Source organism: Adiantum capillus-veneris, chromosome 16 (assembly GCF_014529385.1).
Source record: "Adiantum capillus-veneris isolate H3 chromosome 16, ASM1452938v2, whole genome shotgun sequence".
Taxonomy (NCBI): Eukaryota; Viridiplantae; Streptophyta; class Polypodiopsida; order Polypodiales; family Pteridaceae; genus Adiantum; species Adiantum capillus-veneris.
Genome location: NC_140946.1, coordinates 86327400 through 86399488, shown reverse-complemented (window position 1 = coordinate 86399488; position 72089 = coordinate 86327400). Strand labels below are relative to the sequence as shown.

General features: G+C 43.8%; 1 protein-coding gene across 2 annotated transcripts; it reads left to right on the top strand.

The window, feature by feature from the left end:
• Positions 1 to 16567: 16567 nt before the first annotated feature.
• GS1 (Haloacid dehalogenase-like hydrolase (HAD) superfamily protein) lies at positions 16568 to 60230 on the top strand. 2 transcript variants are annotated; one of them, XM_086485241.1, is made up of 7 exons: positions 16630 to 16722; positions 21582 to 21616; positions 58348 to 58572; positions 58670 to 58730; positions 58828 to 58975; positions 59068 to 59147; positions 59771 to 60230. In XM_086485241.1, the coding sequence occupies exons 3-7, from the start codon at positions 58431 to 58433 to the stop codon at positions 59892 to 59894; spliced, it is 555 nt and encodes a 184-aa protein (XP_086341367.1). In that variant the 5' UTR covers positions 16630 to 16722; positions 21582 to 21616; positions 58348 to 58430; the 3' UTR covers positions 59895 to 60230. The 2 variants fall into 2 exon arrangements, with proteins under 2 accessions (XP_086341368.1, XP_086341367.1); XM_086485242.1 differs by lacking the exon at positions 21582 to 21616 and having other exon boundaries at positions 16568 to 16722.
• Positions 60231 to 72089: the final 11859 nt, after the last annotated feature.

Sequence of the window (72089 nt, the reverse complement as noted above, 5' to 3'; positions counted from 1 at the left end):
CCCAATTCCTCTCTCCTGGATCTTTATGCCCTTCAGTAGAGCACCCCACATCACCTTCCATTTAAAAAAAATTCATAAACTACGGCCACTTTGGCTTCCAGGTGTTCTCCACGACTTCCTCCCACCGTTCTTCTTACCATTGTCTCTTCCATATTTTGTTGAGGAGTCTAGACCAATTATTCTCGTGTATAATTGCATGATACACAAGAACACATTGGAATCTGTTGACTCTTGTCTTGATCTCCCACTAAACGTGCCAAACACAATGCTTTCTTGCCTATTTGTGACACTGCAACATAACCTTTGCAGTGGAAGAAGATGTATATCTTTGAAGCCTTTAGAGTGGGGTTTCCAAAAAAGACTACTTCTTGGACATCTCTAGGCATTCCACTCAAACCCGGAATCACACATTGGCATTACAACATTTTCATGCTCTTGTATCACTCTGTTGACTAACAATACCTCAAAGCCATTGAGTTGATATTAGGTTGTGAGAAGGTCAATGGTTTTCCAGCTCTTACTGTTACTGTCCCAGAAGTGAGTTAGCCGATTCAATCCCTTATTATTCACTTTCCTAGCATTTTCTAACCAATAGGGCCAAACCAACAAGCCCACTAATCTTTTTTTTTTGCCATACTCACAATTGTGAGTTGAGAGAAATTATATTAGCTCAAAAAGAATACAATTTCCCTCAAGCACTACACTACATGTGCCTTGAGGGGACTAGGGTTCTAGTAAGGATTTGTACACAGAAACATATCAACAATGCTCCTACTCTCTTGAGTGTTTTAGGCAGTTCACTGCATGTATCCATTCTTCCTCGTCAATTGACCCTCTTCTTTCTCCTATAACATGTATGAGCTCAGTGCTCTACCGCACAATGTCCTCAAAATGAGCTACATCTATTTCATTCCCAAAAACTCAAGAGTTTTCATACTTCCAGACCTGGTTCAGGTAGTAGAATTTGGTAATTTGTGCACATCAAAATGGCCTCGCTTTGGAAACCATGACCCTGCAAGATAAGGTCATTTGTAGAGAAGATAATCTTCCAAGTCCTTCTTACCCATTTGCAAATCCTAGTGGCCAGCCCTCGTGAAGTAGGGCACTTGTAGAATAGATGCAAGGGGGTATTCAAAGGATTCTTTGTAGCTAGAGCAAGTGTCAGAGCCGATCCCTCTTGCACGCACATTAATCCCAGTAGGCAATGCACCCTAGAGCACTTTCCAGAAGAATATCTTTATGTATTTAAGCCCTTTAGTCTCCCAGATGATGTTGACACTCTTTTGCCAGCGTTATTCTAACCAATTTTTATTCCAAATTCTATTGAGTGGGGTAAACCAATCCACTTTGTATACCAAGACATTACAGTCACTCCATGGGAAGCCAGAACACTTTGTCTTTCATCCAATGCCAGGCTCTCCAATCAATTTTTGATCCACAGATAGGTGGAAATGAGGATGCCAGCACTTTCAAAAGTCTACTAATTAGAAGCCTTTTGTATAACCCTAGATTATATTGCACCACCATGAGCTCCACATCCTTCCACAACAAAGGCTTCCGTCATCCCAAACATGAGAGAGTTTAGAAATTCCTTTGTTGTTTACCAGCCGTGCAACTTCCCTCAAAAAGGGATCGAGGGAGATCCTTCCAAGTTTGGAGAGTAAGGGAGACCAATTGCAAGAGGAATCTTTGAAGTATCTGAAGTTATCCCCCCATTCTAGGGTTGAAGTTGCTTTGTTACACTTTCGTGCCAATTCCCTAGTGCAACCACCCAGCTTCAGGAATGTCCAGAAAGGTTGGGCACAGTGGCCTCCTTCCATATGCCCCCTTTTGAGGCAAGCTTTGCATTGTTTATCATATCCCAAGCCATGATAACCCATTCGTGTTTTTCATGCGTCAAAGAGACAACAAGTTTGGCACACAAAGCTTGTGCATGCACCATGGGGTCAATAATCCCGATTCCGCCTTAATTCTTAGGTCTCGCTACCCATTCCCATTTCCTCTATTGGCAAGGAGTTAAGGCTTTCATGTTGCTTTTCCACAAAAATTGTTTGATAGGCTTCAAGAATTCTTTCTAGTTAAATTTAGTAAGTTTCAGTAGCGACGACACAAAGGAAATGTACAGTATCATGAAAGCATTAATCACCATAACTATGCTATGGAAGGGGAGGAGCACAAACTTCCATCTTCTCATTTTACTATTTATTTTTGTCAACAGTCAATCAAATCTCTGTTTATCCGAGATGCCAACTCCAAGTGGAGCACCTAGGTGCCTGAATACACTACCCTAAAGGTGCTTGCAAGGTCTCCAAGGTTATCCCACAACCAAATTGGTAAGTTGACGAAATCAACCCAGATGGGGCACAAATCCTTGAAGGCCTCAGGGGATTCAAAGGTCAAATTCCATGGTAAAACGCAAAATGGTGAGCAGTTGAGGTACACGGGCTTTTGGCTAGGATCTTGTCAATCACCACAAGGTTGTTGAATCTTGGAGTGTAGAACCCTTTGGTGAGATACTGGATATAATCAATCGTTCTGACATGGTTGAGAACTGCCGGACTGGAAATCCATCTGATGAGCTCTAATTGTTAGGGTACTCTGCCCATAAATCCAAACACCAGAGATGAGCTTGCCACTTCCGCCAGCTGCTTTTAATCAACACCGACGGGACTGACACCGTATAGGCATTATTCACTTCAACCACGTGTTGGTGAACTCTTCTTCAAAGCTTGGAAATCCGTCTCCCCGACTGTTGGGACGACCTGTCCTCTCCTTGCTCCTTCAATAGGTCTCTTGAGGTGACCCTCTTGTTGATCCCTACCACCATCTCGTTCACCTCCAGTATGCCCACTAATCTTAACAAAAATACTAAGAAAAATCCTGCTATGCAGCAAGATTTTCTTTTTGGAGAATACTCAAAAGGGGAGGAGAAGACTAGGACTGAGTGAAGAAGAACAATCTAAATAAATATGAACTACAAAATATTCTCTCATGGGCCTCATCCAATAGAATACTCAAGATATAACTCCCCTCTTCGGAGGCATTCATGGCAATGAAATCCAAACTTACGAATTGGGGTGTAAAGGTAGTACTTGTATGTAAGGATGTGATAGAAGCTCTAGTCCATACATAAAGCTCATCATTGGAAGCAAAACACTTAAATGCCCATTTCTCCAAAGAGTCTCAATCCAAAATGCAAAACCCCCCAAAAACAAATCTGCATCTCCATAAACTATTTTGGAGACTGTTTCATTATATGTGTAGATTCCAATGTAGTTGGCACATGTCGGAGGATGTGTATGTTTAGAGGGGATTAATGTCATGCCATTTAGTAGGCATGATGAGAAAAACATGAACCACAACCATTTATGCGGGTTTGGTAGACAATGCAATTTTTTGATTGAAGTATTTGCCAGATTTTGTTGCAAATGGTAGAGTTTTGTGTCAAGAATAGTGATAGATGCATGGGATTGGTTATTGAGATCATGTCACATGTTTTTGAGCTCCAATCAGGTCTAGAACAACAAGGATAATGTGAATTAATGTGCTCAATTTTTGTCTTTTTGAAGTGGTTTGGTGCAAACTAGATTGGTTATATGATGGGGCTTCTTGCCAGGTTGTGGACTAAATCTAATGAACAAGACGTGTATGACAAATTCAAAGGCTATCCGGTCTTTATTGCACCCCAATCGAGCTCCAAACGAGGAATTTATGAGAAAATTACTACTTATGGGCCGATTTTAACATGGGTTTTGAGCTTCAAAGAGGGCAAGATGCACTGACTTGTGGTCCAAAATTGGAGTTGGGTTGTTGTCTTCTAGTTTGGGGAATTATAGTGCTTTCTTGTAACTTTTTTGGTGCTCAACAGAAGAGGATTTTTTTGGGTAAAACAATGCATTCTTTTGTGCTTTTCTCGAAAGGTTGCAGTTCCAAGTGGTGGAGTTAATCCATGGTTGCCACATGACACAACTAAAAACCCACATGGGGAAGCCAAACACACAATGGAAAGGGGGGGGGGGGGGGGGGGGGGGGGGGGGGGGAGAGAGAGAGAGAGAGAGAGAGAGAGAGAGAGAGAGAGAGAGAGAGAGAGAGAGAGCCCCCATGGTGAGCAAGGATAAGAAGAGATTTTTCCTCTTGTTCAAGGGTGTTTAGTGTCTAGCCAAGGGTGAAAATCTTAGGGTCTAAGGGAACAAGGAGGTATTTTTGGTAGTTTTTTGTGCAAGGGTTGTTGTTCTCTCTCAGGGTGAGATTATATCAGGATGCGTCATCGAGAAAAGGAATGAAGAGATCATGTACAAGGGAGTTGATTCTGATGGACTATATCGGGATATGTCATTGAGAAAGGGAAGGGCGAGCTCAAGTACAAGGTGGTGGATTTTGATGCTTTGAATAGGTTAAATATGTGATCATTGAGGGTTTGCGAGTATGCAGCCAACAAGGGCTTGGGTATACATTGAGCAAGGACCAAATTTATGATCGGTTGTAAGCTAGACAATAGTTATTCATTGTGTTTTATTGCCAATGCTTAGGATGCTACCTTTCTCAAGGTTTCATATAGTTTTTGGTGATATCTAGGGTCAATTTTGAAGTATATCAAGACGTGTCATTGAGAAAGGGAAGGGAGAACTGAGGTAGAAGGTGGTGGGTTCCGATGCTTGGGATAGGGCTAATTTGTGATCAATCAGGGCTTGTGTGTATGCTTCCAACAAGGGCTTCATTATACATTGAGCAAGGACCACATTTATGATCGGTTGGAGGCTAGACAATAGTTATTCATCGTGTTTTGCTACCAATGCTTAGGATGCTACCTTTCCCAAGGTTTCACATAGTTTTTGGTGATAATCTAGGGTCATTTTTTACCACATGCTGTATAAGTTTTCCAATTTTTAGCAGATTAAGTGTTGGTTTGGGTCTCTGTTGCAATGTTCTCTCTATTTCTAGTGCTCTTCTCTCACTATTCTCTCTCACATCTAGAAGCTCGATGCTTTCTCGATCAACCCGAGAGAACCACGCACTCTCACAATTTTCATACATGTTTTAGTTCTTTGGATAAGCGCCCCACTTATAGGCTTAAGCAAAATTGCTTCCAGAATGCTTCATTAGTCTTTACAATGTCCTAAGAATCATAGGGGATTGCTTCATACAGGAACCACACCTTGTGAGTGTACTTTGTAGAGATGCAAGTGTTAGGTCTTTGTTTCAAGATCAAATGTTGATTTTATCATCTTAGCCTACTTCGTCTCACAGGGTGTGTGTGTAACAAATTGACTTACATGCAATTTTTACTCTACCCTACAAGCAAGGCATAGAGATGGCTTACATGTTTATATATTGACATGTCTTCATCGACATCAACTATGATTGGACCAAATTTTAGTAGCTACTAGCCAATTACTATTGTGATGCTTGTCTATAAGTGGTTGTGTTTTGATTATAACCTTTCTAATCGCAAGGCCGTGCTTTGTTGTGGCTATCATTGTAGTTAGATTGTCTACAATTTTAGTAGCTATTAGCCCATTACTATTGTGATGCTTGTCTATAAGTGGTTGTGTTTTGATTACAACCTTTCTAATTGCAAGGCCGTTCTTTGTAGTGGCTATCGGTGTAATTAGATTGATCTTACAAATTTTGAAATATAGACTTTTGCTTTGTGGCATGTTAGTCTTCATGTCTATATTGTCAATATTGTGATTGCACTATACTAATCTTACACTTTGATGCATAAGTTTTTTAGTCACATTCTTGTTCTGAATAGCAAAAATGTCTACTAAAAGATAGATATAGGCATACGGTAAATTGATGTTTGATTACTTTTTCTTCTTTTAAAAAAGTGCTCAGTTGATCTTGAATTGCTTAAAACTAAGAATGGAAGATTGTTCCATGAATAGTTTTTCTTCTTGTGTCAATGTTTGAATCCCCTTTACTTCAATATTTGTTAGAGAAAGATCTACTATTTGCTTCTTCTTTTTTTGCTCAAAAGGATTTTCTTGGACCTTGGTAACACTCCTAATGGAAAGGTTAGAGAGTGGGTGTTCACAAAATAGGGATATGCACTTGAATTTACCAAGTGCATGTTAGGATCAAAAATTAGACTTGACGGGTTATCAACAATGTCTCCAATGTATAGGGTGATTGCAAGCTTCCAATCTATTTCTAGTGGTAGGGTGATTGAGTCAATCATTTCAATTGGGCTCTTAGATAGAGAGTTTTGAATTGGTATTGTAGCAACATATGCATCTTTTGTTGGTTTGTGCAACAAGATAAAACTTTCTTCACAAACTGCTTATTCAAGCACACCTTGGCCTTCCTCAGTTTGCTCATAGATTGCTTTGCATGCATCTTGCCTAGTGTGCTTGTCAAGGTTATCCATAGTATCCTTGCCTTCTTCCTCTTCTTCAAGAATTGGATATTGTATATCAAAGGTCTCTGCAAGCGTTTCTCCATCAGTATTCTTGGGGAAAAGCCCAAAAAGGCAAGTCCTAAGGGCTAATACTATTGTAGGTCTCTTTTTTGGTGGGTTGTTCTTTGCCCAAAGTTTACAAAAGCCACAAATACATGTTGTTGTAGGTGATCATTGGTCTTTGCTTTAACAAATGCTTATTTCCATGGCGGTCTTCATTTTCTATAGGCTTCTCATAACTTCTAGACTATAGCTTCCACTTACCCATAGGCTAGCATCTCTTTTCTAACCATTAGTGGCCAATGATAGTCCTCATCTACTTCCAAGTTTCTAGGATTGTGTTGTTCACCAATGCCTTCAAATTTTGATTATCATTGCCTACTTTAGCTTTTAGCATCATGCACCACTACATGGGGCAAACAAATCTTCTTTACTAAAGTCAAGTATTTGTGATTCCATAGCGAGGATGTCACATGGTTTAAACTCTTAGATAATATAATAGTTTCATGATCTTATTCTTTATCAAGATAGATATTGTGATAGTAGTGAGCCTAGACAAAAAATTGATTGAGTAGGGTGACCAAAGCTCGGTGCACATGGTGCTTCATAACATATGAATGGCAACACATAGTACGGCATCACTAATATGCATTTAGATAAAAAGTCTTCTTGTGGTTGAGACAAAAGTTGTTAAAAGCACGCACCTCCACCAATCATGATGATTGCTTCTGCTTCCACATTAATGCAATAACCCCATTATATATAAGATTGCTTTTAGCAAAGATATCTTCTTCAATGCTTGCAAAATATGACGAGGTTAACCGAGCAGACATTTGGGCATTGTGATAAAAAAACTTACCCAATAGGGACCCCCAATCAATTATGTATCAAAGGATTGGACGGTTGATCCTTAAAAAGGAAAGAATCGCTTCATATTTAAAGTACCTTGCAATTTGATGAAGTTAAAGTACCTTGCAATTTGATTGGGTTGGTAATCTATCCATGGGAAGGCATCGGCAAGGATTTTGTAGCTTTTGCACATTGACAAGCCCTCTTGGTGGAGCATGTAGGTAGAAGTTGAGGATAATCATCTCTCTCTATAGTTGTAACCGTAGTAATGTGATATACTCACTTGAAATCTATTAAGATAGTAATTTTTTCAGAGTTAGCAGAAGTAGGAAACATGACCTAATGCCACTAGCTACCACAGGGTGCCCATAGGGGATCGATGGCCCATAGTGAGGTGGACTATCCAAGTCTCCAAAGGGTAGCATGGTGCTTCTAGTTTTCCTACAACCCCATCACATGGGGTTGTACTAAAGAGAAACACATAAGTTCAAATGACATTTTTGATACCTTCTTGCCTCTTTTCAATGGTGCGAATACAATTGTAAGTTAAAATGAGGTAAATATTCACTTTATACAGGTTACAAATTAGCCTATTTTTGATGCAAATATCCCAATGATGTACTTGATTTAGGAAAGGGGTTAAAATGAGGAAGCTAGAGGTATACCAAAATGGCTAGTGCATAATTTGCATGATAGTAATGTGCACATTTACCGGCCTAATTATTTACCAACCATTAGCCTTGCGATTTATGTTCATCGTCCTTTGTGTGGCTGGATGTCTCTACAAATCATGTGATCTTTAGTTGAGCGGTGTCAACTATAGAAAAATCACCACAAGTTGATGTAGCATGTCTCTTGCTTCTTATCAACCTTCTAGACTATGACTTTCGCGTACCCATAGGCTAGCATCACCTTTCTAACCAGTAGGTGTCTCAAATCTTTCTTGACATGCTTAATTAATGAGAATCTAAAGAGACACTTGTGGGAGCTTTGGGGAGAAAAAAACAGATAGTTTGGCACGTGGAGGAGGGAGAGAGGGAGACAGAGAGAGAGAAGTGCCATGCATCAAGGGAGATTTTTTTGTGTGCAAATCAGTTCGAACCGACACTTGGAGATTTTTTTTTTTGTCGATCGTAGAGTCACGGTGCTATAGCTTGTATGAGACACCTCCCTCTCTCAGTCATTTGTAGGCAACACGTCGAAGTGTAGAGGCACTGAGAGAGACGGACGTGCTCTCTCTTTCTGGTTCTATCGAGCTCATCGTAGGGGAGGTCCCAAGTGAGGGAAAATGGGGTGAGAGAGATGGCGGGTAAGCGCAAGCATTGAGAGAGAAGAGATGCTATCTCTCTTTCTTGTTTTTCTAGGTTCATCTGTAGGGGATGTCCCAGGGGTGAGTGGCGAGATGGTATGTTAGAGGGTGGAGATGAGGAGCCAGAGAGACATGCCGTCAGCATGAAGCTAGTGATAGTCCTCATCTACTTCCAAGTTCCTAGGATTGTGTTGTTCACCAATGCCTTCAAATTTTTTATTATCATTGGCTACTTTAACTTTTAGTCTTCTTTACGAAAGTCAAGTCTTTGTGATTCCATAGTGAAGATGTCACATGTTTCTAACCCTTAGACAATAGAATAGTTCCATGATCTTATCCTCTATCAGGAAAGATATTGTGATAGTAGCGAGACTAAAACAAAAATTGGTTGAGTAGGGTGACCAAGCTTGGTGCACATGGTGCTTCATAACATGTGAATCGCCACACATAGTGTGGTATAACTAAGATGCATTTAGATAAAAAGGCTTCTCTCGGTTGAGACAAAAGCTATTAGAAAGAAACATCCACCTCCACCATCATGGTGACTACTTCTCCTTCCACATTAATGCAATATCTCCCTTATATATAAGATTTCTTTCACCAAGGATATCTTCTTTAGTGCTTGAGAAAACACTACTAGGTTAACCAAGTAGACATTTGGGCATTGTGATAAAAACTCACCCAAATAGGGACCCCCAATCTATTATGTATCAAAGGATTGGATGGTTTACCATTAAAAAAAGAGAAGAATCGCTTCATATTTAGGAATCCAATGATCCTTTAGAACGTTTGGAAGGACTATAGAGGCCTTGTGTTGTCCCCCCCCCCCCTTCTCTCTCTCTCTCTCTCTCTCTCTCTCTCTCTCTCTCTCACACACACACACACACACACACACACACACACACACACACACACAGTCTTACTGGGGGAAGATGATAAGGAAGATATTGTGTTGCCTCTCTCTCTCTCTCTCTCTCTCTCTCTCTCTCTCTCTCTCTCTCTCTCTCTCTCTCTCTCTCTCACACACACACACACACACACACACAGTCTTTCTTGGGGAAGATGATAAGGAAGATCTTCTAAAAAGCAATCTTTATACTTCGCCAAATATTTTGTGTGCTCTTGGGTCGATGAATCAATGCGATCCTTGGTATCATTCACATATATTAAGCACCATTGAACACAATCCTTAATGGCGCAAGAAACTTGCATGTGACTTACCATGGGAATTGTATCTCCACTAACTCCAGCTTGAATTTGATATTGCTTGCCTTTGAGTTTAAATTCCATCATTTTTTTGAGAGTAGAGTGCCGAATCTACTTGATGGTTCCATGGCATGCCAAGAATCACATCTAATCCATCAAGATTAGCAATGAAAAACATGTCATGGTCAGAGTATCTTTGAAATTGAAACTTAAGTTTGTCAATGTAGGGTACTACATTCTACATTGAATCACCATCATCATGGAAGATAGTCTAGTGAAGCTCCAAGGGTATCTCCATGTTTTCTTAATGCAATCCAAGCTTTTTAGCTAGTTTCCAATGAGATGAAATTTTCATTGACTATTGGATCAATCACAAAGAGAGATTGCTTCCCTTCAAATTGACCCCAAACGTTTAAAATTTTGCGCATCTCTGGAGTATAGTTTGTATCTCCCACCACATCTTGGATGGAAATGATCTTTACTAGTGGTTGAGAAGGGTTGTTATGCCCTTTGTTAGGGCATTGCTTTGATATGTGTCTAGTTTGTCCACATTTAAAGCACTTGCCTTCTTTTAAATATTGATACTTTTTTTCTTCAAAAATCTACTTCTTGTTGGGATATAAGTTGGAGCAAAATTGAGAAGGAATAATAGGTGGATTTGGCTTGAACTTCCTTAAATTTGCGAGTTGTTTTGACTACTGAATTTGTTCTTGTTTAGGAAATGAATTCCCTTAGGGGTTTTTGAGCATCTTCTTATCCTTATGTGGAAGGTTATTACCACCAGTATGCTCTAGCGCCCATGTTTCTGCTTCTTGTTGGGATATAAGTTGGAGCAAAATCGAGAAAGAGTAATAGGTGGATTTAGCTTGAACTTTTTAAAATTTGCGGGTTGTTTTGACTACTGATTTTGTCCTTCTTTAGGAAATGAATTCCCTTGTGGATTTGTGAGCCTCTTCTTATCCTTATGTGGAAGGTTGTTACCACCATTATGCTCTAGCCCCCATGTTTCCGCATGATCTATAAGTCCTCTAAAGCTAGAACATCTAAAGTAATTTAGAGCGCATTACGAAGTTTGAAGTGCAAACCTCCTTTAAATTTCCTTAGCTTTTCTCAATTTCCTATCCTCTTAAAATGTTGGATTTTTAGGAGGGACTCCCAAAATCTCTTTATGTCATCTTTCAAAGACTCGTTCTTTCTTTGCCAAAATTAATCCCACTTCGTCTTCACGTCCCTTTTGAAATGAACAAGAAGAAATTGAGCTTGTAGCATGCGGACAAAACTTCTCCATGATCGTGGAGTAGCTTGATCCTACTCCAATCATGTCCACCAATTATGAGCTCGATCAGTCAAGTATAGAGCTACAAACTTAATCTTTTCTTTTTCTTTATACTTATCATGACCATAAGAGCCTTCTTTTACTTCACCCACCATGCGTCTTAGAGATGGGAGGGCTTTGTGATTAGCTTCTTTGACTATGATGGTCATGCTTCACCTCTTTTCCTTTTAAAAAGCTTTTCCCATTTGCTTTGTTTTCTTTGATGGATCTTTTTCCATTTGCCTCATTTTGCTTTTTGCCTTTCTCGAGTTTGAAATGTTTCTCCCAGACCTGTCAATTCTCCTCTTGAAGATTCTAAAGATCTTGCAAAATAGCACTTTCTTGCTCCATTAATAACGAGAATTATGCCCAACAATCGTGCACTCAAGAAAATGTCTATAAGAACTAAATGAGTAGGGGTGAGGATCAACAAGCCAAGGTGTTGATACCACTGTAAGCATCCCGTACTACTATAGAGTTCCTATTTCTTATGTATTCACTTTGTAAAACTTGAAAAACATATTTATATAACAACACCAAAGAGCTATGATACCCCTGTAAGTGCCCTATACTACTATAGAGTCCCTATTTCTTATGTATTCACTTCGTAAAACTTGGAAAAAACATATATTATAAACACCATGAGAGAATGTTGAAGATGGGAAACCCTCCCAAAGGAAAATGCATTTCTGCTCAGTCCAAGTACCTTAGGATTGAACTAAGTTACAATCAAACAGAGAGTGAGTTAAAGTAGCTCACAATTGTAGATCATGCAAGATGTCATATCTCATGTGTGAACATGCATAAACACAAAGCAAACATAAAGGAATTTGCCAACATATACATATATACAAGAGGAAATTTTAGCACGTTTTGAAGAGAAGGTAGTAGGGCATCTTCTCGGTGGCATCCAACTTCAAGAATAGGGCTGAATATTTAGATTTTTGGGTTTGTTGTTGCAGTAACAACATCAAGGTAAAGAGAGAGGAAATGGTTTCCTTCAAGAAGAAGGGAAGGGAGATGTAGAGGAAAATAGTAGGGACGGAGTAGAGGCTTCACGGGATGATGTTTGGCAAAAAGTTCAACAACGGGGATCATGCTCAAGTGAGAGGAAAGTATTGAATTTATAGGTGAACAAAAGAGAAAAGAGGAGCCTTGTGACAAGCACCAACCACATGCCAAAAAAGGTGGAGAAGTGTCCTAGCTTTTGAAAATCTTTGCAACAAGTGTCCATTCATTTGTCAAGAAGAGTAAACAAGTGTCCCAACTCATGAAAGCTTTGCAAAAAGTGTCCTTTCACTTGTCCTTCTAGAATCCTCCTCCTAGAATCTTCTAGAAGCTTCTAGAGACTTTCTTCTTCTAACAAAAAGAAATATCAACATGGGTATCAAATGAAAGCTCTTTCCAAGTACAACATGACTCTAGGCTTGGAACATCAATCCAAGATGCTTATGGAGAGAAACATATTCAATGCAATTAGACCTCAGTTTCTTCCTGTTTTTGCCTTTGGATTTGCATTCCCAAACCAATCAAAGCATCTTCTTGCATTTATAGCAATGGCTCTTGGACCTCATGGGTACTGAGGCAGCTAATTGAGCCTTGGTCCTATCATCTTCATTAAGGGTGCCTTTGCCTCTACCCTCTAGTGAGCTCATGCATATGCCTTTGGCTTCATAATCTCAAGCAAAACAAATTGACGGCTTCCTTGAGAACTTCATCCGCTCATAGGCCACTAACTGGGTACTAGCCCTGCCATCCTTGTCAAGCTTGCCTTTGCATCTATTCTCTAGTGAACTCATGCATTTGCTTTTGGCTTCACATTCACGTGCCAAACAAATTGACAATTTCCTTGAGAACTTTGATCGAGCATAGGCTGCTATCTAGATACTAGCCCATCCACCTTCCATAGCTTTGACTTAATCTTGGTCTTCAAGGTCACTCCTTGCATTCAACAATCCTCCCCCCCTTAGATAGTGTTTCAAAATGCTACCCTAGAGGGTAGTAGAGAATATCATATCAAGATGCACCTCCCTGGTAAGTTGAAAAAACACCCACAAGGACTCTCTTGCACCTTTGCTAAGCATTTCAAGCTGTTGTGTCTATTGGAGGCTCTAGGTTGAGAATTTCAACACGCAAGGCAGTGACCTTGACGATGTTTCAAAATGCAAAAGCCAAAACAGACGGTGTTAGTGCAAGCGTTTCAAAAATGCTAGCACTGGTAGTAGTTCCACCAATGTAGCTTCTCAGAATGCGAAAGCCACCGGCGGACCAAAACATAGCATGTGCTCCTTTGCTATTTCTCTTCTCCGTGTGCTAGTCCTCCCACACAATCAATGATCTAGCAGCTCTAATACCATGTCAAAGTCGACAATGCGGATGATCTAGCAGCTCTGATACCATGTCAAAGTTGACATTGCGGAAGCGTAGAGAAATGGGGAGAATACGAGAGAGAGAGATAGATAGATAGATAGATAGATTGAATTATCGTCCACGGAGGTCATATATGACCAATGGGACCAAAAAGGAGCACTACAACAATTTCTTCTTGGAGCGGGGTGTGATACATATCAGTTAAGGACTGAGGGTCCATCAAGAGGGTAAAGTAAATAAAAGAGAGAACAAAACCTAAGGGGGTTCAACTGAGGGGATAGCCGGCTTAGGATTTCGAAATTCCTGGATGATCGCTTTGCCATTTCGGTAGACTGCCCATTTGCCTTGTTTACGTGCCTCATGCATCTTCTTGAGCTCACTTGCTTTACTCTTGAGTTGATTCGTGGTCAATTCTTCAGCAATCCAAAGCTTTTTTCCCTTGAGAAGTCGAGATTGGCATAACAGCTTCATACGCTCATCTTTGTCCTTAAAGGTGAGTATGCAATGTTCGGGTGGCACATGCCTATGTGTGTCGTTGATCCATGAAATAGTTTCGGGCTTGATGTAGACAGGTTGAAGAATGTCATTTAGCTTGGAGATTGCCTCCTCGAGGGTGTCCTCGATGGTGCACCACGGTGAGTGGAGCCCCCCAATCCTGACCTTGAGGCCGAGCGATTCTTGTAGTCGGCATTCATGTATGGCTGCCTGTATCTTGCTGTCGATCTTCTTATGTGTTGCTTCGTGTGATTATTTTTGTATTGTTTCCATGACAGTCTTGGTGAGTGAGGTTTGAACCTCCTGTGTTTTTGCAAGTAGAGCTTGGCTCTCTGCCTCCTTTGCGTCTTCGAGCTTGGGTAGTCGTTCTTTGAGTTTCTCATTTTCCCCAATGAGTTCTTGAATCCGAGCCTCGAGGGCTGTGAACCTTGCTTCTTGGCGGGCGGCAGGGTCCTTCCTTGGTGCTGCAGCCACTGCAAGAAAACTCTTGCGTGCAGTGGGAGTGTCAAATGATGACATCGGTGCTAGTGATACCTTGTCTAGTTGGCAACTCTGTCGATCTGAGAGTGTGGTGGGCGAGATTGAGGGCTTAGTTTGATTTGAAAATAGAGGAAATTAAGCCTTGCTCAAAGCTCTGTATAGACGGGTCAGCAGGTCGGCACGGGTTTTGCTGGGGCCGAGCACAAAAGGCCACGGGAGGGCCGAGCACAGATGGCCACAGGACAGGGCCGAGCTGAGAAGCAGCCACTCGCTGCCGGGTAGCAAGAAAACAAGCAGGAAATGAGTGTCGACTGGCAGCGTTGTCTACAGGCTGTGTCGACTGGCTACGGCAAGGCTGCGGGGCTTTGGCTCGGGCAGGGCGGGGCTGAGAGTTAACGCCCCCCCACAGGGCTGCCCTCGCCCAAGGGGAGACAGGAGGGGTCGCGTAGGTTTAGGTTTAGAGAGAGAGAGAGAGAGAGAGAGAGAGAGAGAGAGAGAGAGAGAGAGAGAGAGAGAGAGAGAGAGAGAGAGAGAGAGATATTAGCCAACCAACTAGGCAATGAATTAATATTGTTTTACAATGGGGGATAGGCGTGCTTATATACTCTCCTTACCTAATTGCCCTACCCAAGATTTGACAAATAAGTAAAGTAAATACCTAAAGCCAGAATAAATATTGGGATCACATTGGGTTGTTCACTTGAGATGCCATGACTTTAACACTCTTATATCGGCAAACAAAAAGAAATTTTCAACCATCCTCCGCGTCCACAAGAAAAATCACTTGGAATCTCTTACTGTCTCGAAGCCTCACATGACTACAACAATCCAATAGTCACACAAAAAGAACAACCTACAACTTGACTACACAAGCAAAACCGCAGGCATAATTAAAGTGTTCAATGACTAGCAATAGACGTGCATTTGTGTGTCTAATGAGCAACAAGCAACATAATGAAAATAGAATTCAATTGCGTACTCACTACACACAAAAAACCTCTTGCCGAGCATCCTTAAAATCATTTCCTCTTCTTTTGATTTTTTTGGTTGGTAAGGTAGTAGAGCAAAAGACATACCCGGTCTTTGCCTCAGCCTACAAGCATGTAGGCCATCCCATTTACTTGTACGAGGACGCACTCGACCAAATGTCATCCCATTTACTTGTATGAGGATGCACTCGACCAAATGTCATCCCATTTACTTGTATGAGGACGCACTCGACCAAATGTCATCTCGCGTAGAGGCCGCCGTCTCAACAAGCTCAACTTGGGCTTCTTTGACCATAAACAAGCTTCTGGCATAGCCTCAACGAGTGGAAAGCTTCAAGCTGCAGGCTTACTAGCTAGCCTTAGAGAGATAACTCTGACCATCACAAAGTGCTCTATCTAGCCATGGATAGAATTCTGACCATCTCAAAGTGTTTGTTAATGAGCCGCGAAGAGGTGAGTTGGTAAGAGTGAGCTAGACAGGGCGACGATTTCCCTCTGCAGGAGCGCAATGAGTCTCTCTCCGTTGGAGTGTTGGTGTTTGAGCTTGTCGCCATTCGCTTTGCATTCATCCATGCAGCAAATGTTGGAGGTGAGAGTAGGACCCATCAAGCAAGATTTTGTGTTGCTTATTGATGTTGGCGCTATTGGAGTAGCTCAGGCAATCAGTAAGCACTTTATAGTTCGCCTCATATATCCGGCACTGTTCAAGCAAGCTAAGAGAATTGAGATAACAGACTTTTAGCCTAGTAAGCATGGTTAAACACTTTGTCATTCCTCTCCCTCCAGAGAATCCAGAGGAATTCACCTCGGATCCTATTCCAGATTACAGAAAAAACAGACATAGTCGTCCAACAACAATTACTTCCAGCTTGAGGTAAACCCAAGCGCTTCGAAAAGAGAAATATGCCAATAGCACTTTGGATGGAGAAATATGAAAGCCTGGGGCTTAAATCACAGTGTTTGGTCTTCCCTCTTTTGTATAGCCCATGGGGCATGTTATCAGTATCCTGGTCGAACTTAGTCCCGAATCAATGTAATGTGTTCTCTCTTCTAATATAAACCTGCTCTCGCCCTTTATGGCAAAAAAAAAAAAAAGAGTGAGCTAGACCCCTACGGCAGGTCGCACGAGCGGAGAGAGAGAGAAGAGAATTGAAGAGAATTTTTAACGTAGTGGGAAACTATCCCAAGAGACCTCAAAGATGAGAGAGAGAGAGAGAGAGAGAGAGTTTGAACGGCCACAGAGAGATGGGGTTATTGAAAGCTGCTCCGATAACGCACGTCTTGTTCGATATGGATGGCCTTTTGCTCGGTGAGAGAGAGAGAGAGAGAGAGCTTTCTTTCGTTTTGCATAGGGTCCTGTTTGAGGAACGCTGTCAAAGCTTCTGCATTTAAGAATGTTTTTACAGAAACTTTCGTAGAGATTGCTGCCGTTAGAAAAAACTAGATAACTGCATTTGCTATGTCTGGCAAAGGGCATACAAGCTGCACTACAAGGCCGATGTTGCAAGCTTCGTAAAGTTTAGTGATTTTGCAGATTCTGCTCGTGTGTTGCTATTGATTTCTCGCTTGGAGTGTCCAAGCGTGTAACAGAGGGAAAGCGTTTCTTGTGTGGAGAAAGAGTCTGTAAGAAACCCGATTGCCCCTCTGTAAGAAGGATCCACTTTCTTCAAGTTGTGTTACCATCCCTGATGCGCACACTGCAAGGTCACACTCAGCAAGAAAAAGGAAAGTGCAAACTTTTGAAAGGTTGGGGAAGCCTTAACAATCAAAGAGTTCTCAACTTATACGATTCCGGTTTTTCCAACAATTTCATCTGCCTCGACGCTATTGAACGACTATGTCACGTGACACATCTCAACCCTATGTGTCCGTGGACAAGCTACACCATAGCAGGGTTTCCGTCAAGTCCAGTCAAGTTAGATTAGAAGTGATATGGTACTTTTGTGAGTCTATTCGTAGACCGTGCATGCCCAGTTACTTAGTGTAGATGCATATCCTCTGGTTGCACATTGCAGAAGCATAAGCATTTCCATCAGATTCCATCAGAGTCAGTTTGGGAATTTTTCAGATGATTATCTCATTTTTTTTCTATTTTTTACTTATTTATTAAGTGACTTTTGTTGGGTACTTAGTAGGGCAAATTGGGTAAGTTAATATATAAGCAAACCCAAGTTAGCACAAATTGGCAGATGAGCAAAGACACAGCAGGCTTCCCCAAGCAACAGGTGTCTCACCCTCTCTCAGCAGAACCCTCTCCATTCCCTTGGCGAGGCCACTCTCACCAAGCGAGCGTTTTCATCATAGACTGCCTCTCCCTTCTTGGCGTTTTCCAAGATCTGCTATCGCCATCCCAAGTCCATCTTGCCCTGGCGTTTTACCTTCACTGGCAGCAGCACCCTCAAGAAACTACTAATGCTAGCAGTTGCTTGCAAGTCTGCAGCGATTTCAGCATTTACTAACGCTAGAAACACCTCAGTAGGATCAGCGTTTTCATCATCAGTTGCAGCAGGCTAACCGCAGCCGGTAAGGGTTAATTAACACTTGCAAAAACAGTCATTTCAGCAAGGTCTGTGCTGTACCAGCGTTTTTCAGCAAGAAACTTCTATCCAAAAACGCAGCCAAAGAGAAGATTACAGCAACGTTTTTGACCCCCATCTCAGCCCGACAAAGACAACAATTTTCAGCCATGAAACCAGCCCGAAACAGTCATTTCCAGCCACCAAGAAGATCCCAGATTTCAGCCTAAGTCACCGTCCTCATCGGCATAGTCCCATTGCATAGGTCCATTGCATTCGCATTGTACACCTTTGTGCAATCAAAGTAGACCACTCTCGCCGACGAGAGTGGGACCTTCGGAGGAGGGTTTTACAACCTCTCGGTGTCGTACCTCTTCTCTCTCCTTCTCTCAGTCTCATTCACTTGGACGCACAATATCCACTTACTTTGTTCGTGACCACAGCACTCTACAAGATGGAAAGCTCTCTCTTTTTACCTAAGAACTAAAAGGAACCTTGAGCAATAAAGATCACTAACCTTGAGAAATTACAACATTCATTCCGCTGTACCTTACATTGGTATCAGAGCTTTGGAAGTGTTCTGCATTACTTAAGGAAAGAACCACAAGAACCATAAGATTTTTTTTTTGCTTGTCGAGATCGCACGAACCCAAGTTTACTTGGGCGTGGCGATTCCTAATCGTGTTTTGTTGAAGAGTGAAGGAATCCCAAGAAAGAAGGGCTTGTCCAGCCTCCCCTTGTGTCTCTTTTCACTCATTGAGAGCGGACCATGCACTTAGCGGCCGGCCAATCTACGTGAGGTGGGAAAAAGCAACCTTGGTGTGAGCGCAAGGCCGCCAAGGGGTGCGCCCGCAGAAAAGAGTAGAACTCGGGTGAAGAGAAGATCCTTCTCCAACGCGATTGCAAGCGAAAGAAAACCTCAAGAACCTCAAGACCCTCAAGAACCAAGTTCCTCGTGAACTTAAGAACCAAAGATCCTAGTGCATGGTCGTCACCCGAAGCGGCATGGATACTTCACATTCAGGTGATGAGCATGAGAGAGGCGACGAAGGATTCTCTCCACCAGGAGATTTTTCCAACCCTCCCCCTTCACCATCTACGCCACGACTTGTCCTCACTCCTATGGAGATGATGGTCAAGTCGATGTTGGACATGATGGCACAACAACAAGAAACGAATCGAGTTGCATTGGCACAACTTGCAAGCAAAGCAGAAGCACAAGAAGCCAAGGACCGCGAGCGCGATGAAAGAAACGCCACACTTGTCGCAAAACAAGAAGAAAATCGCCTTGCTCAGGAACGTGAGCGCATTGCTCTTGCCGCAAAACAAGAAGAAAATCGGCTTGCTTTCGAACGCGAGCGCGATGAACGAGAAGGTCAAAGGGAGATTCGCCATCAAGAATTTCTTTCCCACATGCTAGCCTCGAAGACCGAACCACCCAAAGATCGTGGGAGTTCCTCTAGTGGTGCAAGCCACGATGCGGATTTCAACAACCCCGTCACTGAAAAGATGACTTTAAGTAAGTATGATGGTAAGATGGATGCTACGGTGATTCATTCTTGGTTGCATTAATTTAATGCTTATTTGCCACAACTAAGAAAACAGAAAATAGCAAAGTTTTGACGGCAGCTATGTACCTTGCCGGTGATGCCATAAATTGGTACCATGCATGGCAAGAGGCATAGCTAGCCACGCACCTAGAGGTAGCCGACGATTTCACGCCCCTCTCTTTTAGTTGGGCTGATTTCCAAGACAAGCTCAAGGCACGGTTTATGCCACCTCAGTATCTCGCACGATTGAAAGAGGATTGGCGTAATCTCAAGCAACATGGTATGCCAGTCATGTCGTTTTCTAACCGTGTTTTACAGCTAGGCACTCAATTACGCAAGTCGGATGATGAGCGCAAAGAGACTTTTCTCTTTGGGTTAGACGAATACATCAAGTTTGATGTTGAAGTCTTTGACCCCGCGGATCTCAACAAGGCGGTAGCAATCGCTCTCGCCCAAGAGATAAAGCACAACAAGGGAAAGCCCAAGGAGAACAAGTCTTCTCAAGGAACATCTCAGAATTCTCAGAACACACAGAATGATAAGAACGGTAAAAATGGTAAGAATGGAAATTCTTCTAGCCCTTCTTCCTCTAATTCCTCGGAAAAGAACTCTAACAATGAATCTAAGGGTAAAGCTAAAACACCTGCAAAACCTAAGCTAACCCTTGATGAAAAAGCTTCTCAAGGAATTATAGGAGGATACATCACGGCAGAAGAACAAGTGATTTATGCTAAAGAAGGTAGATGTTTTCAATGTCATGTCAAGGGTCCCATTAAGAAGGCCTGTCCTAAGACAGTCCCACCTAAAGAACCAAAGGCACCCACAACAACCACAAACTGTGTCACAACACAACCTGCATCTTCTCATGACTCTGACACACACATTGATGAATCTCTCATGAAGTGTTATGGTCATGTAAAAGGACAGTGTTTTATCATATTGTTTGATCTAGGCAGTATGCATGATGTGATTAGTCCCCCTCTTGTTGAGAGAGCCCGCTTAGAGGTTAGTCAGAAATCTCCTATCGAGGTTTCTGGCTTCGCTCCTGGGATAGACTCTCATCACGAAGGAGTGCCTTGATGTGATGTTTACCGTTCAGTAAGCTTCTTTTCGTAGGAAATTTCTTGTGTCTCCTCTCTCAGGGTGTGATATGATTTTAGGCATGAAATGGTTTCGTGAATTGAACTCTCTCGTTGATTGGGAGGCTCTCACTCTCACTTTGCATGCCAAAACAGATTCCCCCCTCATCATTCGTGCTGAGGAGGGCTTGCATTCTTTGCCTCTCATCTCGCATGTGTAGGTAAAGCGTGAATTACGACGAGGAGCACAAGCGGCATTCATCTATGCTGCCCCAGTTTCCAAGAGCATTCAAGCTCCAGGTAAGTATTCGGAGTTGTTTACGAAATTTAAACATCTCTTTTTGCAGGATGATCTTCCACCGGAGCGGCCGGAGGACCATCGCATCGAGCTTATGGAGGGAGCGCAGCTTGTCAGTAAGGCTCCCTACCGTTTGAACAAGTCACAGGAGGAAGAGTTAGAGCGACAACTCACGGAGTTGGTGGCTAGAGGATTCATACGTCCTAGTGTAAGTCCTTTTGCTGCTTCTATTTTGTTCGTTCGCAAGGATGGTTCGTCTCGTCTGTGTGTTGATTATAGGGCATTAAACAAGATGACCGTCAAGAACAAGTTTCTGATGCCTCGCATTGAGTATATCTTGGATATGCTCAATGGGACAAAGGTTTTCAGCAAGGTCGATCTCAAAAGTGGATACCATCAGGTACGGGTATTCAAAGGCGACATTTTCAAGACCGCCTTCCGCACCGAGCGAGGGCAATGAGAGTATATTGTTATGCCTTTTGGATTGACAAGAGCCGTGGGTACGTTCAATCGTCTCATGGTAGGTCGTTTCGGCGACATGGTAGGTATATGTGTGTTCATTCTTTTAGATGATATTCTCATTTATTCTGCATCATGGGAACAACATGAAAGAGATGTTGAAAGGGTACTAACTCGTTTGGATGAGTGTCAATTGTACATTGCAGCTAAGAAGTCTGAATTTTTTCTTACTGAAGTCACTTATCTGTGTTATATCATTTCTGCAGAAGGCGTCAAGCTCGACCCCGCGAAGGTGGAGCAGGTTCGTAATTGGGATTTGCCCAAAACTGCATATGATGTGCGTTCTTTTCTTGGTTTATGTCAAGCATATAGTTCGCACATAGAGAATTTTGCACGCATTGCTGCACCTATGACTGATGTTTTGAAAGGGGTAAAGACTTGCCGTTAGCGCGTTGACTTGTCTGAGGCAGCCATTGAGGCTTTCGCAGCTCTCAAGGTTGCGGTGACAGAAGAACTGTGTCTTATCCTTGCCTTTTGGGATGATCCCTTTGAGGTATGGACGGATGCGAGCAGCGTCGCCATAGGCGCTGTGCTCCAGCAGCATGGTCGCCCAGTAGCTTTCCTTAGCCAGAAGCTCAATAGTGTGAATAGGAATTATTCAGTTTATGATAAAGAACTTTTGTATGTCATTCACTCTCTTAAGCATTGGGAGCATTTTTTGTATGGTAGAGAGTTTACAGTGCGCACAGATCATCAAGCCCTCAAGTGGCTACAGTCTATGCCTAGTGCACATTGGAGTGATCGCCAAGCGCGATGGTCACAATTTTTTGAGCAATTTGGCGGTTTGATTGAGTATGTGCCTGGAAAAGCTAACCCTGTTGCAGATGCGTTGAGTCGCAAAGGACAGATTTTGACTCTTGAGTCAAGAACCACATTTTCCATACAAGGTGAGTCTTTCGACAGCATGAAGAATCAGTATGCAGATTCGGAGTTTGGTAAGTATTGGTTGCAGGCTCTTGCTTCCCAAGGGCCCAACAACTATCTCATTCGTGATGGATTGTTATTTTTTCGTCAGCGTCTATGTGTGTTGCTCTCTCTCAGGCCAGCCATATTGCATGATGCACATGACTCTCTCACGGGTGGGCACAGGGGTATGAACACCACATTGGAAAAGATTGAATGATTTTTCTATTGGCCTAAAATGCGAAAAGATGTGTTTAGTTATGTCACACATTGCATTATATGTCAAAAAGTAAAAGCTCCTCGGGGTAAGCAGCAAGGTCTCTTGCTTCCGCTGCCTTTTTCCGAGGGACCTTTTTAGGATATCTCTATGGATTTTGTGACTAACTTACCGCCGAGTCAGCATTCAAGGAACACTCAATGTTTATCTATTGTTGATCGTTTCAGCAAATTCTGCGTGTTGATTCCTTGTCAGGCCACAGTTACTGCACAAGATGTTGCACGGTTGTTCATAAAGCATTGGTACCCTCGTTGTGGTTTGCCAAAACCCATTGTTTCAGATATGGATGTTAAGTTTACGTCCAACTTTTGGCGTGCACTCTTTGAAAATTTTGGCACAAAGTTGAATTTTTCATCCGCTTTTCATCCACAATCAGATGGTCAAACGGAAATTTATAATCAGTTTGCTTTTGATGTATTGAAGTCTTATGTTCATGATCAGCAGTCTCAATGGGAGGTCTCGATCAAGGAAGGAGATTGGGTGTATCTACGGATTATGAAACAGCGTCTTAAGCAAATTGGAAAGAAATGTCCTAAGTTATTTTTTCGTATGTATGGTCCATTTCCAGTCATCAAAAAGATTAATGAGGTTTCAATGAAATTGAAGTTGCCTAACTCATGGTCAATGCACAACGTTTTCCATGTTTCTTGGTTGAAAGTGTTTCAGGGAACACCTCCAAAGGACGTTTCGGAAGAAGAAGAACCGGAGATCATAGATGAAGCAGAAGTCATGGAGTCGGAGCAAGTTTTGTTGCATCGGTTTCGCCATGGTTCGAAGAAACAAGTACGACATTATTTTTTGAAGTTCAAAGATCGAGGAACCCATGAAGCGGTGTGGGTAGACGAAGAGTTCTTCAAGGATTATCTAGAGTTGTTGGCAGACTACAAGGAAGCCATGCAGCTTGGTACTAGTACCTCACTTTAAAAAGGAGGGGATGTCACGTGACACATCCCAACCCTATGTGTCCGTGGACAAGCTACACCATAGCAGGGTTTCCGTCAAGTCCAGTCAAGTTAGATTAGAAGTGATCTGGCACTTTTGTGAGTCTTTTCGTAGACCGTGCATGCCCAATCACTTAGTGTAGATGCATATCCTCTGATTGCACACTGCATAAGCATAAGCATTTCCATCAGATTCCATCTGTCACCAGCGTGTGACTACTATCTATCCTTTTTGTTGATTTCTTTCTTATTATCTATTTACTTTCACTTTTTGGAAACACCCCTCGGGAAATCTAACTGCCCTGCATTGCATAGCTAGTGTGGAACTGTCCAGAGGGAGTCCAGGCCTGAGGGCAAGAGAGCACTAAGCTTGGACAAGGACTATGGTTAGCCAAGTGGGGTCATTGACTAGCCAAAGTGGAATCCTTTGCTACAGAGGCTACATTTCAGTTCTGGATGTGGCCGCAGTGTACAAAGAGGGTCGGATGACCTAGAAAGATACAATGGCAGCATCTCCTAAAATTTAGGGAACTGCTATTTTGGGACCTGAAAATGTGTTGACGTCATTACCTCCGGAATGACAAAGGGAACATTTTCTTACTCTGCCGTGAAGTCAACTGGGCAACCGGTTGGGATATTTTTAGGCGGCAACCCCGAAACGGGAAAATGCTTGTAAAAGTGCCAAGTGGCACCTTCTGGTGCACTTGCCTTATGCAACAAGAAGTGGCGCTGAATTTGAAGGGAAGAAGGCCTCATTTTCAGATTTTGTCATAGGTTAAGAGCTATGGAGTGCTTGCTTTCCCTCTTATGCACAGTGCGGTGCCAGGAGTGATGCCCTGCACGCTACGCACTGCCCTCTCTCTCCCCTTTGGCAGTATGTTATGCCCCTCTAGTGGGCTTTTCATTTGACCAATGTACAGTTGTGTGGGTTCATGCGCGATTGCCGAGGCAAGAGCCTCTTGCACAGGTACTGGATTAGCTAGCGGCTAATCCCCCCGCAGGTACAGGTGAATTCGGAGAGGTTTCACGCCAGAAATCTCGTCCGATTCAAAGGGCAAGTAGCCCTACAGGTGCGGGAGCTCGAGGACTTGCTAGGGATGCGACCGGCACGCGAAACGGAGCCCGAAACAGTGAATTACAGCCTGCTGTGTATTTTTGCAGGTTTAGGGTTTTGGCCCTAAACGGACCCTAATACCCCCAGGAGGTTCGGGGACGCAAGGGGACCGCTGTACAGGCGATCTGGCGCATTTTCAGGGCTGAAAACAGAGAATTCAGCGTGCTGCAGATTCTCGCCAGGTTTTGCAAAGTGCCCGTATGCGTCGGGAAAGTCGGTCAATGCGTGGGAATACTGACCGTGAAGGGTTCTAGTACAGTTATGCTGCCGAAATCGGGCTGGAACAGTGGAAATTCAGCCGAGTTTGTGCGGGGCAGCTTGTAGGAACCACAGCGTTTATTCCCTCTTTTGAACAATAAAGAAATACCGAAAGGGGCGCCTAAGTTAGGGGCCAATCTGTGTCTGTCCACTCATACAGGTGCAATCTAGCAGCCTGTATCCCTCTCCCCTTTGTTGTGTCTTGAAAGTACAGGTAAAATAGACGACTAATAATGGGTGAAAGCTAAATCAAGGTTTAAAGTAAAGTCTACCGCCCTTTTTGGATTGAACAGGCCGGTTACATGGTTCCATCGACGGGATTAAATCACTTTTTCCCATAGAAGTGAGCCTTGGTCAGTTTTGGGCTTGAAGACACAGGGGATCATAGACGAGACACAGGGAATTGTAATTATGGCTGACAGACCAGATGATGTGACTGAAGAGGTTTCCTCTTCACAGGGTCAACAGACACATGAAGTGGGTGAGTCCTCAAGACCACCACAGACTGATGATGATATATTCAGGACCCAGTTGGCTACTGCTGTGGCTATGTTCACACAAGTAATGCAGAACCACGGTTTTTAGCCTTTCTGCAACCTCCTGTTCCGTCTCAGCAAGTTGGGTCACTGGATCATATTCAAAAGCCTGTTAAGGCTCGAGCACAGGTGATTCATACCGCACAGTCAATGGAAACACCTGTACACTTGACGGAGAACATGCAGTCTCCACAACTGTGCCTAAGGTGCAAGAACAGATGGCTGAGATGCCAGTTTTCAAGCTGTACCAATTCAGCCCGCCACCTTTCAGCAGCCTATAGCTGGTTCTAATGGGCAGGGAAGCAACCTACAGGCTATGCAACAGGTCTTCCCACCACCTTCAGTACACCCTGGCTATTTTGGAGGTGGATCGGTATTTCAGAGCATGGCTGGTCATGCACCTGGAAATCAGTTTTATACGCCAGGAACAGTGTTTGGGGGTGCTCAAACGATGATGCCTAACCCCATGTACAGTGTCATGGGTATGCAACCAGGGTTTCAAAGCACTCAGGGACAATTTGGGATGCCACAAGCAAATTTTGGTATGGCTGGAATTACAAATCAGCAGCCAAATATGGCATTTCCAGGTCAAGTTAATAGCGGCCAAGGAACACAGATGAACCCTAATAGTGTTCCCATGTTTCAGTCACTTCCATATGACAATTTAACGCCGCTGGAGAGGCCAACTCCGTACAAAGAAGGTGGCAAAGGTGTGTCATTCACGACCTTTACAGGGTTTGATGACAGGAAGAAGGCTCTTTCATTCCTCCAGCAGTTTGATAAGGCCTATGCAGGGGGAAACTTTACAGAGGCTTCAAAGGTCCGCAAGGCAGCCACTTTCTTGACAGGGAATGCGGGACAATGGTGGACAACTTTATTGCTTCAAGGGCAAGCTCCGTCCACATGGATTTACTTCAAGCAGATTTTTGCAGCAGCAGCTTGGTTATCTGATGATTTCGAAGCAGATGTCATGACAGAATGGCACCAGCTTAATGCTGCCACTTGCAGAAATCTGGATGATTACAATCGGAAGTTTTGGAAAGCTCTACTTCCAGTAACTTCCTATAGGTTTGTGCCATTGACAGAACAGATAGAAAAATACTGTTGTGGCCTACCCAAAGGATTGAGAAAATACTGCACAAGACCAAAAGTCACTACTTTGACGCAGCTCATCGAGGTAGCAAACACTGGCAATGGTTTGCTCAAGGGAGAAGATTGTGAATTTAACACTGGCGTCAAGGCAGGATCAGGCAAGAAAAATTCAGCCAAGAAGCACGTTCCCAATGAGGCTCCTAAAGGGACTCAGGAGTCGGCCAACGCAGGGAAAGACAAAGCTACGGCTGAATCAGAAAAAGGACCCGCAAAGAAATGGAAAAGACGTTTTCCTCGCAAGTCAGAAGAGCAAAAGAAGGTCCTGAGGACAGAGAACAAATGCTTTATATGTGAGCAGCCTGGCCACATTGCTTACAACTGTCCTACAAAGAAAAGGCCAGCTGATTCTGAAGACAAGGAGGACAGGAAGGGAAAGAAGCCCATGGCTGGTCTAGTGCCAGATATGGTGGGCGACAAGCCAAATTCAGATGCAAGTGAGCTTTGCAGAGCATGGGGAAAGGTTAGGGATCAAACAGTGCTTATCTTCTTTGATCCAGGTGCCAAAGCCAACTTTATTTCCCCAGAATTGGCTTCAAAGTTGGGAATCAGACCTGAAGAGATGGGGTATACAGCAGAGGCAGGTTTGGCATGTCCTGGCCATACAGAGGCTGTGACACCCATCATTGGAAAGTTGCGTCTACATATCCAGTCCTATGTAGATGCTGAAGAATTTTACATCATGCCACTGGACGGATGTGATGTGTTGTTAGGTATTCCTTGGTTGTTTCGTGTACAGGGAATCATGGATGCCTACAACAAAAAGATCACTGTACAGAGCAGGGGAAAGACTCACATTCTGGATGTAAAGCTTAAAGGGGAGTCTATTCCTACTGTATCAGCTTCTGCTATTACTTCTGTAATGAAAAAGCATCTTTCTGCGTACTTGGTTTTTGCACGTGAAGTGTCAGATTGTGATGAATCAAATTTATCTGTGCTAGATAAAGAAAGGTCAATGTTTTTACAACAGTATAGTGACTGTTTTTCCGATTCATTACCGTCTCAATTACCGCCAGAGAGACCCGAGGACCATGCGATAGATTTGGTGCCAGGCAGTAGCCCACCAAATAAGCCTCCGTACAGGGTTAGTGCGGCTCAGCAGAAAGAGATAATGGGCCAAGTACAGGAGTTGTTAGAAAAGGGGCTGATTCAGCCCAGTTCATCTCCATTCTGTTCTCCAGTGTTGTTGGTGCAGAAAAAGGATGGCTCATGGCGTATGTGCATCGACTACCGTGCACTGAACAAGAATACCATCAAGAATAGGTTTCCTATACCTAGAATTGATGATATTATGGACAAATTAGAAGGAGCAGCTATGTTTAGCAGGATAGATCTAAAGAGTGGGTATCATCAGATCCGCATTAGATCAGAGGATGTGCACAAGACTGCTTTTAGAACAACGTTTGGCCTTTACGAATTTTTAGTGATGCCCTTTGGTCTCACAAATGCTCCTGCTACGTTTAATAGGATGATGGACAGAATTTTCCGTCCACACCAGCAGTTTGTTGGTACATTCTTTGATGACATGATAGTCTACTCAAAGAATGAAGAGGAGCATAGGCATCACTTGGCCATTGTGTTCAAAGAGCTACGCAGTCATAGGTTGCTCATCAATGCAAAGAAAAGTGAGTTTTTTCTGGAAGAGATTCACTTTCTGGGACACATTGTCTCAAAGGATGGTGTCAGAATGGATCCTGCAAAAGTCGAAGCGATCAAGTCATGGCCAAATTTGAAGACGGTGCATGATGTCCGAAGCTTTTTGGGACTATGCTCCTATTACAGAAGGTTTATCCGAAATTTCGCTGAGATTGCTTCACCTTTACATGCTCTTCAAAAGAAGGCAGTCACCTTTAGATGGACACAAAAAGAGATTTCAGCTTTTAATCTCTTAAAGGAAAAGATGACTTCGGATCCAGTCATTGTGTTGCCAGATCTTAGGAAGTCATTTGTGGTCCAGTGTGATGCCTGCGGTAGTAGCATTGGTGCTGTGCTAATGCAAGATGGCAGGGTAGTAGCCTATGAGAGCAGAATTTTGCAAGGGCCAGAGATGACCATGCAGGTCTATGAGAAAGAGTTACTGGCTGTGATTCATGCGCTCTTAAGTTGGAAACACTACCTGCTAGGTGCAGACTTTGTTGTCCAAACGGACCATCAGACCTTGCGATACTTCTTGACACAGACAAAGTTATCTGAGAAGCATATGCGATGGGCAAATATCTTGTCCATGTTCCATTTTCAGATTGTGCATGTGGAAGGCAAGAAGAACGTTGTGGCTGATGCCTTGTCAAGGAAGCCACAAATTTCAGCTGTGTCGATTCCTTATCATCATGAACTTGATGATATGAGAGAACAGTATGCAAATGATGAAGATTTTGCAAGGGTCTTCGAGCAACTAATGGATGGACAACGTCATGAACACTATCTTCTTAAAGACGGGTTCATGATGATGCATGGCAGATTGTGTGTCACAAAGCCATTGCGACGCAAAGTTATGGAAGAGAGTCATGTCCCACCGTATGCAGGGCATCGTGGTATCGATGCTACAGTTAAAGCGGTTGAGACATTCTTCTATTGGCCTACATTGAGAAGGGATGTGGATGCCTTTGTGCGAGAATGCCTAATATGCCAAAAGGTCAAGTTTGACAGGCAAAAGGCACCAGGGTTATTGCAACCACTACCTATTCCAGATAAACCATGGGAAAGTATTGCTATGGATTTTATCTTTGATCTTCCGAGAACGCAGACAGGAAATGATGGTATTTGGACCATTATTTGCAGATTCAGCAAACAGGCTCATTTTATTCCTGTCAGGAAGAAGATAAAGCCAGATCAGATGGCACGCTTGTTTATGAGCAATATTTTCAAGTATCATGGCATGCCACAGTCGATTATTAGCGACCGTGATCCACGCATGACAAGTTTGTTCTGGAGAGGCTTGTTTGAGAATATGGGCACCACGCTCAAATTCTCTTCGTCATTTCATCCTCAAACAGATGGGCAGTCAGAAGAGGCAAATTCTACTGTCCTAGATCTGCTGAAGTGCTATGTGTCAGAGCATAAAGGAAAGTGGGAGCAGTATTTGCCATTGGTGGAGTATGCATACAATAATACAGTGCATTCATCAACTGGCAAGGCACCTTTTGAGATAGTTGAAGGTGGCAAGAAAGTTCCTCCCATACTGCATACAAAGGACAAGATATTTGAAGCAGATAAGTATGTTCAAGACATGGATGAAATGTACAAGAAGGTCAAAGTGGCCTTAGAAAGAACTCAGGCAAAGCAAAAGAAAGCAGCTGATCGTCACCGTCGTGAAGTGGTATATTCACTTGGTGATTGGGTGCTTTTACGCTTTGAAAAGGCAAGGTTAAAGAAGATGAAGGGCAAGGAAAGACTGTTTCCAAAGCTCAGCATGCGTTACTATGGGCCTTTTCAAGTGTGCGACATAATCAGTGATGTTGCATATAGGCTGAAATTGCCTGACAGTTGGAAGATTCACAATGCGTTTCATGTGAGTCTTCTCAGACCCTATGTGGGTGATGTGCCAGAAGATATGCCAGCTGAAGATCAGCCGGAAGTCGAGGAACTTGACGAGATCTTGGTCCCTGAACAGATTTTGGCACACAAAGAAAGGAAAGTGAAAGGCAAGGTTGCTAGGCGTTACTTGGTAAAGTTCAGAAACTATCCACCAATGGATGCTAAGTGGATGGAAGAAGGTGAACTTGCAGAGTCACCAACTGTGTTATCACTTTACCTGGAAGCCTTCGATTTGCAACCTACCTTGACCCCTTGAGTTTCAAAGCTAAATGGATTGTCAGTGTGACAATGGCTTCTGAAACAAATGATGTACATGGTATTTAAAGTGAGCTCAAATGAAATACCTGTTACATGAATGTTAGAGCTGTACAGATTGTCAGTTTGGCAATTGCTCTTATGGAATGTCCAAAAGTTTGGTTAGTGCTATAGAAGTGAGTATTTCTTGTCAGTTTGTCAAGGATACAGTGATTGCTTCTATTGAAGAGTACATGTGTAACTGCATTCTTAAACTGTCGGTTTGGGTATGCTCGAAAGTGTTACGGGATCCAACGTGTACTATAAGACAGTGGCAAAATGTGCAGCTACCATTTTGTCATTGGAAAGTTAGTGACTCAAAGCAATGGCAGAGTGCGAAGCTACCACTATGTCATTGGGACAGGGTTCACACGCAGGCAATACATGAGTCGACGAGGTGTTGAATACACCAGGGTTGACAATGAGCATGTATGTGTCGTATATGTGTCGACAGGTGTTGAATACATCAGTGTTGACAGTAAGCATGTACGACATAGATGCAAACGAGGACGTTTGAGATTTCAAGAGGGGGGTATGTCACCAGCGTGTGACTACTATCTATCCTTTTTGTTGATTTCTTTCTTATTATCTATTTACTTTCACTTTTTGGAAACACCCCTCGGGAAATCTAACTGCCCTGCATTGCATAGCTAGTGTGGAACTGTCCAGAGGGAGTCCAGGCCTGAGGGCAAGAGAGCACTAAGGTTGGACAAGGACTATGGTTAGCCAAGTGGGGTCATTGACTAGCCAAAGTGGAATCCTTTGCTACAGAGGCTACATTTCAGTTCTGGATGTGGCCGCAGTGTACAAAGAGGGTCGGATGACCTAGAAAGATACAATGGCAGCATCTCCTAAAATTTAGGGAACTGCTATTTTGGGACCTGAAAATGTGTTGACGTCATTACCTCCGGAATGACAAAGGGAACATTTTCTTACTCTGCCGTGAAGTCAACTGGGCAACGGTTGGGATATTTTTAGGCGGCAACCCGAAACGGGAAAATGCTTGTAAAAGTGCCAAGTGGCACCTTCTGGTGCACTTGCCTTATGCAACAAGAAGTGGCGCTGAATTTGAAGAGGAAGAGGCCTCATTTTCAGATTTTGTCACAGGTTAAGAGCTATGGAGTGCTTGCTTTCCCTCTTATGCACAGTGCGGTGCCAGGAGTGATGCCCTGCACGCTACGCACTGCCCTCTCTCTCCCTTTGGCAGTATGTTATGCCCCTCTAGTGGGCTCTTCATTTGACCAATGTACAGTTGTGTGGGTTCATGCGCGATTGCCGAGGCAAGAGCCTCTTGCACAGGTACTGGATTAGCTAGCGGCTAATCCCCCCGCAGGTACAGGTGAATTCGGAGAGGTTTCACGCCAGAAATCTCGTCCGATTCAAAGGGCAAGTAGCCCTACAGGTGCGGGAGCTCGAGGACTTGCTAGGATGCGACCGGCACGCGGAACGGAGCCCGAAACAGTGAATTACAGCCTGCTGTGTATTTTTGCAGGTTTAGGGTTTTGGCCCTAAACGGACCCTAATACCCCCAGGAGGTTCGGGGACGCAAGGGGACCGCTGTACAGGCGATCTGGCGCATTTTCAGGGCTGAAAACAGAGAATTCAGCGTGCTGCAGATTCTCGCCAGGTTTTGCAAAGTGCCCGTATGCGTCGGGAAAGTCGGTCAATGCGGGAATACTGACCGTGAAGGGTTCTAGTACAGTTATGCTGCCGAAATCGGCTGAACAGTGGAAATTCAGCCGAGTTTGTGCGGGGCAGCTTGTAGGAACCACAGCGTTTATTCCCTCTTTTGAACAATAAAGAAATACCGAAAGGGGCGCCTAAGTTAGGGGCCAATCTGGTGTCTGTCTACTCATACAGGTGCAATCTAGCAGCCTGTATCCCTCTCCCCTTTGTTGTGTCTTGAAAATACAAGTAAAATAGACGACTAATAATGGGTGAAAGCTAAATCAAGGTTTAAAGTAAAGTCTACCGCCCTTTTTGGATCAAACAGGCCGGTTACACCATCAGAGTCAGTTTGGGAATTTTTCAGATGACTTTATCCCATTTTTCCCTATTTTTAACATTTTTCACTTATTTATTAAGTGACTTTTGTTGGGTACTCAGTAGGGCAAATTGGGTAAGTTAATATATAAGCAAACCCAAATTAGCACAAATTGGCAGATGAGCAAAGACACAGCAGGCTTCCCCAAGCAGCAGGTGTCTCACCCTCTCTCAGCAGAACCCTCTCCATTCCCTTGGCGAGGCCACTTCCACCAAGCCAGCATTTTCATCATAGACTGCCTCTCCCTTCCTGGCGTTTTCCAATGTTAGGTGCAGCGGAATGAATGTTGTATTTTCTCAAGATTAGTCATCTTTATTGCTCAGGGTTCCTTTTAGTTCTTAGGGAAAGAGAGAGCTTTCCGTCTTCTAGAGAGTGCTGTGATCACGAACAAAGTGAGTGGATCTTGTGCGTGCAAGTGAATGAGACTGAGAGAAGGAGAGAGAAGAGATACGACACCCGAGAGGTTGTAAAACCCTCCTCCGAAGGCCCCACTCTCGTCGGCGAGAGTGGTCTACTTTGATTGCACAAAGGTGTACAATGCGTATGCAATGGACTGATGCAATGGGACTATGCCGACGACGACGACGGTGACGACGACGACGACGACTTGATGGCTGAAATCTGAGTTCTTCTATTCGCTGAATCTCGGGACTGTTTTGTTTCTGAAAATGACTGTTTTGGGCTGTGTTTTTATGGCTGAAAATGACTGTTTTGGCTGTGTTTTTATGGCTGAAAATGGGGGAGCATCTGCAACCAACTTTGGGGAGATCTGCCACTTTGCTAATTGCTGAAATCCTGCGTTTTGTCACTGCTGAAATCTGCAGATTCCCTAGCGTTAGTGTTTGGGCTGAAAAACGCTGGAAATGGCTGAAGTCTGCTGGCGTTTTTGGGAAGGAAAACGTTGCTGAAGCTATGGCGATTCTGCAATGAAAACACTGGCTGAATTGGCACTCTAGGGGGATCATGCAAGGGGGACAAGCGCCAGAAGGTGGAGGACTTCACGGCGAAGGAAGGTCCTTGAAAAATGCCAAGGGGAAGGGAGGTATGGCGAGGATCTACTGCGGGGGGGGGGATACTGCAGAGAAGAGCGGGAAGCTCCAGCTGCCTCTTTTGCCAGAAAGTGCTAACTTGGGTTTGCTATATATGAACTTAGCAAAATTGCCCTACCTACTCTTGTTGGAAAGTCACTTAAAAATAATAAGTGAAAATAACCAATGAATAGGAAAATAGGCTAAATGCACTGGAAAATTCCCCTAACTGATGCTAATGGATTCTGATGGGAATTCCGATGATCATGCTGTGTGCAACCGGAGGATATGCATCTATGCTAAGTGATTGGGCATGCATGGTCTACGAATAGACTCACAAAAGTGCCAGATCACCATTAATCTAAACTGACTGAACTGACGGGAACCCTGCCATGGTGTAGCTTGTCCACGGACAGATAGGGTTGGGATGTGTCACGTGACATCCCCTCCTTTTCAAAGTGAGGTACTCGTAGCGAACTGTATGGCGTCGAGGGAGATCGCCAACAGCATCCGGAATCCTGGAAGGGACTCTTCGCCGGCCCACTGTGCTGTGTGGGTCGTGCGGTACTTGAACTTCATAAAGGTCTGCAACGCTTGCTTCTTTGGGCCGCGCCGAAAGCGACTCAAAGTCTTCTGAATCTCCTTTCTTGCTTCAACTTCGTTTAGAGATGTGCTTCCGTCTTCTTCAAGAATCTCCATCGCTGAAAATTCCTGAAACCATCTCCAATACAAAACCATGAACATACCCATTCCATGTAAAGTGAAGGAAAAAAATCTTGTCTTCTCTAAAGACTGTGTATGCAATGTAGATGAACATAGAGACGGAGTGACAACCCGTTCATCAAACACATGCAAACAATGAGGTCGAATCTTTTCTGTTTGATCGAAACCAATCAACTGTGGCAAATCACAATGGAAATGCCCATGCTTGGTGCTCATACTATCATGTGCTCGTTCGGAAACTGTGTCATGCCAAGGAAGAGACATGGAATGCGACTTCCTTACATACAAACCTTTCAGCTTTTCACGAAAAATCTACATACATTCGTGCTCATCCATGAGAGAAACGTGCTCAACATACAATATATGTCATGCCTAGGAAAAGGGATCACATAACGATGCTGACTAAAATACAGGAAACCTTTACGAATGAAACACTCGAACAATGCGTGCGTATCAATCATACAAACACATAATATTTCCTGTGATGGTTTTGTGGACCAAGGCTCGAGAGCCAAGATCGGTTCGTCCTGAATGATCGAATCGTCTTGTGGGGGTTCTTTGGACCTCGACTTGAATGCCAAGATCGATTCTTGGTGATTGATCGGAATCTACAACGAGGTTAGCTTCGCTAGAAAAAGCATCAACTAACACATTATCCTTGTGAACAATCACATCTTCGTCATGCAACTCATCATGCTTGTGAGAAATCACATCTTGATCATGCAAATCATCATGCTTGTCATTGTCATCCAAATCATCATGCAAATCATTATCAGTCAATTCATCATGCTTCTCATCATCATGCAAATCCTGTGGGTCATGCTTTGGGGAAGGAGAGACGGAGAGAGTCTCCTTTTCGTGATTCTGTGCAAAGTACGCCTGTACTTGAGAAAAAAGTCGCAACATCTCTTTGTTCTGTCGGTCGTTGTGTTCTTCGAGGGCTTTGTTCTCACGATCAAATTCTGCTTGTCTTGCTTGGTTCTCTGCGTGTCTGCGTTCCATTTCTACTTTTCTTTCTTTGAACTCATGATCCAATGTGGCTTGTCGTTCTTTGGCTTCTAAGCGTGCTTGCTCACGCTCACGCGCTATGGATGCCATTCTTACTGCATTTCTTGCTTTGCGTTGTAAAGTCTGTTCCATAAACAACAGTTCCAACTCCTCCATTGGAGTTAGTGCAATCATTGTCGTAGATGAGGAAGGGTCAGAAAAACCTCCTGGTGGGAAAAATTCTTCTTCGCCTCTCTCATGCTCATCACCTCCAAGCGAAGTATCCATTCCGCTTCGAGTGATGATCATTCTGAAGTCGTGGGTTCTTGTGGGTTCTTGGGGGTCTTGGGTTCTTAAGTTCACGAGGAACTTGGGTTCTTGCGGGTCTTGAGGCTCTTGAGGTCCTTGATTCGTGAGAATCTAGGGTTCTTTAGGTTCTTGAGGTTTTCTTTCGCTTGCAAATCGCGTTGGAGTAGGATCTTCTCTTCACCCGAGTTCTACTCCTTTCTGTGGGCGCATCCCTTGGCGGCCTTGCGCTCACACCAAGGTTGCTTTTTCCCACCTCACGTCGATTGGCCGGCCGCTAAGTGCACGGTCCGCTCTCAATGAGTGAAAAGAGACACAAGGGGAGGCTGGACAAGCCCTTCTTTCTTGGGATTTCTATCACTCTTCAACAAAACACGATTAGGAATCGCCACGCCCAAGTAAACTTGGGTTCGTACGATCGCAACAAGCAAAAAAAAATCTTGTGGTTCTTTCCTTGAGTAATGCAGAACACTTCCAAAGCTCTGATACCAATGTAAGGTGCAGCAGAATGAATGTTGTATTTTCTCAAGATCAGTGATCTTTATTGCTCAAGGTTCCTTTTAGTTCTTAGGGAAAGAGAGAGCTTTCTGTCTTTTAGAGAGTGCTGTGATCACGAACAAAGTGAGTGGATCTTGTGCGTGTAAGTGAATGAGATTGAGAGAAGGAGAGAGAAGAGATACGACACCCGAGGGGTTGTAAAACCCTCCTCCGAAGGCCCCACTCTCGTCGGCGAGAGTGGTCTACTTTGATTGCACAAAGGTGTACAATGCGTATGCAATGGACTGATGCAATGGGACTATGCCGATGACGACGATTTGATGGCTGAAATCTGAGTTCTTCTATTCGCTGAATCTCGGGACTGTTTTGGTGGCTGAAAATGACTGTTTTGGGCTGTGTTTTATGGCTGAAAATGACTGTCTTGGCTACGTTTTTATGGCTGAAAATGGGGGAGCATCTGCAACCAACTTTGGGGGGATCTGCTACTTTGCTAACTGCTGAAATCTTGCGTTTTGTCACTGCTGAAATCTGCAGATTCCCTAGCGTTAGTGTTTGGGCTGAAAAACGCTGGAAATGGCTGAAGTCTGCTGGCGCTTTTGGGAAGGTTAACGCTGCTGAAGCTATGGCGATTCTGCAATGAAAACGCGGGCTGAATTGGCACTCTAGGGGGATCATGCAAGGGGGACAAGCGCCAGAAGGTGGAGGACTTCACGGCGAAGGAAGGTCCTTGAAAAATGCCAAGGGGAAGGGAGGTATGGCGAGGATCTACTGCGGGGGGGGGGGGCGGGGGGGGGGGGGGTTACTACTGAGAAGTTGCCTGTTCAGCGGGATGCCTCTTCTGCCAGAAAGCGCTAACTTGGGTTTGCTTATATATTAACTTAGCGAAATTGCCGTACCTACTTATGTTGGAAAGTCACTTAAAAATAATAAGTGAAAATAACCAATGAATAGGAAAATAGGCTAAATGCACTGGAAAATTCCCCTAACTGATGCTAATGGATTCTGATGGGAATTCCGATGATCATGCTATGTGCAACCGGAGGATATGCATCTATGCTAAGTGACTGGGTATGCACGGTCTACGAATAGACTCACAAACGTGCCAGATCACTGTTAATGTAAACTGACTGAACTGACGGGAACCCTGCTATGGTGTAGCTTGTCCACGGACAGATAGGGTTGGGATGTGTCACGTGACATCCAAGATCTGCTATCGCCATCCCAAGTCCATCTTGCCCTGGCGTTTTACCTTCACTGGAAGCAGCACCCTCAAGCAACTACTAACGCTAGCAGTTGCTTGCAGATCTGCAGCGATTTCAGCATTTACTAACGCCAGAAACACCTCAGTAGGATCAGCGTTTTCATCATCAGTTGCAGCAGACTAACCGCAGCCGGTAAGGGTTAATTAACACTTGCAAAAACAGTCATTTTCAGCAAGAAGGTCTCTTTTGTACCAGCGTTTTTCAGCAAGAAACTTCTATCCAAAATCGCAGCCAAAGAGCAGATTACAGCAGCGTTTTTGACCCTCATCTCAGCCCGACAAAGACAGCAATTTTCAGCCATGAAACCAGCCCGAAACAGTCATTTCCAGCCACCAAGAAGATCCCAGATTTCAGCCTAAGTCGCCGCTGTCATCATCGTCGTCGTCATCGGCATAGTCCCATTGCATAGGTCCATTGCATGCGCATTGTACACCTTTGTGCAATCAAAGTAGACCACTCTCACCGACGAGAGTGGGGCCTTCGGAGGAGGGTTTTACAACCTCTCGGTGTCGTACCTCTTCTCTCTCCTTCTCTCAGTCTCATTCACTTGCACGCACAATATCCACTCACTTTGTTCGTGACCACAACACTCTACAAGACGGAAAGCTCTCTCTTTTTCCCTAAGAACTAAAAGGAACCTTGAGCAATAAAGATCACTAATCTTGAGAAATTACAACATTCATTCCGTTGCACCTTACAGACTTTGCCTTGCTCTTGAGGGATCGACCAAGAGTTGGACTTCAATCCAAGGAGGACATCTCAATTTGCGCATTGGCGATTATAAGAAGAATTTGATGGCACCACTAAAGGGGTGTGATGTCATCCTGGGGATGCCTTGGCATTATTGATACATTTGATCCTAAATTTTGTGGACAAGATCCTCTTTTTCCAAGTAGAGGGCAAAAAGTTTTTGGTTTATGCCAACATCGGTGATTGACAAACTCCTACTGTCTGTATCAAAAAAGGAATGAAGAAGTGTGTTTCACTCTACTCTATTTTGCATGAGAGCTCTACAAAAAAGTGTGCTTCAAGTATCAATCAAACAAAGTCCGAGTTCTCTGATATGTATAAAGATTTCTACACAAACTCTCTATAAGATGAGTTACCACCTGAACACCAAGAAATCATGAGATTGATATAATACCGGCAGTCTTGCTCCAAACTAGGCTCCAGCTCCCTTATCAGGTTTCCCTAAGTCAACAAGAAGAGATACAAAGTCAAGTAATAGAGCTTTGAGAGAAGGATCTCATACAACCAAGTAATTCTCCTTATTGCTTTCCTGAACTTTTGGTACAAAAGAAATACACGGGAGCAATAAGGAGAAGTACTTGGTCGTATTAGATCCTTGTCTCAAAGCTTTGTTACTTCTTATACTTGGTCGTAATCACTCCATCCTCGTAGAATGATATGGGAGTTTGTACCTCCAGCCGCATAGTGAATGCCTAATGACTTGCGCTTTCAAATACCGCAGAGTCCGAAGAGCTTGGTCCAAATTTTCTTGGTAGGTTTTTGTATGAAAGAACTGAGAAGGCCCACCGGGAAATTGACATCAAACCGGGTGCTCAGAACCCAAATGAGAGAATTGACCGATTTTGATACTTTACAGCATCTGCCACATGTCGGAGATCATATTGTGACAACTTCTGATTGGGATCCATAAGGGTTGAGATAGGTGTGCACTCAGTCATACCAAATGCTTCCAACAATTCTTGGATATAGCACTCCTGGGAGAAAAAGATGTCCCCCTCTGTTTGCCATATCTCCAATCCAGGAAAGTAGTGAAGCAAGCCAAGATCTGTCATCTCAAACTCCTTAGCCAAAGTCTCCATAGTACTGTGAATGTGCTCAACATGGCTACCTGTAATCACAAGATCGTCCACATAGAGGATAACAAGTGTCATGAATCCTCCCTCACGGTAAATGTATAAATGTGGGTCTGCAGAAGATCGTCGAAAGAAGTGTCGTAGGAAGAAAGAGTCTATCTTCTGGTACCACGCTTGAGAGGCTTGCTTTAGGCCATAGAGAGCCTTTAGTAACCTACAGACCATGTTTGCGAAGTCTTGATCCTCGAACCCTCTAGGTTGCTCCACATACACCGCCTCTTCTAAATCGCCATTGAGGAATGCAGAAACAATATCCATCTGAAAAATCGGCCACCCAAAAAAGGCAGCGAGGGCAAAAACTATCCGAATGGTCGCCATCCTCGCAGTCGGTGCAAAGGTCTCGTCATAGTCTCCACCAAGTTTTTGAGAGAAGCCCTTGGCAACTAGTCTTGCCTTGTGCTTGTCCAAAGAACCATCAGATTTTTACTTGGTCTTGTAGACCCATTTGACACCAATCACCTTCCGCTTGGCAGGCCGCAGAACTAACTCCCAAGTGTTGTTCTTGATGGAATCCAGTTCTTTTTACATGACCAACTTCCATTTTGGTTGTGAAAGGGTCTCCTCAACTGTCAAAGGATCTTTGTCCTTAGTCACTGTAGACATCAAAGCATAGTTCACTTGTAATAAAGTCCCATCTACCTCAGCAAATCAAAGTCGTTGAGATCGTCGTGTAGTATCCGGATTCACGCCAATCAAGTGGAAAATCTGAATTTGCTGAATCGCGCAAAGTCTCTAAGAGCCACTTCGGCAACTTGTCTGACTTACTCCCCAGGGAAGGAGCTACTAGTATATTTGGCTCTATGATGAGAACCACTGTTATCTGCATCATCCGGAATGAGTGCATTCTCCTACGAAGCTTGAGGGACAGGGGTAGGAGAAGAGGGCTCATCAAGAGGCAAACTAGTCTTGCTTGGTGGGCGTTGCCCTTTGTCATACATGTTCTGATAGATTTTGGAGCGTAGTTGGTTACTTCGTTAGTTGGAACAATTAGAGGGAGCAAGGAGTCTTGGATGTTAATCACATAACCTAGTGCAAAATGTAACAGACTTGGGCACCGCAAGTCTAGAATATGTCGCGACACGAGAGAGAGATTCACTGAAAATACTTCACAACTTTAAATCACAGTTCAATTCGAGAGGACACGGCCCGACGTAGTTTCGTGCCCCGAGGTATTGGCCCCAAAACCTGGCGCCCCTTATGGTATTTCTTTATCTTTTAAATCTTGAGCAAAGTACACGGGGACCTCCGCTCTTAGACTCTGCGTCCAGATGCCCTAAAGAGTGAGGCCCTTAGGGCTCTTTTATTCTTACAAGGGATGCCAAAAGTAGAGCCCCAAGAGCAGTAAACTCAAAAGCAAGGAGTTCCCAAAAGCAACTAGGTCCAAAAAACTGCAAAAAGTAGTCAATGCAATTTACGAAAATTTCCTACAACTGTCAGCGCAAAAAGCGGGACTGCCCGTATAGTCTGCTATGTCAGCATGTCAGCAGAAAATCTAGGGGACTGTCCATACAGCTGTCACGTCAGCATCAGTACTGCCTGCCACGTCATCTGTCCAGGTGGTCCTGTCACATCATTACTTTGTGACACAAAATGTATGTGAGGAGCAAAACTTTGGGATAAAGGGTTGTCCTCGTGCTGAAGGGTCATTTAGAGGAGAACATTGGCCTTCAATGTATAAGATGCATTGCCAAATATGTAGCTAAACTGAACTTAAGAAAGCATTGACAAACTCAAAAAAAGAAAAAGAATCAACAGATTATAAAAATTAAATTGCACTGCCGACTCGATAATATTATACGGGTGTCGTCCAATTGTCCAAGCGAGAGGACAATGTTTGTGTCAAGCTACAGAAAACCAACGTGAATAGTTAAACATTTCGTCTTGCAATGAAGTGCCACAGAGTGAAAATGCTAATTATACAGTGCACTTCATGCAGAAGTGCCATACAAAAGTATGGTCGAGAGTTGGCACTGTGGTTTCTCAAAAAATTATAAGAAACGAAAGCCGTGCCCTGCCCTGTAGGATTTATGTGTTGGACCAAGCAAATTCATAGGCATGGGGAATTGGATGCAAATAACAGACCTTGTAGTGTTGTCGAGCTGAAGTCGTGGTTGTGTAGTCGAAATGTCCATTGTTGTGAATATATGTGCTTTCTGTGACACACAAAACAATAGTTAACACAAAGACAAAAGATGCAGGAAAGACGCAAGCACAAGAAGTTCTGAGAAGTTTTTTCTAAAAAGCGGAATATTTTAAAGCAATTTCCGAGAAAAGCAGATGCTTTCCCGCGAGGAATCTGTGTTTGCATTGCATCTGTGCATGAGAACTGCATCCGCGCTTAATGCCATTGTCCGCACAAAACTAGAGGTAAACTCGCCGCCTTTGTCCGATCGAATAGTCTCCAACACTTGATTGCTTTCCTTCTCCACAAGAGAACGCCGATTCTTGAAGAGGGCAAATGCCTTGTACTTATGCTTTAGAGAGTATACCCAAGTTGTCACAAACTGCTGACGTGTCAAGTCAGTGAAGAGCAGAGTCAACCTTTAGATGAAGGCTGAGAGGTCTAAACCTTAAGAAGAACAAGCAACAGAAGAAGAAGTCCTACCAACTTATGGGACCCCGTCCGATGGGGCCCAAGTGACAAAGGACTAAAATAAAGCAGGACCCACACACACACAACCCGGATTTTTTGCTGACTGCTGACGTGGCAGAACTGTACGGATTTCCGCAAAACGCGCTGACAGTGCTGATGTGGCAGTTGTACGGAATTCCGATTTACGCTGGCAGCTTTTGGACTAAAAGCTTTTGAGTTTGAAGGCGTTTCATGTAAACTGCTTTTGGGGCCTAGTGTCTTTAAATATGAGGCCATGGGCTCATTCTCTGGCATGCTTCCTGGAGAAGGTGTAGAGTCTGGAGTACTGGCTTGTATTGTGTTGATGCAATATAAAGAAATACTGAAAGGGGCGCCAAGGTTTGGGGCCAATACTCTCTAGGGTGGAATTCCGTCACTCCGTGTCGCATGTCGTCTCTCTCTCTCTCTCTCTCTCTCTCAGTTCAATTGTTATTGAAGTGCTAAAAGTCTGTTCAGTCTGTTCTTTTCTATTGGCACGTGGTGCTCGTCTTATGACAGTGGTATCAGAGCATCAGTCGTGTGCTTTTTTGAAAGCATACCGGTCCTACAAAAGAGTAGACAGAGCTATTGGAATTTTACTTGAAGTATCTTCGGGTCCTGACCCTGGACTTATTAGCCACTCCCACCCTTTATACATCGCGCATCGAGCGCGCTCCCGTCTTCATCGCTCATGTCTTACAGGGCATAAGCCATTAAGATCACTTGCAATAGAAGGATCCAAGATTTGTTTCGAGTCAGTGTTTTTCTCAAAAGCAGTGCCCTGCAGATGTGGAAGTCTATAGCTACTAAGCCGCACACTCCAAGGACTTGGCAAGCTTTCAAGAAAATTTTTACCTGAAGTTATATGGTTTCTGACATTTTCTTTCGAAGTGCAACTTCTGACAGATGGGGTATCTTAAAATGCTTGCCATGGAAACCCTAGCAGATTATATCTTGAAATTTCTCGACATCTCTCAATAGATGTCTCTTCTCGAGTTGATAACCTTTGAGGTTCGGTGTAATTGCTGTTTTGGAACTACCATCGCTGCTAGAGGGACACTGTCTGTCCAAGAGCTGATGGACCATGCTGCGGTCGGCTACGACCTTATGGAAAGAACCTAACCCTAATTTTTGGTGCAGGTTTCAGGATGGAAAGTCAGTCGACTTTTCGAGCTCGACTGATGTCGAGATTCCTTTTTAAGTTTGAGTTCTGTTTGAGAACTTGTTTGGTAATCTTGTTTGAAATTTGTTTAAAATGGATGGTATCTGTTTTGAACCTGTCTTGGTGCCGATTTGAACTGTTTGACTCTAGTTTTAATACTGGTTTCATTGATTGGTGATTTTACTCCCGGGTGGAGAAGTAAGAAATACTGTTTTGGTATTGTTTGAACCTCGGAACGACGCAGGCCGATGCTTGGGGAGCGTTTCGTTGTATGTTTGAAAACCTCGGAACGACGCAGGCCGATGCCTGGGGAGCGTTTCGTTGTATGTTTGAAAACCTCGGAACGACGCAGGCCCATGTTTGGGAAGCGTTTCGTTGTATGCAAGAAAACCTCTGAACGACGCAGGCCGATGCTTGGGGAGCGTTTGGTTGTATGCTTAAACCTCCAAGCGATGCAGACTGCGGTTTGGGGAGCGTTTGGTTGTACAGTCCTCTGAGCTCATGGCCCGGACCTTTTTAGGTTATTTGCGGGGGGGAGTGACGAGGTAGTCGTTGAGTAGCTTCATACCGCAGACCGTTTGTCTCGGGGGAGTGCTCAACGGCGTTGTTTGTTGTGTCTTGTACATGCATATGTAAGCATTTGTGTTGCATTGTGATGTGCCAACTACTGAATATTCCTAACTGGATGAGATTGCCTGGGTATGTAATTTTAGTGCATCAAGACACCCGTGGAAGATCAGTGCGGTCTAGGTGTGATGGCTAATTTTACTACGCAAGCATATCAAGAGTTCCGAACTGGACAAAAGGAGAAGCCAACTCCTTGATCAAAAGAGCTGAAAGGAGAAGCCAACTCCTTGATCAAAAGAGCCGATAGGAGAAGCCAACTCCTTAACAAAAAAAATAGCAAACTGATTGTCCCTCGGAGATTTTTGAGCTAACTTGAGTTGTTTTGTAGATATGCATATGTAAGCATTTGTGTTGCATTGTGATGTGCCAACTACTGAATATTCCTAACTGGATGAGATTGCCTGGGTATGTAATTTTAGTGCATCAAGACACCCGTGGAAGATCAGTGCGGTCTAGGTGTGATGGCTAATTTTACTACGCAAGCATATCAAGAGTTCCGAACTGGACAAAAGGAGAAGCCAACTCCTTGATCAAAAGAGCTGAAAGGAGAAGCCAACTCCTTGATCAAAAGAGCCGATAGGAGAAGCCAACTCCTTAACAAAAAAAATAGCAAACTGATTGTCCCTCGGAGATTTTTGAGCTAACTTGAGTTGTTTTGTAGATATGCTGTAATCGCGGATGATTACTCTCTTTCAAGAAGGGGAGATGTCACAAACTGTTGACGTGTCAAGTCAGTGAAGAGTAGAGCCAACCTTTAGATCACGACCGAGGAGCCTAAACCCTAAGAAGAACAAGCAACAGAAGAAGAAGTCCTACCAACTTATGGGAGCCCATCCGATGGGGCCTAAGTGACATAAAGGTTAAAATAAAGTAGGACCCATACACACACAGCCCGGATTTTTTGCTGACTGTTGACGTGGCAGAATTGTACGGATTTCTGCAAAACGCGCTGATAGTGTTGACGTGGCAATTGTACGGAATTTCGTGATTTACGTTGGCAGCTTGGGGGCATTGCTTTTGGACCAAAAGCTTTTGAGTTTGAAGGCTTTTCATGTAAACTGCTTTTGGGGCCTAGGGCCTTTAAATATGAGGCCATGGGCTCATTCTCTGGCATGCTTCTTGGAGAAGGTGTAGAGTTTGGAGTACCGGCTTGTACTGTGTTGATGCAATATAAAGAAATACTGAAAGGGGCGCCAATACTCTCTGGGGTGGAATTCCGCCACTCCGTGTCGCGTGTCGTCTCTCTCTCTCTCTCTCTCTCTCTCTCTCTCTCTCTCTCAGTTCAATTGTTATTGAAGTGTTAAAAGTCTGTTCAATCCGTTCTTTTGGCACGTGGTGCCCGTCTTGTGACACAAGTAAAGTGGCTGAAATCATCTACCAGCAACATGAAATAGAGAGCCTTGCCGAAGGAAGGGGTCTGCATATGTCCACAAAGGTCAGTGTGAACCAAGTCCAAAACGGCAATGGATCGGCGTGTAGCAAGCCTTTGAATAGATTCTCGATGTTGCTTCCCACGAATGCAAGTAATGCATTTTCCATGCTTACTCCCAACATTTGGTAAGCTTGTAAGCATCTGCTCATGAAAAGCAAGTCGAAGTGCATCATTGTTCAAATGACCAAATTTGTAATGCCAAAGATCACCTGTGGGTATCCGTGTTGCTCAAGAAGGAGCATGGAGCTTGTAGAGTCCGTTCTCCACTGAGCCCCCTTTGACCTCTTTGTTGGATTGCTGATCCCGAATAGATACCACATCCTCTGTAAAAATCACCTCCATGCCAAGCTTGCACACCTCGTGCACAAACATAAGATGAAATCCCAGCTTTGGAGCATAAAGTACCTTGGAGGTATGCATGCCCCCTTTGTCGTTGGGAATCAATTCCATAGATCCTTCGCCGTGAATAGGAATTTTAGATTTGTCTCCAATAAAGATGGTACCACAGGGTCGAAAGATCCTTTGAAGGTGTCATGTGTCGTGAGGTACCACTATCCAAAATCCAATCACGATCATCTCGAGCCGCAAGACTCGACTCAACCTTCGATGTCCCTGGAGAGTCCTCTGAGGGGAGAATCTCCAAATGAACAAAGGCTGGTGACTGCACCATTGCCACCGAAGAAGTCGAAGCATCTCCAACTCCCTTTGGACACTTCCTCCAATAATGTCCCTTCTCACCGCAACTGTTGCAATGCTGTTCTGCCTTCAAGGCTTTCCGTTTGGCATCACTCTTCTTGTCTTTGGTGGTGTTGCTTTTCTTCTTACCCTTCTGCTTCTTGTTGTTGTTGTTGGAAGAACCGGTCAAGGCTTTGGAGCCTGACTTCTTTCCCGTATTGAACCGCTCCTCTTGGTCCAATACGATTGGAACAATCTCGTCCCAAGAGATAGTATTCAACCGGCCGCTTGTAATCAATGAAGAATAAGTTGGTGTACTGAGGAGGCAATTGGGCCAAAAGCTAGATGGCCATGTCCTCTGAACTAATAAGCTTTCCCATATGAAGTATCTCTTGTTGAAGCTCCTGCATCTTGTTGATGTGATCCACATAGAAGAGTGCTTCACATCTAGGGTCCTCAAGTGCACCTCAAGGACTATCTGCTTCATTGAAGAAACTCGATCTTAAAGTGAAGAAAGTCGATCCCAAATCAACTTTGCATTTTTCATCAATCATAGGTGGTTAATAACTGATGGTGTGCTGTTGAGGATATTGAAAGACCGGATTCGAGCATTGACATGCTCCCATAGATTCGCTCTCGCAGGGTTCTTTGGCTTTTGAAAGTTTCTTGAGACAAAACCTCCAAGCTCGTAAGAGTCGAAGAATGCCATCATTGTAGCTTTCCAAATGGCATAGTTGTCTCCATTCAATTGCCGATGTGAGGGAAAGGTAGGGAGGTAACTTGGTTGTTGATCACCTACGCCGGAGTAGCACTGGGACCAATCTTCCCACTCCTCATTGACGGGTGGTTCACCACCACTGCCGATAGCATCCCCATGATGTACTTCTTCATCACGGATTGAATTCATGTCAAAATTATCACTCCTCTCCATGATGCTAGAGAACTTGGGCATGTGATGAGGTTAGGTTGAGGTAGAAGAGAAAAAATCTACAAAATTGCCCACTACAGCCGAAATCATCCCCAAATGAGTGAAAAACGCAGAAAAAACAGCAAACCGTCTCTTTTCATCGCGAAAATTCAGTCCCAAAAACTCGCACAAATCACTGATCAGATTCAAGAGCACGTCATGGCTCTGATACCATGTCAAAGGTGTAATAGAAAAGGGTGATAAGGTGATGAACTTGTTTGCAACCGCGAGCAAACCACCTCTCCGGACCGGGCAGCCAATAGATCTCGGATCTATCGTGATGGATCTCCTCGTACTCAAGCTCCTAGCATGTACCACCCACGGAATGGGCACGCGAACTTACAGCAAGTAATGCCACACCGAGAGGGTGTGCACATGGCAAGGGGAAGGGGAGCACTAGCAAGGAAGAGAGATCGCAGAAGAAAACGCCAGAGAGAGCGAGAGAGAGATCGTTGGTGGACAGAAAACGCTAAAGAGAGGGTGAAGCCGCACACACAAAAGTTAAAACGCTAGAAGGAGAAAACGCTAGAGAGAGAGAGAGAGAGATTGATTGATTGATTGATTGATTTGCTATTTACGTCCTCGGGGGGCCAAAATGACCCATGGGACCCTCGAAAACTCTAAGCAAACTCCCCTTGCGGGGGTGTGTAGTGTGTAGCACCCTTTGCCTTTTCCATGAGTAGTGTGTGATGTTCTAGAATACTGGCTAGGTATATGCCTAGAGCTTTAGGAGATGGATCGGTTTTAGAGAGCAATTCCTCAAGAGTAGTGCATCCCCTTGTAAGCTGCTGAAAATCAGCGCGTATGTCGGTGTATGCGGGGCATTCTAGAGTCACATGTGTCTCATCCTCAATCTTTTGTAAACGGCATTGGGTGCATTCTCTTTGGCTTGCATCAATTTCAGCCGTCCTCCTGTCTCTACTTTCAGCGTGTGAGCTCTCATACGCATCATAGTGATGGCTCTTCTTGCTCGGTGACACATAGGAGTTCTTATGTGAACTTGTGTTTCTGACATTTTGTATGCCTCCCAATACTTTGTGTGTACATGTTTGCAGTAGTATTCAAATTTAGATCTGTGTGTAGCCGTCTTCCATTTGTTGTGGAGACTGTCTAGCGCTGTCAGCTCAAAAGTCAGCATACAATCTCCTTCTTTTCCTTCTTCGATAGGCATGTCTACATATGCTTCCACATTCCATCTTGCAAACCATCTCTTAATGTCTTGTACCAGACTTGAGGAGAGGATTTTGCTCTTGTTGGTTTTTTGTGGTGCACAACCAACTCCCCATGCCACTTGTGGTATTCGCTCTTCTCCGATTCGCTGTTGTAGCAGCAGACACAGATGGAGGATTTTACTCCGCAAAGGACTCGACGGAAGCCCCCTCGCCTGACCCCGTGGAACTCACCATCCGACTCACTCTTTCGCCGACAGAGCAAGCGAACTTAGAGATAGAGGTGGCGCGCCTTCAGGCCACCTCTGTTATTTGCAAGATTATCAGCACCAGACCTAGCAGAGGGGAGGTGCGAGATCTCCTCCAAGTCCGCCTTCAGGCCACCTTTGTTATCCACAAGATTATCGGCACCAGACCTAGCAGAGGGGAGGTGTGAGATCACCTCCAAGCCCGCCTTTTAGCATAGATCATCGACGTTAGCTTCTTGGGTGCGGCTACTAATAGATAGAGTTTGAGTCTTCCGAGATGTTGTCCAAGGTCATTGCGATGAGCCCCCTAGCCATCCGAGCAGCTAGAGCTCATTCTTGGCAGTGGCACCATGGATTTGGATCCGGCTACCGATGTTCTCGTTGAGGAGGTAGACCTTCCCATTTGAGTTTGCTTCCCGCTCCTTTCCAAGATTGGTTCAGAGATTGGGACTGTCCTGGAGACACCTCGCACGGAAGCTTCTGTAGTTGCCAAGGCAGTTAGCATACCTACATTATGCGTTTTGGTTCGTGACACCCACACCCTCCCGAAGGTCGTTCTACTACTTCGGGTGAGTGGTGGTTGGCTCCGCCAGAGTGTGGAGTACTCTGGCCTCATGAACCAATGCTTTATTTATCGACAGATGGGCCATCTAGCAAAGGCTTGTCCATGGAGGAGGCCCAGACCTTCGGCACAAACCCAACCCAGCCTCCTAGGGCTGGTCAGACAGAGATATAGGGAGCTCAAGCAAGTTCCTCCTCAAGCCTGGTGCCCAGGCAGAGGAGCGGTAGCAGCAGGTTCGTGGTCGTCGCTGCCATGGACCACCATGCCAGTTCGGCCCCCCTGGTGGTCGTCCTACACCAGGCCAGCAGTAGTGGGTTCCCACAGGGAACCGTTTTGACCCCTTGCAGCAAGACGAGGCCACAGTTCCACCCTCCATCTCAGCTTCGTCACCGACAACCTCTCCTCCCTCGTGCCCCCCACCCGCCTCCATCTGCTCCACCTCCCCCTGTTGTTGTCCCCTCCCCTCCCATTCCACCCACTAGCCCCCCTGCTTGCTCATCCTCTCCTCCTCCTGCCCCACAGCCACCTCAGGGGGCAGTACCTTCATCGTTTGCTAGGAGGTCTCTTGGCAACGCTTTTGCCACAAGCCGCTTGGCGAGAGAGGAGCAGACTTTCCTGCGGACCCCCCTTTTGGTGCAGACATCTCCCTTTGACACAGTCCCTCGAGGATTGACGAGTTTCGACATCCATCGCGGGTGGGGCGTCTTCGCCTACGACTTCACGTGATTCCTCGGCGACTCTTCACCAGACTTTGAGGCGGCTTGCTTTAGAGTCCATGTACTGTTTCTTGCAGCTAGAGGGATAGAGGCCCTGGACACAACGGTTGGTTTCTCTTTTCCTCTGGGTGGCAGGGACCAGTGTGAGTGGACTCTGGACTCCGTGATGAACTTGCTTCAGGCTCAGGCTCTTGAGTTCTCTCATCACACAAGAGACTTGGGAGTTACAGATTTGGTATAGACTTTGCGGCCGTTGGCCAAGTTCTTGGTGACACCTCCGGATAGTAGATACAGTAGGATGTAAACACACTGTGGTACACTTTTTTGTTGACATGCAGAGACTACCCTGCTATATATATATACATGAGCACTCTTGGACAAGGGAGGTAGCCGGACGGATGACTCGCTCTTCTTGGGTCTAGGGCTCACTCCGTGTCACCTGTCCGTGGGAGAAACTGGGACCAATTGAACCAATCCAGAGAGATGCCATAACTCCCTTATCACTCTTACAGAACAAATCCTTAGCGATGCTTTATGTCATTGTTGCTAAATTGGCTTTATCTTACAAAAACATAATTTTAAATGAATCATTGAAATTTTAAGTGAGAAGGTTTTTCTCACTGGAGACATCCAAGTACAGAGTATTCCTAGTGCGTCATTCAAAGTAATGACGGGTCCACTGTGAATAGGAATTACTGTAAGGCCACCAGGAACGGGTACTTCTGATGCGTCACATCGGATGGGTGACAGGGAGCATCGGGAAGCGGTATCCGACCATCTGGGATCGGACATCTCTAATGCGTCATAGGATGGGTGACATAGAGCATCACGAAGGAGATTGTATCGTAAGTTCGGTAGGAAAGGACTAGGTGATGGGTATTCCTGATGCGTCACAAGGTGGGTGACGGGTGCATCGGAAAGGGAATATCCATAGTTAGGAGGAAACTCCGAACTGTGTTAGAATTGTGCACAAGGAAAAGCAAGCACTTGAATGAAGCTGGGTTCAGAGGAAACTTTGAGGAAAAAACGGATGCTTTCTGAGAAAGCGGGATGCTTTTTGGGAACGCAGATGCTTTCCGCGAGGAATTCTATGTCTGCATAGCATTTGTGCATGTGGTTGTATCCGGGGACGCCTGGGAAGCGCTGTGAAAGCATTGTTTTTAACTTATAAGGTTTTATTGAGTTTTTGGGCAGGTTCAGACCATTTTTAAAAGTGATCGGCTGGCCACTTAATAAGTGGACAGCCATCTGATAAATAAGGCAACAGATCAGCCAACGTTCTCTCTCTCTCTCTCTCTCTCTCTCTCTCTCTCTCTCTCTCTCTCTCTTTTTCTGGCAAAAGAGCAAAAAATAAAAAAATAAAAAAAATCCGCCGTGATCTCTACGGGGGCAGCCAGCGCTCAGCTATTCTTGTCATGGCCAGGAGCTATAAAAGCGTCACACGCTCTCTCTCAGAGAAGGAGTTGCCAGCGTCAGCAAGAGGAGACTCTGCCGCAAGAAGACGCAAGTGATCGGGAGACTACGATGCACGGAGGTCGCTTTTTCCTACGCAAAGAGTGACAAGTATCAATTGTGGCTTCGCCATACGAATTGTTGTCCTGTGTTTGGAGGTGTACTACCCCTTCATGAGGGAGTAGGAGCAGAGGAAGGCATGAGCCTCGGCAGGAGAAAAGCGCTCTGTGGAACTAGAGCCAGATCAGCCCAAGGGTTTCGTACTCGAGTTTGGGAAGTAGATCCACGGATCCAAGAGTGGTAGACTCTTGAGATGGGATCCGGAAGTTGAATTTCCAAGGACTTCGTGTCCGGGAAAGCAGAGTTGTTCTGCGGGAAGAGGACTCGAGAACAGAGTCTGAAAAGAGTTGCAGGGATGCCATGCCCTGAATCTGGAAGGTGAGATTCGAAGGCAAGAACCTTGGTTCTCGAGGATTTGGATAAGGAACGGAAGATCCTTGGAATAGGGCTTTGCCCTAGGAATCGGAAGCCGAGGCTTCCAGGAACCATCAAGTCTTATTCTAGAACGAACGTGGTAATACGTTCGGTTCAAGTGCTTGTATAGACTTATCCTTAGTTATAAAGATACTATTACGAGGGGGGACCAGAAGATGCTGTGTCGATCTTCTCACTCTCTATCTCTCGTTCTCTCTCTATTTCTCTCTATATATCCTCTAGCTTCAGTATTAAGTGAAATTCTATTTATCCGAGTATATTCTATATTGCTATGTCACAAGACGGGCACCATGTGCCAATCGAAAAGAATAGACTGAACAACTTTAAGCACTTCAAATAACAACTGAACTGAGAGAGAGAGAGAGAGAGAGAGAGAGAGAGAGAGAGAGAGAGCACACACGACACGGAGTGGCGGAATTCCACCCTAGAGAGTATTGGCCCCAAACCTTTGCGCCCCTTTCGATATTTCTTTATATTGCATCAACACAGTACAAGCTGGTACTCCAAACTTTGCACCTTCTCACGGAATTATGCCAGAGAATGAGCCCATGGCCTCGTAAGGTAAAGGTGCCAGTAAATGTGCACCTAACAAAAAAGAGGTAATTTTGGGGGGATTTTTCTATTCAATGCAAATGTGAGATATGAAGATATATTTGGATTTGTCTTTTCAAGGCGCATTTTTCAAGACATACATTGATATTTTTAAGAAATTTGTGCAAGTTAGTATTTCAAAATTTTGAAAATTGACTCTAAAGGGGCACTTTTGTTCCAAAAGGTCACAAAAAGGTAGGCTCTCAACCAATCATCTTTTACGATTTTGTACTTTTACTGGCACAAGAAATGCTTACTAATGGGCCTCACACACTTTGGCCTTTCATGCAGGCCTCCTTGCTGGTACACTTACTCTATTTAAAGGCCCTTGGCCATTAAAAGCAGTTTACATGAAAAGCCTTCAAACTCAAAAGTATCTGGTCCAAAAGCAGATGCCCAAAAGCTGCCAGCGTAAATCACAGAAATTCGTACAACTGCCACGTTATCACTGTCAACGTGAAACGCGAAAATCCGTACAATGTGCCACGTTAGCAGTCGAGCGCTAAAACCGGGTTTTCCGTATAGCTTGTCAGCGTGAATTCCGCGAATCCGTACAGTTGCTAGGTCATCTCCTTCTACTGTTTGTGCTTCTTAGGGTTTAGGCCCCTCGGCCGGTAGCTCCGTTCTTGAGTGACTTGACACGTCAGCAGTTTGTGACATCCCCCCTTCTTGAAAGAAAGTAATTGTCCGCGATTACAGCATAGCTGCAAAACAACTCAAGTTAGCTCAAAAATTTCCGAGGGTCATTCCGAGGGACAATCAGTTTGATGTAACAAATTGCTGGCGTGTCAAAGCCTAAAGAATGGAGCCAACTTACAGATGCCGGTCGAGGGGCCTAAACCCTAAGAAGAACAAGTAACAGAAGAAGTCCTACCAACTTATGGGGATGCCGTCCGATGGGGCCCCAAGTAATATAAAGGATTAAAATAAAGCAGGACCTGCATACACGCAAAAAAACTGATGACGTGGCAGATTTTCAAAAATTGCGCTGGCATGATGACGTGGCAGGCTGTACGGTTTCCACATTTTGCGCTGGCTAATGACGTGGCAGCTATACGGATTTCCGTGATTTACGCTGACAGCTTTTTGGCTTTGCTTTTGGACCAGATGCTTTTGAGTTCGAAGGATTTTTTATTGTAAACTGCTTTTGGGGCCTAGGGCCTTTAAATATGAGGTTAGGGCTCATTCTCTGGCATGCTTCCTGGAGAAGGTGCAGAGTTTGGAGTACCGGCTTGTACTGCGTTGATGCAATATAAAGGAAATACCGAAAGGGGCGCCAAGGTTTGGGGCTAATATTCTCTGGGGTGGAATTCTGCCACTTCGTGTCGCGTGTCGTCTCTCTCTCTCTCTCTCTCTCTCTCTCTCTCTCTCAGTTCAGTTGTGAATGAAGTGTTAAAAGTGTGTTCAGTCTGTACTTTTCCATTGGCACATGGTGCTCGTCTTGTGACAATGGTATCAGAGCATCAGGCGTGTGCTTTTCTGAAAGCATACCGGTCCCACAAAAGAGCAGACAGAGCTTTATTCGAGGTATCTTCCCCCTCCAACCCGGACTTATTAGCCACTCCCACCCTTACTTCATCGCGCATCGGGCGCGCTCCCATCTTCACCGCTCATGTCTTACAGGGCATAAGCCAATTAAGATCACTTGCAAGAGAAGGATCCAGATTTGTTTCAAGTCACTGTTTGTCTCAGAAGTAGTGCCATGCAAATGCTGATGACTACAGCTACCAAGCAGCATACTCTAAGTACTTGGCAAGCTTTCAAGAAAAAAATTAAAATTGCCCGAAGTTATATGGTGTTTGACATCTTCCTTCGGAGTGCAACTTCTGGCAGAGTGGGGTATCCCGAAATGCTTGCCATGGAAACCCTAGCAGATTATAACTTGAAGTGTCTCGACATATCCTAGTAGATGTCTCTTCACGAGCAGACGACCTTGGGGGTCCGGTGCGATTGTTATGTCTTGGGACTACCATCGCCGCCAGACAAACACTGTCTGTCGAAGAGCTGATGGACCATGTTGTGGTTGTCTACGACCTTATGGAAGGAACCTAACCCTAATGTTTTATGCAGGTTTCAGGATGGAAAGTCAATCGACTTTTCGAGCTTGACTGATGTCGAGATTGCTTTTTAAGTTTCAAATCCGTTTGAGAACTTGCTTGGTGATCCTGTTTGGAATTTGTTTGAAATGGATGCTATCTTTTTAAACCTGTCTTGGTGCCGATTTGAATTGTTTGACTCTGGTTTGATACTGGTTTCAATGATTGGTGATTTTACTCCCGGGTGGAGTAGTGAGAAATTATGTTTGAGAATGCTTGTTCATACTCATGGCCCGGACCCTTGTGGTTATTTGCGGGGGGAGTATTGAATGATTGAAAAGTGTTGTTTTTTTTATACTCATGGCTCGGACCCTTGTGGTTATTTACGGGGGGAGTATTGTTGTCGTGACTCCCGGTCCGGACCTGGATGGTTATGTTGGAGGAGTATTAAGAAGTTTGAGTAGTGGTTACTCTTAGCACCTCCAAACGACGCAGGCTGCGGTCTGGGGGGGCGTTTGGTTGTAAAAGGCCTCTATATCTCCCGGCCCGGACCTTTTTAGGTTATGCGGGAGAAATGATGAGGGAGTCGTGGAATATCTCCCGGCCCGGACCTTGTTAGGTTATGCGGGAGGAGTGTTCATCGGCAACTTTATGTTTCTATATCTTGTAACATGCATATGTGAGCATTTGTGTTGCATTGTGATGTACCAATTATTAAATATTCCTAATTGGATGAGATTCCCTGGGTAATGTAATTTTAGTGCATCAAGACACCCGTGGAAGATCAGTACGGTCTGGGTGTGATGGCTAATTTTACTACGCCTGAATATCAAGAGTTCCGATCTGGACGAAAGGAGAAGCTAACTCCTTGATCAAAACAGCCGAAAGGAAAAGCTAACTCCTTGATCAAAAGAGCACAAAGGAGAAGCTAACTCCTTAATAAAAAGAGCAAATTGATTGTCCCACGGAAATTTTTGAGCTAACTTGAGTTGTTTTGCAAATGCAAAAATCGCGGACGATTACTCTCGTTCAAGAAGGGGAGATGTAACAAATTGTTGACGTGTCAAAGCCTAAAGAATGGAGCCAACTTACAGATGCCGACTGAGGGGCTTAAACCCTAAGAAGAACAAGTAACAGAAGAAGAAGTCCTACCAACTTGTGGGGACGCCGTCCGATGGGGCCCCAAGTGATATAAAGGATTAAAATAAAGCAGGACCTGCACACATGCAAAAACTAATGACGTGGCAGATTTCCGAAAATTGCGTTGGCATGATGACGTGGCAGGCTGTACGGTTTCCGCGTTTTGCGCTGGCTGATGACGTGGCAGCTGTACGGATTTCCGTGATTTACGTTGGCAGCTTTTTGGCTTTGCTTTTGGACCAGATGCTTTTGAGTTTGAAGGCTTTTTACTGTAAATTGCTTTTGGGGCCTAGGGCCTTTAAATATGAGGTTAGGACTCATTCTCTGGCATGCTTCCTGGAGAAGGTGCAGAGTCTGGAGTATCGACTTGTACTGTGTTGATGCAATATAAGAAATACCGAAAGGGACGCCAAGGTTTGGGGCTAATACTCTCTGGGATGGAATTTCGCCACTCCGTGTCGCGTGTCGCTTCTCTCTCTCTCTCTCTCTCAGTTCTGTTGTGAATGAAGTGCTAAAAGTCTGTTCAGTCTGTTCTTTTCTATTGGCACGTGGTGCCCGTCTTGTGACAATTGCTCTTTTTTTTAATTAAGGAGTTGGCTTTTCCTTTCGTCCAGATCGGAACTCTTGATATTCCGGCGTAGTAAAATTAGCCATCACACCTAGATGGCACTGATCTTCCACGGGTGTCTTGATGCGCTAAAATTACATACCTAGGCAATCTCATCCAATTAGGAATATTCAGTGGTTGGCACATCACAATGCAACACAAATGCTCACATATGCATGTTACAAGACATAGAAACATAAAGTCGCCAATGAACACGTCTCCCGCATAACCTAACAAGGTCCGGGCCGGGAGATATTCAAACACTCCCTCATCACTCCTCCGGTAAAACCTAAAAAGGTATGTGGCCGGGAGATATAAAGGCCTTTTACAACCAAACGGTCCCTCGCCGCAGCCTGTTTGGAGGTGCTGAGAGTAACCACTGCTCAGACTTCTTAATACTCCTCCCGCATAACCATCCAAGTCTGGACCGGGAATAACAACAACAATACTTTTCTAGCATACAACGAAATGCTCCCCAGACATCCTGTTTGCGTCATTCCGAGGTTCAAACATCATCAAAATAGCATTTCTCACTACTACACCCGGGAGTAAAAATCACCAATCATTGAAACCAGTATTAAAACCAAAGTCAAACAATTCAAATCAGCACCAAGACAGGTTCAAAACAGATACCATGAATTTCAAACAAATTTCAAGTAGGATCACCAAACAAGTTCTCAAACAAAAGTCAAACTTAAAAGCAATCTCGACATCAGTCGAGCTCGAAAAGTCGACTGACTTTCCATCCTGTAACCTGCACCAATAATTAGGGTTAGATTCCTTCCATAAGGTCATAGCCGAGCACAACATGGTCCATCAACTCTTGGACAGACAGTGTTTCTCTACCAGAGATGGCAGTCCCAAGACAACAAAATCGCACTGGACCTCCAAGGTTATCAGCTCTAGAAGAGACATCTACTCTGAGAGATGTCGAGAAATTTCAAGTTACAATTTGTTAGGGTTTCCATGGCAAGCATTTCAGGATACCCCACTTTGCCAAAAGTTGCACTCCGAAGGAAGATGTTAGAAACCATATAACTTCGGGCAAAATTTTTCTTGAAAGCTTGCCAAGTCCTTGGAGTGTGCGGCTTGGTAGCTATAGACATCAACATCTGCATGGCACTGCTTTTGAGAAAAACAGTGACTCGAAACAAATCTTGGGTCCTTATCTTGCAAGTGATCTTTTTGTCTATGCCGTGTAAAACATGAGCGGTGAAGACGGGAGCGCGCCCAATGCGCGATGAAGCAAGGGTGGGAGTGCCTAGTAAGTCCGGGTCGGGACTCGAAGATACTTCAAATAAATTTCCAGTAGTCTCTTGTTTGCTGTGCCTGCTCTTTTGTAGGACCGGTATGCTTTCAGAAAAGCACACGCCTGATGCTCTAATACCACTGTCACAAGACGGGCACCACATGCCAATAGAAAAGAACAGACTGAACAACTTTAAGCACTTCAAATAACAACTGAACTGAGAGAGACAGAGCACATGCGACACAGAGTGGCGGAATTCCATCCCAGAGAGTATTGGCCCCAAACCTTGGCACCCCTTTCGGTATTTTTTTATATTGCATCAACACAGTACAAGCTGGTACTCCACCTTCTCCAGGAATTATGCCAGAGAATGAGCCCATGGCCTCATATTTAAAGGCCCTTGGCCATTAAAAGCAGTTTACATGAAAAGCCTTCAAACTCAAAAGCATCTGGTCCAAAAGCAGATGCCCAAAAGCTGCCAGCGTAAATCCGGAAATCCGTACAACTGCCACGTTATCAGTGTCAGCATGAAACGTGGAAATCCGTGCAGCGTGCTGCGTCAGCAGCCCAACGCGAAAACTGGGTTTTCCGTACAGCCTGTCAGTGTGAATTCTGCGAATCCGTACAACTGCCAGGTCATCTCCTTCTATTGCTTCTGCTTCTTAGGGTTTAGGCCCCTCGGCCGGTAGCTCCGTTCTTCAGTGACTTGACACGTCAGCAGTTTGTGACATGCTATGCGCTCCCGTTTGTGACAGTCACCCATCTGTGACACATCAGAAATGCTCATTCTGGATGGTCGAGTAGTCCTTGTAGATGCTCTGAGTCACCCATCCGCTGCGACGTGTTGGAAGTATTGATTTCCAGGTGGCCTATCAGATATATTCCTATTTCCTATCACAGTGCTCTAGTCGTTTCCCTGGAATGGTGCACTAGAAATACCTGTTCTTGGATGGCTCAAGGGATATTCTGTCTGTGATGCTCTCACGTCCCTGATGACACATCTAGAATATTCCCTTATTGTGGATTCCCGTTTTAGAAAACGAGGCTACAAATCCTTTGGTTCATGTTTCAAGGTCTTGAATACTGCCAGATCCTAGAGTTCGGAACCAAGTTAAGGCCTTGCCCTCCACTCTCACTAGGACCAAATGAGGGACATACTGCTCATACTTTGACTAGACTATCATTGGCGTGGCCACACATTCTCTGGGCATGTCGAAGCCTTTGGACTCTTGCTTTAGGCTGGTGGTGGTTTCACTTTTACTACAGCTAGGGGATGCATGCATTAATTTGGACTGCTGGAGCCTTAAGCGTTTTGTTGAGGTATTCATCAGATTAAAAAGCATGAACGGAGGAGCCTACAGTCATCAGTTTTATTAAATAATGAGCTATGTTTCAATGTGCTTCGTGATATTTTCCGGGAGAGAGAAGCTTCTAACGTGTTGGAAACAGTTCAGCCAAATTTAGTGCCAACTATTTTGTCTTTTACTTTGTAACAGATACAGAGAAGTTTTATACTGATGTACAAGAAAAAATCCTTGCATCGTATGGAAAGACTTTTGATTGGTCGCTGAAAGCAAAAATGATGGGCAAGAAAGCCTTGGAAGCGGGCAAGATTTTCGTGAGTGAGACAGGTCTTGATGGCATTCTAACTCCTGAGGAATTCATACGTCAGCGAGAAATCATGCTTCATTCTTTATTCCCTGAAAGCAAACTGCTACCTGGTGAGAGCTTGTTCTAAGATCGACGTACTGCGAGAGGTATACTAATTAGTGTTACATTGAAGATGTTCTAACCTATTTTGAAGGACCTATTTTGAAGGTGTCGAGCGTCTGATCAGGCATCTTCATACCCACCAGGTGCCCATGGCAGTTGCAACAAGGTGAGCATGCTTCTTGCTTTAGAATGCTACCTTTATCCGCTTAGCTTTTGAAAGGTGTCATTTTTGAGAATGTCCTCCTTGCTATTGCATTGTGCAGCTCTCACAAACGTCATACTGAGCTTAAAACAATGAGACATAAAGAGCTTTTCTCCTTCATGCATCATATGGTTGTAGGTGATGATATTGAAGTAAAGCATGGCAAACCTGCGCCTGATATTTTCGTAGTAGCCGCCAGCAGGTTTGAGGTGGGTCTAGTAATTGTCATCGGTTTCTTAGTTTTGTGATAAGAAAAAGTGTGGTTTAACCAGTTTCTTTTGGATTGAAACAACTCTCTTAGGATGTGCCGGACTCTCATAAGAATGTCTTAGTTTTTGAAGATGCACCTACTGGTGTAGCTGCTGCACGAAGTGCTGGAATGTAAGTTGCTGCCAATTCTTAATGCATCATGTGTGTGTATATGTGTGTATTCGATATGCGCACCTGTGTTTAGTAATGCCCCAACTTACGGTTTAAAGCTGCTCTCTAAGAAAGCTAGGTCCCATTTAGTCTCTAGGACTGTTGAAATTCAGAGCATTCTTTTCACTATTTGACATACAGATGTCGACCCTTCACACTGAATGCCATATGCACGTTGCTTTAAAATGTATGGAATGCGTGCTCTCATTCAAGTTAGGTAGTTGCGCCTCTATAGCAGCGATCCAGCTTGGCTCCCACTCCCCTTGGATGTGAGGCGGGGTTTTGCGGCACGTGGGAAGATACCCCCCTTGCAAGTTCAAGAGTCTTAAGCATCATACCCTACTTGAGTGCTCAGCTTTGGATCACATTCGAGCTTGGATCCCTCATATTTTCAGCATGGACCACTCCCACTCCCTACATACCCTCCTCTTTTAACGACTCCATGGACTCTCAATCGCCATTCTCATATCCAGTCCTCAGAAGCCTTCTAAGAAAATAAAGCTTTGGCCTTTTGGTTTGAACTAAATTCTAGAAAAAAACTTGCTTGATGGATGGATGCACTGAACTGGATGTCTTGCATGCAGGTCTGTAGTGATGGTTCCGGATCCCAACTTGGATCGATCTCTATGTGAGGGTGCAGATCAGATTCTAGGTTCGATTTTGGATTTTGAACCATCCTATTGGGGTCTCCCTGAATTTCAATCTTGAAGATATCACCCCCACCCTACTATCCATCTCTTCATTGGCTGTGTCAGTCATTGATGATTCTTATACGCATGGTGTGATATCGTCGGATCATTTTGTGTTCATTTGTTTTGAACCTTGTAAATCCTTTGTTGGCACTTTGATTGCCAAGTCTCTATCCAGGCATTTGGTGGTTCTTGAGATGCATTGTGGATTGGGACTACTCTAATACAGTAAAGGCTGCCATGGTGTGCAGGTGTCGCACACATTGAGACGTGCAACTTTTGTATAGGAAATGTGTTAATTCTAATCCTTTAAGGGGACACACAAAGACTGAAAGAGTGTTAAAAAGTTTCAGTATCTTAAGTTCTTTTTTTCCACACATCCCAGAAAGTCATGATGATCCTCAAGTGATTGGTAAGGTTTATCTTCAAGAGAGAACCAATTTGGGTGTCTCTGTCTATTGTTAAAGTTGGATTTGTGAATGTCTCATGCAACAAAGATTCATACTCGTTTGTATCTACGGTTCATAAACTCATCAAAATTATGTTTTCTTTGATAGTGTGCTGGAATTTTTGTATGATTTGGGTATAAAATTGAATTGACATTTAATTCAGTTGTCCAGGCGTATAAGCAGCCATGTTTTGAAACATAGATCCACTCCCGAAATACCCAAGGTGTATCGTAGGTGGTGGAGATACCTGATGCATAGCTTGGAAGGTAGTTCCCTATCCATTTAAACCAACATTTTTACTTTTAAAGTTGGCTAGCTGAATTGGAATAGCCTGAGGAATTGGCGTCCTGGCCACCAGTTCGTGGATAGAAAAAGTTTGCCTTGGAGTTCCAACTGACTCCGCAGCATGCGAATGCTTCCTCCTTGTTGAGACAGTAGGAAGCTGGGCTTGAGCTTCAATGGGCTCTACTGGATGAGAAAGTTGCCTTGCTTGCTGTGACACTGGTGGAGCTTGCAGAAACTCCATTAACCTTGGATTCTGTACAACCAAGTAAACACATTCATAGCAACAACCAACTTTGTCTTGAACGCATCCTCCTCCAGTTGTTGAGTCATTATCGTAGAATGTGTTTTTGCATGTAGTTTTATTATTTCAGGTGAGTAGAATGTGGACTCCAAAAGTTATGTGCACTTTCACTTTGGTGGTGTGAGTAGAATGTGGACTCCAAAAGTAGAATGTGGACTCCAAAAGTTATGTGCACTTTCACTTTGGTGGTGTGAAATAGACATGAACTACATGTGGACAATGCAAGCTATGCGCATTGTACTTTTGGTGTCGCGAACTATAGATTGAACTCCATGAAAATCCGAATCATTCTAGGTGAACGAGGGTTGCGGAAGAAATCATTACAATGCTACTAACAAGTTGCATGCGGTAGTGTAGTGGTCAAGGATTAGCCCTTGGATTGGGACTTAAAACTCCACCCATCCCCTATTTTTTCTTGCAAAAGGATCTGATGATTTATAATCAATGATAATTTGGGACCATAGATCTCCTCCTAAAAAGATCTACCTAATCGTGCCATCCACCTCCTCATTGGCCAACTCAGCCACCATTGATCATTTTGAGGGGTATCGTGTTTGATAATTGGATAATTTTGTGTTGATTTTAAACCTCGCAAAACCTTGGCTCACACTTTTGCTTGCCATATCTCTATGTAGATCCTTAGTCGTTGTTGAGATGCATTATGACTTGTGACTACACCAATATAGGAATGGTTGCTATGTTGTGTGGGTGTCACACATATTCACTAGTGGTAGTGGCACCAATTGGTACGTATTCCATCACTAGAGAACTTCAAAGAAGAGAAATTAGAGAGGTAATTAGTACAACGTCTAAATGTGATAATAGAGGAAGATTGATCGGCGATGTTGCAAGCAAGGACAGGGCTCACAAGATCTACCTTAGGGAGAATGCAAATGCCTAAGATCTACTTAGCTTAGGGAGTGCTAATAAAGGATATGATATGGCATATTAGTGCAGGTTAGGGTGGATAGATTAAAGTGCCATGATCAGAATAGGGTTATTCAAGAGCTTAATTATACACTCAATACCAAAGGATATGGCTACAAATGGTACCGTCAGTATTCTCACATCAGTTTGTGTGTAAGAAGCAATCTTATGTAGAGCTAGAGACAAAACAAAAGGTGTCACACATGCACAATGCAAGGAAGGTGGCACATTTAAAGTCTTCCACCTTATAAGTTGCTTAATCTTTCCACATCGCATTCCACATAGCACATGGGTTATGTCTACAAAGCTTACACATAAGCACACGACATGGAGGGGGTTAACACGAGATGCGATAAAGTCCCCATCCCAACACTATGGGCTCAAAGAAACATTACATATATGTACTTAACTTTGATAAAGTGTCTTGAGACCGAAAAGTGTCTTGTTATAGACACACATATATCCGTACTAGAAAGGCCTAAAAGGAAGAGTTTTCACCAATTGTACTCATTTATGTTCTCTTGAGAGAGTAATAAAGTACTCTTAGTTCACTTTCCGTGTTTTTTGTGTGGAATTTTTGTCTTGATTAATTTATCATCGATATGATTGCGATGTGTATTGCAAAGTGGTTTTGGATAGCTACTTAATCTCTATAATCAAAGATTATTTTTCCATTAAATTAGTTGCAAATATTACGTGAGTGCTTGTGGTTTTGGCTAGCTACTTAATTTTCTATAATTAAAGATTATTTTCCCATTAAATTAGTTGGAAATATTACGTGAGTGCTTGTGGTGGGAGCCATCCCTAGCAAAGAAACAAATCCTTTTTGGTTCTTAGATCGAATCACTTACAAACATAGTCACATTTGGCTATAAATGGCAAGTTGGTGGACTCAAATGGAGTCATCAATCTTACTACAGTCCTTCCGAACAAGCTTCGCGTTACCACACATCACCAACCGGCTAGCCTACATCGACGACAGCTTTTGGCTAACTTGCTTGTTCCCATAGAGTGATTGCTCAACCATGTTTACCATATACATGTGGTAGTGATGTGTGAACACACTAGGACCGCAGGGGCATTTTTTCCCTCTTTAGGAGGTTTTTCCCCCTCCCGTGCATTGTATATACGCCCATCACTGTAGGGCTATCCATCTTTCCATTGCACACTAAGTAATACACTCTCAGTTGTGTGCCTTGAGTTTCCTTAGTCTTCTCCAAGTTGTGTGCATTTCCTTGCAACCCTAATTCCAACAATTGGTATCAGAGCAGGTTGCATCCTCCAACGCTTAGTCACCAGCAGCTTCAGCACACACCTGCTCCCTTTCTCCGATTTCTGTGAGCTTTGGCAAGCGTTCGCAGGTCGACAAAAATTTTGCACAAGCTCGTAGAGCTTAGTCTGCTCAGATTTTTGATTCGAGCTCATTTCGACCTCCATTTCCAGTACAGCCAAGTCTGCATATGCAATTTCATCATTTTGTGCAGAATTTTTGTCAGCGCCAATTACTACATAATAGGTCCCATACAGTCTGCTGTGGGTTGTGCTATATAGCTCGTGTTTTTCTCACTCAGTTTCTCCTCATTTCGGGTAGTTTTCACATCAAGTGTAGGCATTTTCCATGGCTGACAACAACACAAATGTGTTCAAGATGTTTGCTACTGAGGACAGATTGGATGGGGACAATTACCCTATGTGGGCTTACATGATGCAACATGTTCTTGTGTCAAAGGGTGTCTGGAATATTGTGCAGGGCATTGATGTACGTCCTAGTTCTGAGGATGTAGGCAATGTTGAGGATGTTGCAGGTCTTTCTGTAAGGATTGCTGCTATTAGAGTTGTTTTGCCTACGACAGAACAAGCTCGTTGGGATGTAAAGGATGCGCAGGCTCATGCATTGATTGCGTTGTCTGTGAAGCGCACCATTACTCTTCACATTTGTTCAACAAAATTTGCAAAACAGGCTTGGGATATTCCAACAGGTCTTTATGCAAGCCGCAATGAGGCTAAAATTGCTTTGTTGCGTAAAGAGCTGGAATCGAAGATTATGCATGAGGAAGATGATATGGACGCTTTCCTTGCTGGTGTCAAGGATATCAATGAGCAACTTATTTCTGCAGTTTATGTCATTTCAGACAGTTCCCTTGTGCAGACTGTTCTTGTTGCCTAACCAGATTCTTACCAGACTTTTGCTAGTACTTGGAGACTTATGACCCAAGGAAACCCTGAAGTTGTCAAGTTTGATGCATTACGCACATTGCTGTTGCAAGAGTCACTTTCCCAAAAAAAACAGGACTAGGCAGCGTGCAGTTGAACATGCTTTTATTGCTTCTCAAAGAAAGCGTGGTAACAGTAATGCAGCCACTTCTTATGGTTCTACTACGAGTGGCAATACTTTTGTTGCTAATGCTTTTGCTGGCAGCAATTCATCTGGAAATTCTAATGATAAGGGCAAAAAGAAGATGCGTTGCCATTATTGTAAAGCTAATGATCACTTGATCAAGCAGTGTCCTAAGTTGAAGGCCAAAGAGGCCAAGAAGAAAGAGGGTGGTTCTACTGCAAGTGCTGGTTCCACTACAAATGCACCTTTGCTGAAACCGGGAAGCACACATTTAGAGAATGCCAAGTAAAAGGGAAGGAGCCTATGTATTTGTTACGCTTTGAGAGCCGAATGAAAGATTATGGATACAAGAGATGAAAAACCCAATACAAAAAGTCGCCTTTCAATTTATCATGACGTGCAGTCTGCCAGAATCATTCGCTATTGTTCTATTGGTGCCATTGTTGAGTCTTCTGTGAAAGGAGATTGTGATGCTGATGTTGATGCAGAATGGGCTTTTAGTGCAGAGTGCATCTACAATCCTGTTGTCCATGATGCATGCATGTCAGTTGCTGCAGATTCACATGTGTGGTATTTTGATAGTGGTGCTACAAAGCACATTACCTCACATCGTGAATTGTTCACCTCTCTCGAGTCTGTCCCTCATGGGAATTCAGTCACTTCTGCCAACAATGCCTCTTATCCGGTTCAAGCGGTTGGAAAGATTGTGCTTACTATTGCAAATGGCAGTTCTTTCACACTTCTTGATGCACTTTACGTACCTGGGATCAAGAAGAATCTTTTGTCTGTATGTGCACTTGCTAGACTTGGACTTGTAGTCAAATTTGTGGATGATAGATGTACAGTTCATGATCTCAGTTTTGGTGATGAAATTGTTGCATCTGACCTTTTGTGATGTGGGCTGTATAAGCTCACTTTGTATGACAAGTGTGGACAAAATTTTGCAAATGCAGTTTCAGATTCAAGGGCTGTTTCAGATGAAAAAATGTGGCATGCACGTTTTGGGCATCTGAATTTTACCAGTTTGCTGCATTTGTAGAAATCTAATATGGTTTCTTCTTTGCCGCCTCTTGAAGCACTTGTCAAACATGTTTCTGAAGGTTGTATTTTGGGTAAGATACAACGTTCGAAGTTTCCAAAGGATGGTTCAACTAGGGCCACATGTAGGTTGCAGCTTGTGCATAGTGATGTTTATGGGTCCATGCAAAATCCGTCCTTGGGAAATTACCTTTACTTTGTGACTTTTATTGATGATTACTCCTGGCATGCATGGGTATTTCTGCTTAAAATGAAGTCCGAAGTTTTTATGTGCTTCTAATAATTTTTGGCTATGATTGAAAATGTCTCGAAATGTACTATGGGCACCCTCCATTCCGATTAAGGGGGGGAGTGTATGTCTCATGAATTTAATGCATTTCTGGCTAGTCGTGGGATAAAACACCAATGTACAGTGCCTTATACACCTCAACAAAATGGTGTTTCTAAGAGAAAAAATAGGTCACTTACGAAAATGGCACGATGTATGGTCAGAAGTCAAGCTTTTCCGTATTCTTTTTGGCTTGAGGCCATCTGTGTGCCACTTATGTACTAAACAAGTGTCCTACAATATAGTAATGTAAGCTCACACGACATTTGTGATGCTTTGTTGCCTCTTTTTAATGGTGGAAGTTCGAATGTAAATTCCAATGAAGCAAAGTATAGCCTATGGGGGTTTCCAAAAATGTTACAGATCAGCCTATTATTGATGCAGATGTACATGATGTATACTTGATCAGGAAAGGGCTGAAAATGAGTAGGCTAGAGGTATGCCAAAATGGTCCGGGTGCATACATTGCGTGACAGTAAATTGGATGCACCTTTGTCTAGTCGTACTCGTTCAGGCTCTAGCCATGCATCTTATGCATCAGATTGTTATGCTTTGGCTGTGTCTAGCTTACATGATGTTGAGGAACCTCTATCTTTTGATGAAGCACAGAATTCAGAAAATTGGATGGCTGCCATGCAATCAGAATATGATGCACTTATAGAAAATGACACATGGACTTTATGTGAATTGCCTCCTGGCAAAAAGGCCATTGGTAGGAAGTGGGTTTACTAGTTGAAACGCAAGCCAGATGGTGAGATCGATCGCCATAAGGCTCGACTTGTTGCAAAGGGTTATGCACAACAAAAAGGCATAGATTATGAAGAGACTTTTGCTCCCACTTGTCGTATGAATACTGTGCATTTTCTATGTGCATTGGCAGCTCATTTTGGTTGGGATGTACATCAATCAAACATTGTTACTCCTTTCTTGAATGGTGACATATTTGAGGAAGTTTATGTAATGCAGCCTCATGATTTTGTCAAGAAAGGACAAGAGGACAAAGTGTGCAGATGTAAAAAGGCTTTGTATGGGTTGAAGCAATCTCCTCGTGCTTGGTATGAGAAAGCTGACACTCATTTGGTCAAACGAAGCTTTTGTAACAGTCCAACAGAAAGCACATTGTATGTAAAGCGTGAGGGTGATGTACTTCTCATTGTGGTTCTTTATGTAGATGATTTGATGATCACTGGACCAAATGAGAGACATATTGCTGAATTTAAGGTTGATTTGAATGCTACTTTCAAGATGAAAGATTTGGGGTTGTTGCATCATTACTTGGACATACAGTTTAACAACGTGATGGTGATATTGCCTTGTGTCAGAAAAGTTTCATAGAGACATTGCTATGTAAATTTGGCCTTGAGAATTACAAAGCTATTGCCACTCCCATGGAAACAAGTTTGAAATTGAGTCTTCCTGATGCTAGTGATCCTGTAGATGTTACTCTTTACCAAACTGCTGTGGATGCCTCATTTATGTATGCAACACGAGGCCGGATATTCAGTTTGCAGTCTCACAGGTCAACAGATTTATGCATAGCCCAGGGCCTAAGCATTGGCAGGCTGTCAAGAGGATTTTCCGCTACCTTAGTGGCACTTTATATCTTGGCTTGTTTTATCCCAAGGGGGGATCATTGCCGCCAGACTTACATGCTTTTTCGGACTCAGATTGGGCTGGTTGTTTTGACATGCGAGTGTCCACAAGTGGTTTTTGTTTCATGATTGGTAGTTCATGTATATCATGGTTGAGCAAGAAGTAACCTATTGTGGCCACTTCTAGTTGTTAGGCTGAGTACAGGGAAGTCTTCATAGCTACGATTGAGTGTGTTTGGCTCAAACGCCTTATGGCTGATTTGGGTATTGGACAAGACACTGCCAACACTATCTAAACTGACAGTCAGAGCACATTGGCAGTTGGGAGGAACCCAGTTTTTCATGCTTGCACAAAGCACATTGAGGTGCATTACCACTATGTCAGGGAGAGGCTCTTAGCAGGAGAGATCAGCTTGGCTTATGTGCCAACACAGGACAACCTTGCAGATCTTTTCACAAAGGCATTGTCTCGTGAGAAGATCGAAGCTTTCCACAAAGCTTTGGGCTTACTCCCCTTTGTGGACTGATCATGTCCTCAAGACATGGCACTTCCGTTTACTCATGTGCCAGCTCTCGTTCACAGCATCAGTCCAGGGGGAATTTGTTACCATATACATGTGGTAGTGATGTGTATGAACACACTAGGACCACCGGGGCATTTTTTCCCTCTTTAGGAGGTTTTTCCCCCTCCCGTGCATTGTATATACGCCCATCACTCTAGGGCTATCCATCTTTCCATTGCACACTAAGTAATACACTCTCAGTTATGTGCCTTGATCTTCCTTCGTCTTCTCCAAGCTGTGTGCATTTACTTGCAACCCTAATTCCAACAAGACAGTGCTCTACGCACTACACACAACAAGTGCTCAAGTGTGGCTTTTCTAGATTCCACACGTGTGTTGAAATCTTGTGAAGGTGGGCAATCGGGTCAATCTAGAGTTTCATCTCACGTTTGACTCAACCATCCTTGATCCAAATCCTCAAGGCAACGCCAACACAATTTTTAGCCAAAGATGAGAAAGCCCTAGCCATCCTACTCAATTTTCTTAATGAAAACTTTGTGTACTATCTTTGACGGTGTACCATTGCACACGGGAGATCGATCACCTTAGAGAGGCACTTTGGAGCTATTGCCAAACATTCCAAACTTGCATTGAAAATGCAACTCTATGGCTTGTTCATGGAGCTCGGGGATGATGTGTCTTCCCTTGTCAAAACGCTCAAAAGAATTTGCATGCAAGTAGCTTGTATGAAATACCTACAGAGAAAAATGACAAAGTAGCTTTGCTACTAAAGGTTGTACTTGATGTAGATTCTGGGCAAATTGTGATAGTGCTCAAAGAGAAAGACCTCATGCCTCCAATTGATAATGTATCACTAGTTTTCTTCATGAGCATGAGAAAAAGCTTAAGGGCAACCAAAGAGAGATAGGAGGAGCTCTAGTTTTCACATTTAAATGCTTCAACTTCAACAATAAGAGAAATTGGAAATATACACATTGTGAAAGAACTAATCACCTCTCCAAAGATTGTTATGAAGTTAATCTATGTAAAATCCGTGGCCACTTACAGATAAACAACCACAAGTAGCAAATCACAAAGATAAAGGAAAATAAAAAATCAACCTTGCTATAAAAACTTTGATGGCAAAGAGAACCGTGGTGGACTTACTCTACAAAATCGGTGATACATTGTAAATCAAGGCAACTTTTTATGTACCAACCGTCTTTGTGTGTAGGAAAGGATTGTGAGTTTGTCCACCTACTTGTGCTTAAGTAGAGCCTTGTGTATTGTGTGCCTCACCCTTTGCACATTTTGAGGCGAGGGTTGTGTAGTGCTTATAACAAAACTCACAAGAGGAGGATTGTTGAGATACAAACTTTGCTTCATCTTGTGTAAAGCCCCTCTCCATGTCATGGGATTATGTGCAAGCCTTGTAGAAATAGCCCATGTGATTTGGAAAGCCCAGTCAACCTTATGAGGTGGAAGGAATAGAATGTGCCACTTTCCTTGTTTTATGAGTCAACCTTATGAGGTGGAAGGATTAGAATGTGCCACTTTCCTTGTTTTGTGCATGCTACCATTTGCAACCATATTAATTTGTAGTGACTGCATCATTAAGTTGTAGATTAACTCTATTCTAACCATGGCCAACAATGGCACACTAATCTATCCACCTTAACCTAAGCTAGCATATAACTTGAGTCAATCAATGATTTTAATTACAATCATGCATCACTAAAGCAATTTGCTACGTTTTAAGCACGCCTACGTTTTAAGTACAATTGCTATTTTCAATACTTTGCCATTAGATGTTATCAAATAATGAGGCTTGCAAATTTGATTACCATACTTGCATGCTTCTAAATAAATTTGGGTGGGGTCTTTGGTTGAGAACAAGCCACTTGCTTGCTCAATTTTTTTTTCTTTTTTTTGCAAAATTTTGTAGATTATATTTTTTTGGCAACTCTCAAGATCTTGTGTGTTCATGTTTAAAACCATTCAATACCAATTTTACAAAAGAAAAATCTTATTAAGGATTTTTCTTATCTTCTAGCTCCGTAATCAAAGTATAAATGGTGTTTGAGCGTGAGCATTTGTGTGACTCCATTACAAGGCTTTAGAACATTATGATCCTTAAAATATTTTAAAGGTTTATATTCATGTGAGCCAATTTGGGTGTCTCTCACTACCATCAAATTTGAATATAGATTCCTACTGGCTCTACATACATTTCTTAAGGCGAATCTTAGAAGATCCGCTCCCTACCCTTTCTCATGCATCGTATTCCCACACACTCGTCCAACGTAATGGATTTTGCCTCGCTCCCCTCACACGCCTATTCCCACACAGACACAGTCATTCCATCATGGTCTTGTGCCCTGCTACAACTCTTTCTAATTGCTTGAATGATGGAGCTTACCCTCCCTCGGTTCAACTTCGGATGCTAGACATCTTTTCTCCTACCCACCTCCAACCGTACCGACACAATATAGCTTACATTGACTAAAAACATACACAATTGAGTCTTGATAAAACACTGCACGTCAGACCAGATCTTGGACTGATTCTGTGCCTGTAAAGAAGCGTGTGTGTGTGTGTGTGTGTGTGTGTGTGTGAGAGAGAGAGAGAGAGAGAGAGAGAGAGAGAGAGAGAGAGAGCGCACAATGCAGGGTTCGCTCCAACCTCCCCACCTCTTCTATGATCGAGCTCCTCCTCGAGACGTTCGACCTTGCGTTTGCAGGATCTCCCAAGAAGCAACTTGAGGAACGCATGCATCATCCCCCATCGAGACCTCTTTGCCATAGCACATGGCTGCCTTGGATGCACCATCTGTCGCAGATTTATCATGGTCCCTCATGCGTCGCTTGTCAATGCTTCTTTTCCGTCCCTTGATCAACCAATACAGAAGGTGCTACCTCAGTTGTGCACCCGACCTTGGCGTTTTTTGTTTGTGCTCAATGTTGGATGACATGCTTCATTGCAAGCTCCACCCTCGAACGCGCGTCCTGCTCTGGCCATGCGTGTCTGGCTCTCTGTGTGCCATGTGTCCACACCTCTCCTTTTTGGCCTGCCCCAAAGGGGTAAGGACTAAGTGATTCATCTTCTTTTTGCTAATGAAAAAGGAGAGATTTAAGGGAAAAAAATCTCATTTTTTGGCATGTCCCAAAGGGTTAAGGCCTTAGTGATGCCTCCCCTTTTTGCTAATGAAAAGGGAGAGATGTAAAAAACTCTCATTTTTTGGGCTGCCCCAAAGGGGTAAGGCATTGCTGATGCCTCCCCTTTTTGCTAATGAAAAATGAGAGGTTGTATTTTTGGCCTACCCCAAAGGGTTTGGCCTTAATGATACCTTCTCTTTTTGCTAATGAAAAAGTGAAGATTATTTGAAAAAAATTGTTTTTTTTTATAATACCATAAAGGGCGAGAGCAGAATTATATTAAAGAAGAAGCGCAATTACAAAGGACTACCACTTGAGGTATAGTTTGGTCAATGGATATAAAATCTTTGGTGTTCAAAATTACAATCTTAGTGAGGGCTCTATTCTGTTAGGGTAAGCAAGAACTCATGAAGGTGGGTGACAAGCCGAATACCATTACTGTGTAGCCTCCTTAATCTTTCCCCATCCGTTCGGCATTCATCCAGCATTCTCTGTAGGTGTGTATATGATCCATCAAGAAGTACCTCTTGCTGTTTGTTTATATTGGAGCTGTTGTAGAAACTTATGCAATCCGAGAGTACCTTGAAGCTAGCTTCATAGATCCGGCATTAGATGATAGAAATAGAAGATCTTCATTACGAAGCCTCCTGCAGACAAGATAATCATGCCTTTATTTATGGGTGGAATTGGATGATACTTTCAATAAATAAAACACTCATTGGGATTTGTGAAAGATTTTTTTCAAGATTCTTGACTCAAAGAATGAGTGGTGGGTTTGGTGGCCTCGATTTTTACAGAGATGGTGCAGGTGGTAGAGGGTGTAGAGATGTGCTAGGCGAGGTTCACGAGCTCTCTCCCTTGCTCTACTGTGGCGCGTGAGCAGGGTTTGCTGGCCTGCTGCAAGGTGAGGGTAGGACTTCAAGTTGAGAAAGAGAGAGAGAGAGAGGGAGATCATCTCCATGCAGAGCTTGTTGCCACTTACCTACAGAAGCTATGAAATGTGTGTTCATGTATGAGAAACAAGCCAACCATTGCAGTCTCGTAGTCAAAGTGGCAAGGAATTCAACATGGGTATCACCTACTCTGAAGAGGGCGGTACTACCCTGCTTGCGCATAAGATAGAGAGAAAACAGAGCCATGGCGGCTACGCACCTACATGTTGGGACAGAAGAAAAAAGATCTATGACCTGAGGGCATTGTGTGCGTGTTGGGGTATGGGTAGCCCTTGTTCATGTCTGTGAGGCCTACACTGGTTTGCGCATGGGAGGGTCTCGCTGGTACTGCCTCTTCTCCTGCAC

What these genes read in the sequence shown, in the direction of transcription:
- GS1 (XM_086485242.1), top strand. Translation starts at nt 16,659, where the DNA reads ATGGGGTTATTGAAAGCTGCTCCGATAACGCACGTCTTGTTCGATATG. An exon ending in CCCATGGCAGTTGCAACAAG is followed by an intron (nt 58,731 to 58,827) that starts GTGAGCATGCTT and finishes TGCATTGTGCAG; the next exon opens with CTCTCACAAACGTCATACTG. An exon ending in TAGCCGCCAGCAGGTTTGAG is followed by an intron (nt 58,976 to 59,067) that starts GTGGGTCTAGTA and finishes CAACTCTCTTAG; the next exon opens with GATGTGCCGGACTCTCATAA.